General features: G+C 48.6%; 2 protein-coding genes, 1 long non-coding RNA gene and 1 pseudogene across 4 annotated transcripts in view; all 4 read left to right on the plus strand.

The window, feature by feature from the left end:
• Positions 1 to 290, plus strand: part of LOC128107897 (syncytin-B) — a 1,863-nt gene extending 1,573 nt beyond the window's left edge. The window contains exon 1 of the mRNA XM_052734238.1: positions 1 to 290. This exon is cut by the window's left edge and continues 1,573 nt beyond it. Within this exon, the coding sequence (XP_052590198.1) occupies positions 1 to 290 (290 nt within the window).
• Positions 291 to 6,981: 6,691 nt separating this feature from the next.
• Slc25a37 (solute carrier family 25 member 37) lies at positions 6,982 to 49,102 on the plus strand. Of its 2 annotated transcripts, XM_052732860.1 has the most exons (4): positions 6,982 to 7,319; positions 40,935 to 41,163; positions 42,894 to 42,950; positions 45,516 to 49,102. In XM_052732860.1, exons 1-4 carry the CDS (start codon positions 7,110 to 7,112, stop codon positions 46,034 to 46,036), a joined length of 1,017 nt encoding a protein of 338 aa, XP_052588820.1. In that variant the 5' UTR covers positions 6,982 to 7,109; the 3' UTR covers positions 46,037 to 49,102. The 2 variants fall into 2 exon arrangements, with proteins under 2 accessions (XP_052588820.1, XP_052588821.1); XM_052732861.1 differs by lacking the exons at positions 6,982 to 7,319; positions 40,935 to 41,163 and adding an exon at positions 41,204 to 41,677.
• On the plus strand, positions 10,345 to 29,416 carry LOC128107795 (40S ribosomal protein S23-like; annotated as a pseudogene).
• Positions 49,103 to 53,504: 4,402 nt separating the features above from the next.
• Positions 53,505 to 59,483, plus strand: LOC128107228 (uncharacterized). The gene is made up of 2 exons (XR_008217014.1): positions 53,505 to 56,289; positions 58,380 to 59,483. It is a non-coding gene; the product is annotated as an uncharacterized LOC128107228 (long non-coding RNA).
• Positions 59,484 to 70,428: the final 10,945 nt, after the last annotated feature.

Genomic DNA, 70,428 nt, shown 5'->3' on the forward strand with positions numbered 1-70,428 from the left:
TCCGAGAACGAGCGTCGGAACTTGGCCAGCATTCTGACTCTTGGGGACAGTGGCCTGACCCTGGACACTGGCTACCATGGCTGGCTCCCTTCCTGGGACCGCTTCTCTCCATTTTCTTTTTACTGACGTTTGGGTCTTGTCTTCTTAACTGCCTGGCCCGCTGTGTGTCCCAGAGACTTGGCTCCTTTGTCCAGGACACCACCAAGAGGCATGTGGACAGCATCCTCCGAAACTTCCAATATAAAAGACTGCCCCAGGACGCCCCAGATGAAGACCCCACTCCCGCGTAACAGGAAGCGGTTGTGAGAGCACCAGCTGTGCCCTCCTCTCCACCCAGTTAATGGAAACAAAGTCGGGAGTGTCAGTCATGGTCACAGTGTTTCGTGTCAGTGACAATTCCAGAAACGACAGCAATTCGGCCTCCAGAACTAAAATTATGTATTTTTCCAGCGTCAAGCCCTTCCTCCCTTATCACTACTCCGTCCCCGAGATGTGGTCATGAGAGGTAATTCTCCGTTACCTGACATTCTTTAGTCCGCCACTCAACTGAGCTCCTAAGCTGCTCCTAGCAATGGCCAAGTGGAGGCCACAGAAGGAACGTTTTCAGTGCCCCAGTCTGCAAGAGGAGAGTGGGCTCTCTAGTGTCTTATACTGGAGAGCTTTGTTCTCTGTGTCTGTGCTGTCATGGAGTGGCTTGTTCTCTTATCTTTCTTGCTTTCTGACCTCACACAAAGAGCATTGAGGTGGCAGGGAGCTTCTAGAAGCTGGAAGGGGCCGGCAAGGTCCTCTATGACAGCTTTCGGAGTGAGAGAGTAAGACACTATTGTCCCTTCGACCTTGGACTTCACCCTTCAAAAGATAATAAACTTCTGGTGTTTCAAGCGGTTCCCCTAGAAGCATTTTGGTACAGCAGGCCCAAGACACGAATCAACTCCGAACTGTAGGTGTGGTACAGGTACGTTCAGGTGGAGCCGTCAGGGAGCACATGAACCAGGCATGGAGAGCAGAGGTTGGGGAAGGATGCAACACTGAGCTGCACTTGGTAACTGGGATGGGCAAGAGGACCCCAGGGAAGGGAGGAGAGAAAGGAGAACAGAACCCAGAGAGGAACGAGAGGTTGAGTGGGTGGGATGAAAGAGTGGAAAGCGAGGGAGGATTCCGGGGGACGGGGGATCTACAAGTTTGTGCTGGGGATGTTACCAGAGTTGTCAGGGGCCGAGCTGGGGCCCTGGCAGTCCTAACAAACTAGGCTTGGCCACCTGTCCTCAATAGACCGATTATTGTCACAATTAATAGTAAGAAGCAGGTGGTGGTGCACGCCTTTAATCCCAGCACTCGGGAGGCAGAGCCAGGTGGATCTCTGTGAGTTCGAGGCCAGCCTGGACTACCAAGTGAGTTCCAGGAAAAGGCGCAAAGCTACACAGAGAAACCCTGTCTCGAAAAACTAAAAAAACAAAAAAATAGTAAGAAGCAGAAAAAGACTTATTCAATGTGGCCACACTGGGAAGAAGAACAAGTCCATGGAGCCCCCTTCCCGCCTCAAGTTCTGACATGAGCTTTAGGTTTAAATAGAAAGCAAGAGGTGTGCATAACTAAGCAGTCCTGCTCAAGGCGCCGTCCCACCTGTCATCGCTGCCCCAGTTTGGTCTCTCCTGCAAGGTGGTCTGACACCTTATCCTAGCTGTGCGGCGTCTCTTCTGGAGAGGCAAGCTCCTCCTAACTGGCAGCACCTCAGCCTTTCCTTCATCTGGTGTGAGACTCCTGGGGGGATCCCAGTTTCTCAGAAATCCTTTCAATAGCCTGATAGTATAAGTGCCCCTTTAGAACACCTTCATTCCTGCCAGGGCAGTGAGAGGAATGGGGACAGCTGGGGGTCAGGGGCTGACTTGGCATTGAAGTCATCAGTGAACCTTCTAAGACTGAGAACCCACAGAAAACGCCCGGGGTTAACAATTACCGCGCAGGGTTTTGAAAAGTGTGCCATAAAGGAGTGAGGAAAGGAGGTAACGCTTTCAAGGACTTTGGGATGGGGGAGGGGGGTTGGCAGCGGTTTAAAGGGTGAGGCTGGGAAGAGAGATTTTCCTAGGTACAGGAGGCACCGTATGTTTGTGAAAATGGGCTGGGAGGGGGAAATCTTATGGGCCAGCCAACACGGAGGGCAGCTGGTGGATGGCCTATGGCCCACCCTACAGAGGCACGGGTAGGACTTGTTTCGGCCGCAGCGTGTTCACCGCTTTGCTTCCCATGCCACTAGCACTGCGTTGACATCCCCTTTGGCCGCCCTGGGCTTTCAGCCCATGAGAGGGTTGGCTATGGAGAGAGAGCAAGGCCCACAGCAGTGCAGAAATATTGGTCCAAGATGGTGTCTTCAGGTCATGCAGCATGGGGCAGGCATTCCCCAGGAGCAGAACCGGACCACCTCTCAGCACTTGGGCTTTGCTGATGTCACGCTGTCATGGTGACTTGTGGACTGGAGTGGCTGAGGCCGGAGAAGGGGCCAGACTCTTAAGAGGTGGAGTAGGTTAACAGGTCAGGTCCCCTCTACCTGCTGATGGGATTCTCAACTCTATATACCTGTCACCACCTGTGATCAAAGGAAGCCTGGTAAACTGAGGCAGTTCTGTACCACCTCTTTATTTTTTTCTCCGTTTCTTCTTCTGTGTCTTGGGGGAAACTTATTCCTGAGGATGAGTCACAGGTCAAGAGTCTATAAATAGTACTGTCCTTGGAAAAGCAAGGGATTCTGGGATTATAGGGACAGATATGTGCAGTTGTGAGGGAGTTTGTGGGCTTTTTAATATATACACTTGAGATGCTTTCATTTTCAACCTTGCAAAGTATTTCACTTTGTGTGTGGTTAAGTGTCCCTGGCTGTAGCCTACAGAGGAAGCAGGCCAATCTAGAGGCCAGGACCTCATTGTCTGTAAATGGTGGAACCAGAGCTGGCACAGGTCTCTGAGCCAAAGTTAGAGGCTGTGCACCCTGCATGCTCAGCAACTTCCTCTTTCTAAACTGAGCTTGGCTTCCAGTTGGCCTGGGGCAGATGGCATGCTGACATCTTCAGGCCTTCAACGGTCAGGAACTTTATGCAAGACTCCTGCGGAATCATCACTCTGCACCTCCTGACCTGACCCTGGAGAGAATATCTACTCAGCAGCCAATCTTCTGATCCTGGGTTCCTGGGCTCCTGCCTTTCAAAGAAAGAGCAGCTTTGTCAGCGCAGGGTGTGTCCAAAACACAGGGTTCTAGGGCTGGAATGTGGATCTTGTCCCAACAGGCCTTCCTCCAGGCTGGCTGCTGGATTCCCATGTCCAGCTGTGAGTCCTCCTCCACCGCCGGGCCCTTCTACTGCTATGCATGGTGTTGTTGGAGGTGTGGAGAGCAGACTCCAGGCTAGGTCTCTGAGGATAACTCTCAGATGCACACAGCCAGGATGGTTTCTCGAGGGGACAGCGAACTTTCACATCACGGGAGGTGGGGGATCAGGAGGTCACATATGAAGCTCTCATGAAGAGCTTGGGAGGCTGCCATCGTTCCTGCCATCAGAGGCTCTCAACAGCCATCTGTCTGGTGGCCAGACACAGTCCTTTCTGACACCCATACCCCAAGTGTCTGCAGCCTTCTTGGGGAGCGGAAAACAGCAAGCAGCAGCAGATGGTTCTGGATGCACTTCTGCTGTCCAGGTCTCTCCAGTCCATCTACCGGGAGACCAGCACATCTGGACCGCTGGCTGCAAGGGCATCTTAGAAATGTGGCCGCTGCAATTCAGTGAGTATAAGATACATATGGGTACACGGGCCATCATATAGAGAGGTAGAAAAAAAAAAGTACTGAGCACTTACAACAAGTGCTCACAGATTTGCAGTTGGGCCTGACTTGAATTCTCTTCATAGTTTGATTTTTAATATTTATTTTTTTGTATGAATTTCATATATAAATACTAGAGTTACACAATTTCCCCTTCTCCTCCTCCTCCAACTCCTCTTGTGCCCTCACACTCCTTCTCAATGGCCTTTTATTCTTTTTTAAAAAAAGATTTGTGTTTTATGTATATGGGTGCCATGTCTGCATGTGCATCTGCACACCAGAAGAGGACATCAGATCCCAGAATAGGCAGTTGTGAGTGACCATGTGGGTGCTGGGAATTGAACTCAGGACCTCTGGAAGAGCACCCAGTGCCCCTAACCGCTGAGCCACCTCTCCAGCCTACATATAGACACGTACATTTATAAATACCACCTGCTGAGTTTAGTATGGCTCATATGTGTTTAGGGCTAACCTCTTTGGGACTAGATAGCCTCTCTGGGCCTCATTCCTGGAGAAGACTGCTTCTCCCTCTCTTAGCAACCATTAATTGCTTGTAGTTCTTCATCTAGGGGTGGAGCCTTGTGAGAATTCCCCCATCCATGTTGCCATGTCAACAGGTGGTGTCATTTTTCAGGGCTTGTTTAGGTAACCGTATTGTTGCAGTTTCCTGGGGGCCACTTCTCTGTCTTATAGACAACACTGTTGCTGGGAGGTGGTGGCGAACACCTTTAAATCCCAGAACTTGGGAGGCAGAGGCAGGGGGAATCTCTGAATTCAAGGCCAGCCTGGTCTACAGAGTGAGTTCCAGGACAGCCGGGGCTACACAGAGAAACCTTGTCTTGAAAAACCAAAACCAAACAAACCAAACAAAATAAAGCAAAAACAACAACAAAACCACTCTTCCCCAGCAGATGTCCCGGTCCTCTGGTCCTTATAACCTTTCTGTCCCTTCCATATCCATGTTCTGTGAGCCTCGGGTACAGGGGTTGAGTTGCAGATGTAACAGTTGGGGTTGGGTACCTACCTCACGGTTGCGTGTCCTTTGCAACTGGACAAGCTATGGCTTTCTGTGATGGTCTCTATCTGCTGCAAAGAGAAACTTCTTTGGTGAGAGGCGAGAGCTACGCAGTAGTGAACCTTTAAAGAAGAATTTAAAAATCTTTTGACTCTGAAGATTAGAGTCATATTCACATTTGCAAGAATCTCCTGCAATAAAAAAAAAAAACAACTCAAGGATAATCTTAGTCACTGATAAGTTGAATTTCTCCCACCAATGCCGCTGTTGCAAATTTCAAACAGTTTCCCATTTCCTATCCATTAGGAGGTGATATTATTTTATTTTTAAAATCACAGAAATAACATACTAACTGAAATCTGAAAAACAAGAGTCACAAGTCATTTCACTTTTATTTCTGTGCACAGACATTCTGTGAGTGTCATGGCCACAGAGTTGTGCTGTGTTTTTTTTTTTTACCCAACAGTGTATGAATCATTTCCTTTGTGATTGCCTAACAGAGCCACGTTTTTTTTAGGGGCTGTGTAATATTTCACTAATACACGTCATCACTTCTTCATTTCCCCTCTTACTGAATATTTAGATAGCTCCTACAAATAATGCTTCCAAAAGCTTTGCATATGTCTCAGGCCTTCATGTCTGGAATCCAGAAGTGGGATAGGGCATTCATATGTACTGGCTGAAGAAATCCATTTTTGTTTGTATGTCACAGGGTCTCCCACTGAACTCAGGCTGGTCTGGAACTTACCATATAGCACAAACTGCCCTCAAACTAGTTGCTATCCCCTTGCCTCACACTCCTGATTGCTGGGATACATCCTTGTGAGTGTCAACAACTTCTGATCAACAGTTCTGAAACAGGATCGTTGTCAAAAGTTGAGGCACATTTCTGTCACCTTTGTTAAACAGTAATCTGGTATCTACTTTCACAGTCTTAGAACGTACCTGAAAACTACTAGGACAGTTACCCAAGACTAGCAAATGGTGCCCTTGGCCTTGACACTTTCACTGTCCTCTTTTGACGTGGCCATCGCTGAATCTGGGGCTGCCTGAGATGTGCTGACCTGTAGCTTGGCAGGCACAGTATCCACAGGGTCTCCTCCACCCTTGCATATCTCATTGCCCAGTCTTGCTGCTCAGAAGTTTTCTCTAGATAAGTGAGGGAGGCCCAGGGTCTGGAGATCAGTCCTCAGCCCTGGCATAGGTCCTAATGCACGTGAGGATGGAGCCTTCCGTAAGCAGGCAGACCTCTCCTTTTTGATTTCTACACTTAACCTCAGACGGAGCAAGGAAATATTAAGTTAAAACACAGCATCCTGGGCTCCGATTCATTGAAGGAGCCAGTAGGGATGGCTTTAAAAGAATAGTCTTAAAGGACAGGCAGACTTTGTTGCAAAGCTTTATTCAGTCATTTGGGCACTCTCTCTGTAATATCAGCTAAGGACCTTACAAACCCAAAGTAAATGACCCAGGGAGCTGCTTAGTGAAGGGTTCTGTTCCTGCTGCTATTGTCTTGGTCAGTCCAGGACAGGGTGGCCTAGGGTCTTCAAGAGAACAAGAGGAACACATTTAGCCCTTCATGGTTTTCAGAGAAGAAACACATTTCCCAATCAATGAGGTTCTCTCCAAACAAACTAGAAGGGGGGACCTTGAGTGTTAATTGTTCACTACCTGGAACGTGCCCTAGTGGAGCACAAAAGGTACCATTGATATCCAGGTGTGCTCTTGATTCTAGGATACATCTCTCTCCCTACTCCAACGTCCACCCATCACGCTTCATAATTCACATTCCCAGTAATCTTCCTCCCCTCCTACCCGACCTCTAGCCTAAGGAATGCTGAAGCTGGGTGACCAGTGTCTGCAAAACCGCGGGTTCTGGGGACAGCCCCTGCTCCTCATATTGCAGTTCTGGGTTTATCCCTTCTGCTGACTCTCCCCAGGGACCTGGCTGTCCCTTGCAGATGGTCACCACTCCTTAGGTAGCACAACTTCCCGGGACACCCCAACGTCGGCTCTCGCCCCCATCCGGTTGCTTGGAAATGTGCAGCGGGCTGCGACGTCACACAGGGAGGCGGGTGCCCGCTGCCGGGAGCACCAATAGCGCGGGCGCAGCCGGCCTCTTCTTCTCCAGCTATTGGTGCTTCGGGCCGCTCGGCTCCACCCCAGCCCGCCATGGCGTCAGCCGCCGCAACCCGGGGGAGGAGGTTCCCACTTTAAGAAGTGAAGTTTTCCTCCCCCTCCCCTCCTGCCCACCTCCTGCCGCCTCCCGCGCCCCGCGGGGCTGCGGATGGAGCTCCACCGAGGCGGCGTGGGGAGCCAGGCTGCGGGCCGGAGGATGGATGGGGACTGCCGCGATGGCGGCTGCGGCAGCAAGGACGCCGGGTCGGAGGACTACGAGAACCTACCGACCAGCGCCTCGGTGTCCACCCACATGACAGCGGGAGCGATGGCCGGGATTCTGGAGCACTCCGTCATGTACCCGTTGGACTCCGTGAAGGTGAGGCGCGCGGAGGACTGTGGGGGAAAGGAGCCGGGAGAGCAGCCGTAGCAGCGCGCGCGTTTGCATCCCGCGCAGCCCCAGCCCCAGGGCAGCGCCGTGAAGCCACGCTGCCGGTCCCTCGGGGTGCAGAGACAGGCCAAGGGGTCTCTCCCGGACTGGGCGCGTGCAGCCCGGGCTCGGAGGAGCGTGCTGCGTCGCTCCTTCCGCGATGCCCTGGGGGAGTATTCCCAGATCCTGCCATGGAGCCCCACACTTTGGTCCTCTTCGCGATCACCGGAGGGGGGGGGGGGGGCAGGGGAGACGGACACAAAGTGGTGAGCACTCTGTGCACGACGGTGGCTGTGGCTTTGCGCCGTCTGACCGGGCGGGCACTGCACGTGCGAGGCTTCCTAGGGAGCTGGCCACCGGGAAGCGACCGCAGCGCTCCTCGGTGAATCGTTCCCCCCTCCCCCTTCCACCGGGCAGCGCGCTCCCTGACCCCGGCGCGTGTCTGCTGCTCTGGGGTGGTTTAGGGACTGGGGACGAGCCATCAGCGCCGTGTCCCCAGGCTCGGGACAGCTCTTTAGGGATCTGGGATCGGTGACATGCCGCGTGACGCCTCCCTTCCCACCTAATTCTACTGGGAGGCAGTGGGACCTACAGGGTCGTTTGCTGTCTTTTGCTTGCTGCGAGGTGGACTGGCAAACTATAAGGCTGTGGGTTGTGTAATAGACCCCGTTTGACCTGGTCACTTCCCAAGGTAGTTTCGCATGCGCTTCTGTCAAGAGGCGGTTTGAACAGGTGAGAGTCTTAGACTGAGAGCTGCCTGTGCTGGACCTGGAGAGGCCCCGCGAGAGATGCAGGAAGTAATACTTGTAGTGACTTTTAGGGGTGGAACTCATCTAATACTCAGGGGACATCTCTGAGAGTTAACCTATGAATAAACACGAGGCACGAGGGATGGGAGCAGAGGAGCTTGCTCCCAGTCTTAGATGCTTGAATTCTGAGCTGCCCCTCCAGTATGCTTTGGGGGAACTTGTCCTCACTAAGTGACAGTTGTTTTGTAAGGCAAGGGGTCATGTCTGTACACACAAAACAGTCCCTTAAATGCTGCTGCGGGCCCCACCTGAGCAGGTGTGAATATTTGGGTTTTCTCAGAGCTGGCAGTCAGTGGCTGGACAGGCCAAGTCCAGTGAGAACAGACACTGGGCATAATAAGGTAAGGCCTGTCTTCCAGCTAGCTCTCTGCCAGACCTAGTCATCAGTTCTGTCCCTCCACTGTCCTCGTGGGGAATCGTGGGGGACGTCTTAGATTTTCAGATCACCTCAGAGAGACCTGGGACACACACTAGATGGCATTAGTATGGGAAAGAACAGATCAAATGTGATGACATGTTCTGCAGTCTAAGGTGTCTTGGTTAGAGTCGGGGGAAAGTTAGGAGCTATTAATTGACTTGGAGATGACATTCCATCAAAAGAGCCCTTCCACCTGGGAGGCCTGGTGCCTCGTTTGCCCTGAATTCTGGCTCAAGGATCACTTTAGCTTCCTTTGGAGGTTAGAAGCAATTATTGATGCCTTTTGGTTTGTTTGACAGTCAAGGCTTTTGTCTCCTCTGTGTAAGTAATGCGCTGTGTGTTTTGTTCTCCCACACTTTGCCCTGCCTGTCTGGATTCAGACCTTCATCTGTGTGCTTGAGTCTTCCAGAAAGTTCTCATCTGTGGATGGACAAACATAGGGTATAAACATAGGGTGTGTGTGTGTGTATGTGTGTGTGTGTGTGTGTGTGTGTGTGTGAATGTGTGTGAGAGAAAGCCTGTGTTTTGTGTGAACTGTGAACATGTGTGTGCTTGTGTGAACTGTGAACATGTGAGTGTGTGTGAATGTGTTTAAGAGAAAGCGAACTTATGTGAATTGTGTGTATGAATGTGTGTGTGAGCTGTGTGTGTGAGAGAGCATGTGTATTTGTGAGTGTGAGTTGTGAGCATGTTTGTGAGCACGTGTGTGTGTGTGTGTGTGTGTGTGTGTGTGTGTGTACCTGCATTGACTGTCAAAAGTTATGTTTGCACCTTATACACTTGCTTACACAATGAAGTTTTTCATTACCAGTCATCAAGTTCTCCTAGGTCTCAGATTCTGATCCTGGCTGTGGGTAGTGACCCTGGGGCTCTGCAGGTCTCAGTCTCACAGGCTTGGGTGTGAAGTTCCTTTTGTGTTCTCCTGCAGCTTTCTTGGGGTAGCAAGGATTTTTTTTTCTTTCTTTCTAGTTTTCAGCAAAGACAGAAAAAAAAAAAAGACAGAGGTTAAGTGGCACAAGCTGTATGACTCCAAGCAGGCAGCAGGTGGGCCAGTGTCTGTCCAGATCATCACAGCTGTCTGTGGCTAGCCCGAGGTGACGGGGACATAACTAGGCCCCGGTCATGGAAATGTGTCGCGTGGGGAAGACCACAGCTGCGTCCCTCTTCAATATTTTGGATGATGAAGACTGAGTAATGGAGTCAGGAGACCTGGGTTGGGTTGGCAGCTCTTCAGCTCACTTGCTCTCTGCCCTGAGCACTGATGCGTGCCTTCGTTTTATGGTGGGGAAAATGGGCACACTCCCTTCGCCTTTAACTTGTCCCCCATCCATGGCACACCTGTTGTCCTTTTAATTATCACCACTGAACCCAAATGCATGTAAGTCATGTCTTGGAAAGAAAACAAAGTTTGATTTTTGAAAAGGCATTCCTTTTCTCGCTTTGAGCTTGTCATTGTTAAGTGTGAGTGTTGAGTCAGCCTGCTTTTTTCAGACTTGCTATCCTAGGATGTGTGAGCTGTGGAACCCAGGGCAGGTCCTCTGCAGCCCTAAGCCTGCTGAGCTCCTTGGTTTTGTGGTCTCAAGTATAGTAAGAGGACTTGTGGATGTCTACTGTTCTAATGCTGAAGTGGCCTTCTCGTGAGATTCTGTCCCGCTCCCAATGCCACCTTAATGTCCAGGGTTTTTCAAACTGTGGGTTTTTCGATTCACCAGTGGGCCGAGCATTTGAAAGACAGGTTGGTGACAGCATGGCATATAAGCAGGTATGGCTTTGGTAGGAAGAAACCCTGTTGAAGTTCTGTTTGGGTCGTGTTCCCTAGAGATAGTGAAAAAACACTTCTGGCCAGGCCAGATAGTGCATGCATTGAATCCTAGTACTTGGGAGCTGAGCGGGAAAGATGGAGAATTTGAGGTCAGCCTGAATTCATAGTGTGAGTTCAAGACCAGCCTGAGCTACGTAGCAAAACTCCATTTCCAAACAAAGGATGAGCATCATAGCATCTGATGGTCCATAATCGGCAGCAATAGCCTGAGGTTATTTAAGTCCCTATTGGGAAGCCTTTGCATCAGTTTTTCCAACCTCTTTTTCTCTTGGTCTTTATAGCCCGTGGCAGATGGGAATGCTTCATTTAAAGACAGACTGGTGGGGCCTCTGAGTGCTCCCATGAGTATAACAACCAGTAGAGGGGTACCAAGTCAGGGATGTAGGATGCCTGGGTGTCTGCAGGCTCCTACCCAACTGTGGCTTCTCTCTACCCTGGGCTTGCAGCATTTTCCCAGGAGCCTCTAACTGGGTGGCAAGTGGTAGGGTGGCTTAGACTGGCCTGTGAGGTGGAAGCAAGAGCCCATGCTCAGAAGTGTTCAAGACTGTAGGGCGCATGCCAGGTGGGTGGAGGAGGAAATTCCATCCAGATTAGGCAGAGACCATGCAAGTCAGCTTGGTAAGCACAGGGAAGAAAGGAAACAGGAAAGATTTGAAGTGGGGAACTTCCGCTGACCCTTTCACAGCCCTTCTTGAGTGGCTTGTCAGGGAAAGCCCTGCTCTCTCTCTTCCTGGGTGAGCCCTCTGTCCTCCATGCAGGGAACAGCTCCTCAGGTGGTCCTGATGGGTATCTTGTAGGGGATGGCCTAGGCATCGCCACAACCTAGCCTGCCTTCTGGGACACCCCACAGCTCTTGAGTTTTTCCGGTTGATTGGCAGAGAATGCTAGCAGCTGCCAGAGCCCCCCACCCCCACCCCCCACTTCCTCATGCTTTAGAACAAAGTGTAGGACAGGTGATACCAGTTCAACTTCAAGAGGCCATGAAGTCCCAAATTACTCTATTCCCTGGAGCAAAATGATGGGACTCTCCCTTCTCGCTCTGTCTTCTCTTCCCCGCCCTTCACTGAAAAGCACTTTTTGGACAGGTGGGTTAGGAGCAGACATGGAGTCAAACACAGGGTTCAGGCTTCTCTTCAACTACAGCTCTTTCCTTCTTCCATGACACCCCAGTGTACGCTGATGATCGTATCTGCTGCCTGCATCCCATTGCAAAGTTGCACCTTGACCCCCCCCCCCCACATTCATTTCCCCTGTCCAGGAGTGGAGGGACAGCCTGGGTGGGGCACAAAGGTTGGAGGACAGCACCCAGAGCAACAGTGAGTAGCAAAGGGGACTCGGCATTAAAAAGAAAATTAATTATTTTTAAATTAATTTTTGTTTGTTTTTTGAGACAGGGTTTCTCTGTGTAGCTTTGCGCCTTCCCTGGAACTCGCTGTGTAGACCAGGCTGGCCTTGAACTCACAGAGATCCGCCTGCCTCTGCCTCCCGAGTGCTGGGATTAAAGGCGTGCGCCACCACCACCCGGCTTAAATTAATTTTTAAAACTGATACATAAACTTTAGTTAATTTATTTAGACAGTCTCTCTATGTAGCCCTGCCTGGCCTGAGACTCACTGTATAGCTCAGGCTGGCCTCAAACTCACAGAGATCGGCCTGACTCTGTCTCCCGAGTGCCGGGATTAAAGGTGTGCACCACCATGCCGGGTTTCTTAGTTAGGGTTACTATTGCTGTGATCGAACACCATGACCAAAGAAATGTGGAGAGGAAAGGGTTTGTTTGGCTTACACTTCCATAATACTGCTCACCATTGAAGGAAGTCAGGACAGGCACTTAAAACAGGGCAGGAACCTGGAGGCAAGAGCTGACGCAGAGGCTATGGAGGAGTGCTGCTTACTGGCTTGCTCGGCCTGCTTTCTTATAGAACTCAGGACCACCAGCTCAGGGATGGCATCACCCACCACGGGCTGGACCGGCGGGGCCCACCCCCCGTCGATCACTAATTAAGACAATACCTAACAGCTGGATCGTACGGAGGGCTTTTTCTCAGTTGAGGTTCCCTCCCTTCAGATGACTCTAGCCTGTGTAAGGTGATGTAAGACTAGCCAGGGCACCTGGCCACTTGAGCGTTCTCACATGGCGTGGCACTTGAGGTGTTAAAATTGTTCCTTTTTTATTACTGTGCACGGGCATGATGTGTGAATGTGGGCATGGTCATGGTAGGGTGCACATGTGGAGGTCAGGGGACAGCTTGGTGGAGTCAGTTCTCTCCCTCCACTTCTGTGTGGGTTCAGGGGACGGGACTTGCAACATCTAACACTTTATCTGCTGAGCCATCTTGCCTACTGTGCATCTGGAGCTCAGTGGTGTGTGTGTGTGTGTGTGTGTGTGTGTGTGTGTGTGTGTGTGAATTGGCTGTGTTTCTTAAGTCACACAGGGGCAAGTGTTCATGGCTGGGGGGTGTGCTCTCCAAACTTCTTATTGGCCAAGAGACAAAAGATCCTTTTGTCTCTTTTGAAGTGACCCATGTCAGGCCTCTAATTCCACTTTGCTTTGCCTCAGGCTTTTGTGTGTGTGTGTGTGTGTGTGTGTGTGTGTGTGTGTGTGTGTGTGTGTGTGTGTGTATGTATGTATGTGTGTATGTGTGTTTAAAGATTTTCTTAATTACATGTATGTGTATATTCCTGTGTGAGTATGTGCATGTGAGTGTAAGTGCCCATGGAGCCTAGAGGTGTCAGATCCCTGGGAGTTGGAATTAGAGGTGGTTGTGAGCCACCTGACATGGGTGCTGAGAATCAAACTCTCCCGGTCATCTCTCCAGAACCCCTCCCCCACCTTTTCTTTTGAGACATGAAACTCACTAGGTAGCCCAGGCTAGCCACAAACCATGCCAATCCCGCCTCTGAGTGCTGGGATTACAGGTGTGAGCCACCAGACCTACTGGACTTTGCCTTTTGGTTGCAGATGACTGCCTTCCCTGCTCCTCCCCCTTCACCTCCTCCCCCTCTCCTCCCCTCCCTCTTCTAGTTAAGACAGTAGGGGGGCCTCTCTGGAACCCCATTCCTATCTCCCTTTATACTCAGTCTTTCCTTTCGGGGCACTGGTGTTTGTAATCTGAAGCAGTCTGGCCCGGTCGGTGCTGCCCAGGGCCACAGCACCGCAGCCCTGTGGTTTTGGCTTTGCTATTTCCTGCTCCGTCTTGGTCGGACTCCCAAAGCTCACCTTAAACTGGCCTTTTCTGTCCTTGGAGTTCACATCCCAGTGTTTGGCTTACAAGGCTGAGGCAAAGGCCCTAGCTCTCCTCAGTTCTGACTTCCTTATCTATAGAGGGGGAACCCTAATTCCCATCTTGCTTTCTCTTTCCTGACCCCACCTCCCATCGATTGCCTCTCCCCTTATCTGTTCACTGGACCCTGTGGGAATGTCTGTGGGCATCTTCCGCTGTCACCGAATGCTGCTGCTTCTTGTCCTCATATAGAGTCCATCTCTCTTGTTAGTGTTGGGGAAGTATGCGGACCTCTCACCTATCTTCCTGGCAATGGGCCCCAGTTCTCACCTGTGTAATCTTGAAATAGTTTCTTAGCCTCTCTGGGCCGGTTTCCCACTTGTAGAAAGAAGACATTGTTCTCTTGGGTGGTCAGAGGGTGAGGTCCTTACAATGCTCAGGACAGCAAATGATACAAGGGGGATGCTCTCCAAGAATGCGCCTGCTTCCTCCTCCTCCCCTTCAGTAATATGACTATAGTCACTGTCCTTCCTCCAAGGATTTGGACATTTGGCAATCTGCTCCTCTCCAGATCTCTATGGATAGGTATGGCTAGGCCGGACAATGCAGGTCCCTGTGCCCACTGTGTGTGTGTGTGCGTGTGTGTGTGTGTGTGTACAGAAGTGCATGCATGTGTATGTGAATCTCATTGGCCTGGACTTGCTGATTCAGCCAGGCCCCAGGGCTCTGCCTGCCTCTGCCTTCCCATCGCTGGGATTACAATATACACCTCCATAGCTAGTTTGTGTGCTCACGTACTCTTTGTTTTCTCTCCCTCCCAACCCCCTATTTATTCATGTATTGATTGATTGATTGACTGAGACAAGGTCTCAATGTGGAGTCCTGGCTTTCTTGTACTCACATGTAGACCAAGCCAGCCTCTAATTTACAGAGATCAGCCCGCCTCTGCCTCCCGAATGCTGGGATTAAAGGCGTGGGGTTCTGGGGTTCAAATTCAAGTTCTCTCTAGTCTCACTCTCCCATTCCTCACACCCTGGAGGTCACCGACTTTCATCTCCATGGGTCCTTGTCCTGACGCAGAGCATTCCTGCCTCATCGTCTACCGCCTTCCCTGGTCCATTACTGCAGCAGCTGCCAGGACCTCTGTTTCTCTGCCTTTGCTTCTTCACACTTCATCCTGGAAAGCTCCTCTGCCTACTGGGCAGCTGAGCCCTTGGGTAGTTCAATACTGCCCCCATTGGCACCCTGTGGGCCCTGAGCTCTGGGTCGGTCCTTCCAAGCCCCATCAACTGCTTCTGACCACCCAACTGCCTCTGCCTTCCACACTGCCACAGATCCATCTCTTCCTAGCTTACAAAGGAACCAGGACCCCGGCTAGGCTCATCTTCTGGTCAGTGTCCTTCAAGCTCTCTAGTTTTCCAGCGCTCATTGTGAGGGAACAGGTGTTTCTTGTTCTTGTAGTCCAGTGGTTCTCAACCTTCCTAATGCTGAGACCCTTTAATACAGTTCCTCAGGTTGTGGTGACCCCCAACATATTCATAACTAATTTTGCTAGTGTTATGAATCACAATGTAAATATCTGATTCATACGAGTCATAATGTAAATATCAGATGCAGGATATCTGATATGTGACCGGTCCTAGTGAAGGGATCTTTCCATCCCAAAGGGGTCGCATCCCACAGGTTGAGAACCGCTGCCCTAGGGGAAGTTGACAGTGGCAGGGAGGTGTGGTGTTCATGAACCACCCAGATACCACAGGACTCCTGACGCTACATCTAGGGCACATGATTTAATTTCTATCACCTCAGGTCCCTTCCCTGCAGACTGGGGGACATTATGAACCACAGACGCACCTTGTGAGGTTACTGAAAGAAAAAAAAATGTGACACTGTATGCCGCGTCCCCTGCTTGCTGAGGCTCTCAGTAAACTGCATGAAGTAGTCACCTATTTTTGCCTTCCTTGTTTGATCCATTCCGGGGTCATTAGGCCCTTCTTCATCCACCTAGCTCCTTCTTAGCATTTCTGCTGATTGGAGCCAGCCCTGTTGTCTCAAATAAGCAAGCCCATCCTAAACTTTTCACCTGGACCCTGTGGGCCAGGAAGTGCCACCCTCCTGTTTTCTCTTGTAAGCAAACAAGCCCTGGTTGTCCCTTTCCCTCCTCCGAAATAACCAGTGTTGTGAGAGGGCTGTTGTCTGTGGCCTCTGCTTCCTCACCTCCCAGTTTCTGCACCTGGCTTGTTTTGAGACAGTGTCTCTGTCGTCCGGGATGGTTTTAGACTCACTTCATAGCCAGTGTTCACCACGGGACTCCTGATCCTCCTGCCTAAACCCCCTGGGGGCTGGGATCACAGGCCGGGCACATGGCTCCCCTGGACTTTCGCACCCACCACTCTTTGGATACTGTTAGTGATCTTGGGTTTTGCAGCTGGCTCCCTCCTGGGCCTTGGGTACTTGCCCTGCACACCTCAGTCTCCCAAGCTCACAGGGAGTGTTTGGGTCTTAGATTCCATCGGGCCTGGTAACTCCGCCATCCCTTTCTCTCCCAGTCTCCAGTCCAGGCACTCGGGAGCTGAAGCCCCACTGGTCTCGATGACATCATGTATCTCTTTTTGGTGCCCCCTATAGCCACCCCTGGACACAGCATGTCTGGACATTATGACCTGTTGGTTTAGCCTCCCTTTGCCTCGCCTCAGTGCCCTTCTGAGAGCCTATTCCTAACTCCTTGGTATATGACATCTTCAGCTTTTTCCTGGCTCCTGCTTGTATAAACGGAAGACTTGTGTATCTCCAAGTCCAAGGTCTCTTTAATGTGTTCCTCCCTCCCTGCTGCCAGGCTTTAGGGTGTTTGGACTTGTCTTCCTGGACTCCTTATCTCTCCTCTCTTTTCTGTTTTTCTCTTTTCCTTCTAACACACTTACCATTTGTTTGTTCGTAATATTTAAATTTTATTTGCAGTTACGGCATTCTTTATTACTTGCGGAAGAATATCAGCTTCCAGTAGGCGGGGCTTGTGTTCTGTTGATCTTTAGACATTTCCATGTCCTGAATGAAACACCACAGGTGTTAGGAAGCATTTGGGGAATGAATTCCTGTGCTGTCCATTCTGCAGAGACCGCCCTCCATAGCTGCTCCTGTGCACCTGACCTCAGAGCCCTCAAGATTTATCCACCTGAAGTCAGAAGTGTGATAGCTCCAGATGCGTGTCACATCTGCTCTGAGACACCGTGACCAGGATCCTAGGCACCACAGTTTTCCATAGGGAAGGTTCTATGCCGGGGCTGCCCATAGTGTTTATGATAGTCAAGCTGGGATCCTGCTGTAAGGGTAAGGTTGGCTCCCTGACATGGGTCGTCTAGCTGGTTTCCATGGTGCCAGACCCTGGGGAGTGGTGAAAAGCAGCCCTGCCTTCCTACACTTCATACCCGGTGACCCAAAGGCAGTACTTTCACTTGGCCTAGAAGGATGAGGTGGGAATTGTCGGGTTCTGGAGTGGCCAGACTGCTGCTTTCTTGAACGTCTGGAGTTTAGACCAATGTTACCTGGCCTCCTTTGGGGATACTGTTGACTAGTGATGGTCAGTCCTGACTGCTCCCACCCTACGATCTTTAGTCACTCTAGCCGCACACCCTGGCTCACAGAGGTGCCTTTGAAAACATCCCCCCACTGTGCCTGTAATCCCAGACTGCCCAGGATGCTGTAGCTTAGTCACTCAGGGGCCACAGCCTTAAACCGGTGTCGTCTTTGCAGAGAAAATAAAATGTGTTGAAATTGGGAGAAATCCCAGCCTGCTGGAGGCAGCAGCTGCACAATGGGTTTAGGAGATGTCTGTCCTCTGATGGTCGAGTTTAGCCTCTGTTGCCGACGGCACTTCCTGTGTCTGATGAGCTCCTGGGTCCATCACAGACATGGCCGGGCAGAGTCCAGTTCCAGAACCCTGAGGTCTGGCTGTCCACGTAGTAGATGGTGCGTGCCGTGGCTGGAGGAAGCCCCTGTGCTGTGGGATGTCTTTCTGTATGCTGTGAATGTGTTGCTCTGATTGGTTGATAAATAAAGCTGTTTGGCCAATGGCGAGGCCGAATAGGGTTAGGTGGTACATTCAAGCTGGAGAGAGAGAAGGAGAAAGGAGAATGGGGCAGATGCTGCAAGCTGCTGCCAGGAAAAGCACCCCTGGTCCTGTATTTCAGCGTGCCGATGGTTCTTATCCCCTGGGATGGACGGGAAGGGTGCTTCTGAGATGACCCTGTCGGCAGGGGCTCAGAAGAGGTGTGTGCATGTCCTGCTTATTGTAGCCATCAAGCCAGGGGACAGCCTTATGTATTTAATCCTCGGTCTTGCCATTAAGGAGCATCAGTGTTGGGAAGGTCATTTCTCTGAGCTGTGTTAGAATTCCTTTGTCCACCAGGGCTGCACACTTCTTATCTGCAATTGGGAAGAGGGGCCATGCTTGACCTGTCTTCCGTTTGGTCCCCTTGCATCTTAGAAGATGATGCAGCCAGTTCTGACAGGAGCCCAACTTTTTTTTTTTTTTTTTTTTTGCTGTTGTTGTTTTCTTATTTGAAATGGGCTTTCCCATTGTAGCACAGGCTAGCCTCTGACTCTTAATCTTCCTGTGTCAGCTTCCCAAAGTGCTGAGATGATGTAGCACCTTTCCATGCAGAGAACACAGTGTTTTTTCTATCTTTCTCTCCTTCCCTTCCTCCTCTTCCTCCCCGCTCTCCCTCCCTCTCTCTCCCTTCCTCTCTTCCTTCTGTCCTAGTGTGTGTGTGGGTGTCATGGCATCAGAGGTCAGAGGACAGTTTTGGGTGCTGATCCTTATCCCCCCTCTCTCCTTGAGACCATGTCTCTTGTTTACCTCTGCACACGCCAGGCTAGCTGGCCCAGAAGCTTCCAGAGATTGTCCTGTCTCCACCCCTCGTCTTGCAGTAGAAGCAATGAGATTACACACAGTACTGTGCCTGCCTATATGTGGGATCTGGGGATTAAAACTCAGGTTCTCACTTGCGTGACAAGTGGCTTTTCAGGGAGCCACCTCCTTAGCCCGGGAGCACAGCTTTAAAGCTGTATGCAGGTTGCTCCATCATGCTATTTATTGTTAAACCGGGCTCCTAGGGAAAGGGGTAAAGCTAGCCCTGAGTTCGTGTAGGACAGTGGGATTCCCTGTGGCTGTGGCCTTGGCCTTTGACCTCTTACCCTGTGGTGTCTTCAGCTGCCTGCTGCTGTCTTCCCCTGGGACCCAGGGCAAGAGGAGGTGACCATCAGAATGCACAGGGCTGTTGCTTGGGGGCCCTCTATGGATTTAGGATTGCACACCCTCATTCTAATTTTGAGAGTCTGTCCTCTGCAGCACCCGACAAATGAGTCTGGGGAGGTCATGGGGAGGGAGACCCCTGGATCAGCTGGCTCATGAGCTTGCAGAGACCAGCCTGGTCCAGGGGTGAGAACGTTCACTGCCGGAGCAGGGGGAAGGTGGGGACAGAGGTAGGGAAAAGGAAACAGTGCTGGGTCAGAGGCATTGCTTTTCAGAACTGGGCCAGAATTAATGGAAAGCAGGAGTGGCCATGAAGTTAGGGTTTGCCTAAGTGCCCCTTACTGCCCCAGCAAGGGGACGAGAGAAACTTGAGAAGGGACAGTAAAGATGCAAGGACACTTGCTTTGGAGGCCGGAACTCACATGTGTTTCCTCGTGGGAAGGTGAAGGTGTGCCTGGGCATACTTCTCTGCTAGCTTTCCTTCTGTTCAGTGCAGATGGCCACGGGAGCCCCGTGCATGAGGACTCTCTGCTCCTGCTGACCAGTCCTGGGTTAGAGAGGGGCTCCTGAAACGGCCACTTGATGGAAACTGAGTCCCATTGCTCCTGGAGGCAAATCGAGCAACACGTGCATGGACCTACTGACCACACCACCCTGGCACAGGAGGCGGCATGGGTGGCTCTGTTTCCTGGGTGCTCTGCTTGGGGATGGACCCTTTTCTGTGCTGGATAGTCACTCAGAAGAAACAGTAGACAAGATTTAGTCTGAAGTAGAGCGCAAGGAAGTACCCAAGGGAGTCTCTGTCGCCCTCACCCCTCCTTGTGCATGTGTGTGGTCTGCAGTGTACGTATGCACGTTTGCACGTATGTGGGCACGCATATGTGTATGCCAGATCTGAGTGTGTTTTTACGGAGACTCGCTTGATGTCAGGTGTCTTTCTCAATTACTCTCCTCCGTGTATATTGAGGCAGGGTCTCTCAGTTGATCCCCCCCCCTCCACCAGAGCTTACTGATTGATTCATCTAGTCTAGCTAGCCAGTTTGTTCCAGGGGACGGCTGCCTCCACCTCCCATGTGCTGAGGTTATAGGTGGGCCACCGAATCTGTCGGGCATTTAGGTAAGGTTCTGGGGATCTGAACTCTGGTCCTCACACTTGTGCGGCAAGCGCTTTATTTGCGGAGCCCTCCTGCAGCCCTGGAGCACCCTCCTTAATGAAGCTGTACATCAAACTATTTTTCCCCCCCTTTGGTCTCATAGCTTTTCCAGAAACATCCGAGTTCTAAGCACTTGTACATGCCAGGAAAGGAGAAGGGTTCAACGAACCCACTTCCAGACTTATTGAAGACTGACAAATGCATCTTAGAGGTCTGAAGACGTCAGCTCACAAATGGCCTTTAATTATAAATAGATCAACGCTCACAGTCTGCGAGTTGGATTAACTCTTAGCTACTTCTTTACTTCCGGCAGACCCTTTCCAGTTCTGGATTGGAGTTGAAGTTGAAAATGCCATGTGCTATTATGGGGTGCATAGCTCCATGACCACAGATAGTGGTGGGCTCCGTGGACCCTCAAATGTAGAGTTCCTCTCTAAGGCTTGTGAGCAGGCATCGGTCAGTATGGTGGCATGTCCCAGAGCTTGCTCTTTGCATTTTATGACAGGGACGCCCTAAGCCTGAAATTCTCTTTCAGACCCCGGAAATCAAAAGTTACTGTAAAGATGGGCCGTCCCCAGAAGCTGCTGCACAATTGAGAGCAGATGTCTGATCTCAGAGCAGCCAGAGAAGGGACCAGGAAGCACAGGGGAGTGATTTTTTTTTTTTTCATCCCAGAGGCAGGGACCCCAAGCAGGAGAAGTGAGGCCCATGTTTACTTTGACCAGGGGTATATTTACTACGCAGCAAGTGTGACTCCGACTCATGGCCTCTGTTCCTCGGGACAGTGTGACTTCTAGGTGCTCTGTAGACTCCCAGCCAGAGCAGTTCTGCCTTGAGAAGAAAGCTGGGAGGGAGAATTGCTTGCAGTGCATTCTGGGAGGGGAGCCAGCTGCGCACATCCCATTTTGGGGCCTGCCTTGTCCCTGAATTCCAAAGTGCCCGCCTCCAAATTATAGTTTATTTTGTCAACATGAAATCACCAACAACCCTTCAGGACTGCAGAGCCTTCATCAGGCAGCTCCAGAATGTTGGATGACTCCAGCCCCGCCCTGGAACCTAGGGGAGAATGTCCCAGATGTTTCTGGAGGGCTCTGTTTATAGCACTCCCGACTCTAGCCTGCTGGAGACCTTTCACAAGTTCATCACCAGGAAGCTGAGTCATCCAGGGGTCAGCTGGCATGATCAAAGGTCATTTAGTGCTGCCAGCAGCACAGATAGGGTTGGCTGGGCATTCGTGGGGAGCAGTGTAGGAATGATAGAGTAGATGAGCTCAAGGCCCCCCTTTAGCATCGCCTCTCTGAGGGTGGGGTGGGGGTGGTGGCTGCACATCCTGGGGATTTTCACAGCAAAGAACCATCTCCTACTTCATTCACTCGATGATGTCTTTCCTTCCCTGAATTCAAGGCCAAGGTCAGAACCAAACAGAAACACAGCGCAGAGGATAAATGCCTTCCTATGTTGCATGTTTGGGTTCAGCTTGGGCTCCCCACACTTAGTAGGTTTAGGCGACAGCAGTCCCCGCAGTCACTCACCCACATTCCCATTCCACAGTCCCATGTGCCCAAGTCCCCTTCTTTCCTTTCCTGTGTGTATATGTGTGTGCGCACATATGTGTGTTTCTAGAGGCCGGAGGACAATGCTAGCCATTATTCCTGGGGTACTTACTGTCCACCCTCTGGTGTTTCATACCCATCTCCAGCTTCACCTTCTCCAGCCTTGGCATTGTTGCTGTTTTGAGTCAGGGTCTCATATGTGTAGCCCAGACTGGCCTAGAACTCACAGAGATCTGCTTGTCTCTACATCGTGAGTGCTGGAATGAAGGGCCGGTGCCACCCTGCCGTTTTGAGACAGACTCTCACCGGGCTAGGCTGTTAGGCAAGCCAGCCCCAGGTCTACTTCTCTTCCCTGCCCGGGTGCTGGGATTGCAAGAGGGAGCCACTGTGGCTGGCTTGTTTTCAGTGTGGATTCTGCACAGCTGACTCAGGTCTTTTGCGGGTACTTTTCCAGTGACTGAGCTGTCTCCTGAGCCACAAGCAACTTTCTCCTACACATCACCAGCTTCGCCGTCCTCAGCCTTGGTGTCCATATTGCCATCACTCCCAAATCTAAATCAGGTCCCCTGCATCTGATCTCCTAGCACCGCCTAGTTAGGACATTCAGAGTTTGGAAATTATGTGAGGGATTTGGGATTTCCTTTTTCTCCGCTACTAGATCGTAACTATCTCAAAGGCCAGAACCCTACACACCTTGCTGGCTGCTCCCCACAGAAGTGTACTAATGGGTAGCTTATAGGAAGATCTCTCTGGCAGAACAGCATGCCATTTTTCCCTGCTGGGGACCTCTGCATCCTGGACCCACTCTCACCCTGGTCCCTCATGGTCTGTCACTCATGAGAACCCTTCTCTCGGGCAGCTTTGTTGTAACTCACACACCCTAGTTCCTTCTTTCCAGGGAGAAGATTTTAGTTAGCCTCAGTTCTCACTCATAATGGAAGCCAGCTTTCTGTCTTATTTGCATCCAGAGAAAAATCTGTCTCCCTCCAAAGTGTCAGGAATAAATTGTACATGTCACATAGCTTCAGTTTAACAAGCAGGCCCTAGAGGATGAAACCTGAATCTTCTGATTGATCCTTTCCTGAGGCCCTTGAATGTCATGCTTAGGGTTTCCTACCTGGTGTCACTTTCTTTGGGTAAGAGGTAAAAGGTACTTGAAGTAAGGACACTGGTCCAGGTAGCCATGACTGGTCTGACTGCACATATATCTCTTTATGTTGTAGAGATAATTTAATAGTAGAGTTTGTGCGAATTCTGGCCTCAGGAATTTATCCCCAAATCTTGGACCTCTAGTACCCCCTGAACTCTGGGGCTCGGCTTTGTTGGTGCTCATGGCCTTGATCATTTTTCCTGTGTGTTGTGTCCCAGCCTCCAGAGGCACACAGATTCACAGTAGATAGTCTGCGGGACGGCTTCAGGCCCTGCTTTGTGCATGCAAGTGGAACCATGTTGGCCCCCGACTCCTTGGCCATTGTTAAAATGTTTCAGTGAGGCCCAGGGAGCAACAGTGGGTGATTCTTACAGGAGACAGACACACAGATGCATCACCTGATATAATTACAAGTAGAGGAATGAGCAAGCGAAGCCTGGCGACAGGATTAATGTGAATGCTGCTTTCTTCCTTTGTTTAATGGGCTAATCACTGGGCACACTTTAGAAGGTGCGGCAGTGTGAAGGGTGTGGAAGCCAGCCCTGTAGAAGCTGGCAGGGCCGCACCCAATTTGGAGGCATGCACAGGGTGCCAGTCTCCCAGTCCAGTGTGGATTTCAGCTGAGCTGTACCCACTGAGTCCCGCTCCACACCCCCCCCTTCCTTGGTATCAATGCCGAGGGCTGTGTCTTAGGGCCACCAGCCTTGTCACCCACCTGGTCAGTTCCCTGGTGCCTAAACAGCTGGGGTGTGTTCTGGGAGGGTGTCTTTTGGGGTGGCAAGCGGCTGGCACATGCTGGGGAAGAAGTGCTGCGTCATCCAGCCGAGTTGGCCCATGGGAAGGAGTTTTGTGGCCTGAGCATTTTGTCTTTCTTTTTGGAAGCCCGAGAGTCCCTGGCCTTGGCCTTTCAGATGCTTCCTCCATGTGCTTGGCTAGGGACAGTGCTGTGTTTGGGGGGCTGACCCTGCAGACAGACAGACAGACAGACACCTAGCTCCCGGAAGGTGGGCCTGCAGGACACCTCAGGGAATTCTGAATCCAGACTCTTGAGATACATCCTTGGAGCCAACTGTAGGTTAAATCTTTTTGAAATTGAGGCTGAATATACATAAAATATGTTGTTTTGCCCTTTTAAAAACTTTAAAAAAATTTGTGTGTGTATGTGTGTGGGGGTGGTGGTGGTGCATGTGTGGGAAGACCAGAGATCAACCTTGAATGTTGTTCCTCAGGAGCTGCCCATCTTTTTTTCTTTTTTAAATTTTTAAATTACATTGATGTGTGTGTGTGTGTGTGTGTGTGTGTGTGTGTGTGTGTGTGTGTGTGTGTGTATAACATGTGTGAGTGTTTTGCCTGCATGTATGTCTATGTACCACATGTGTGCCTGGTGCCCACAGAGTTCAGAAGAGGGCATTGGGTATCCTAGAACTGGAGTGGCCGATGTAAGCCACTTGCAAATACTGGGAACTGAACCCAGGTCTTTTACAAGAACAGCAAGCAAGTGCTCTTAACTGCTGAGCCATCTCTCCAGGCCTTGACCTTGTCTTTTGAGAGAGGGTCTCTCTTTATCCGGAACGGCTAGGCTGGCAGGCAGAGAGTTCCAGGGATCCACGTATCTCCATCTCCAGTGCCTCTGTGCCTGGCTTCAGCGTGGGTTGTGGGGACTGGGTTTGGGTCCTCAGGCTTGTTTGGCAAGCACGTTACCAACTGAGCCACCTCTTGCCCTTTCCACCTTTGGTGGTGTCCAACACTTCTCCTTTGTGACGTGGCCAGACAGAGCCAGACTCAGACTTCTTTTCATCTTGCAAAACTAAAACCCATCCCTTAAATAACAAGCTGCTATTCCCCTGCCCCCAGACCCAACAGCCTTCATTCTGCTCCCTGTCTCTTTGAATGCCATTCCTGCCTGATGTAACCAGAATCTTGTTATGTCTGCCATTTTGCAATTGGCTTATTTCAGTCAACATGCCTTCCAGGTTCATCCATAATGACCCTTTTGAAGGCTAGAAAGTATTCCATTGTATGGCTAAGATCACATTATCTTTGTCTGTGATGGACAACAGGACCCTTTCTGCCCCTCCAAATACCTCGAGAGCCTGCTTTCCTTTCTCCTAGGTGTATCCCCACAAGTGGAATTGCTGGATCCTTGGAAATTCTGCTTTTAACTTTTAGAAGAACTGCCTGAGTGTCCTTCTAACATTCCCACCAATAATGAATAGTGTGTTTGAATGAGAATATGGCTCCCGTAGGCTCATGTATGTTTGAATGTTAGGTCTCCAGTTGGTGGAACTGTTTGGGAAGGATGAGGAGGTGTGGTCCTGTTGTGGGAGAGGTGTGTCACTGGTGGTGGGATTTGAGGTGTCAAAGACTGTCATCAGTTCCAGTCTCTCTCTCTCTCTCTCTCTCTCTCTCTCTCTCTCTCTTTCTCTCTCTTTCTGCTTCTCTCTTGAGGATGAGATGTCAGGTCTCAGTTACCGCTCCAGCGCCATGCTTATCTGCTTGCACCTTGCTCCCCACCTTGATGATCCACCCTCCGAAACTATAAGCAGGCCCCCAATTAAATGCTTCTTTTTATGAGTTGCCTTGGTCATGGTGTCTCTTCACAGTCATAGAGCAGTAAAACAAGCACACGAGGGCTCAAGTTTTCCCGGTTTTCCGCCCGTCTACACCTTTGGTTCTTTTTCTGACAGTGTCTCCGTCTACAGCCCTGGCTGACCTTGAGCTTATGTGCTTCCTGTCTTCACTTCTCAAGTGCTGGGATCTTAGGTGTGCACCACCATGCCTGTCCAGGTGGGCTTAAAAATTTTCCTTTTTTTAAAAATACAGATATTTTAAAGCTGCAAATAAGTCCAATGTACATTAACGCTGGAGGCTTACCTCCTTCAGCTCAGCACTCCTACACACTGATGCACTTTGTTTACCGATGGTGCTACCAGTTATGTAGATTCTGATGTTTGATGTTCTAGATGTCTCCTTAGAGACAGTGTTAGCCCCACTTGTTCATTCGGCCTGTGTTTGCAGTGGTACTAGATGGTGAACAGAAGCACCAGGAATCTGCCTGTCAAGCTTCTGTGCTGGTGGGTTCCCAGAGAGGTGACATGATGGTTCAGTGTCCCTGTGGTGGCCGAACTGCACAGGAATTTGGGTCTCCTAACTTCCAGAACATTTTGGAGAACCATCTCTTTGACAAAGCGAGTCCCACCATGTCAGCATTTGCACCGGGTGTACCTTCCTAGAGAACCTCAGGGGCCAGAGCACCTGTATCCCATCTCTGGGCTGTGGGGAGGTCCGGGTCCTCCAGGGCCACAGGGGGCATGGACAGGGGAGGGAGGCCTCCCTATGCCCAGTCCTGCAGCTGACCCCGACCCTCACCTGTCTGCCACCCTGGGGCAGCCACACTTCCCCACACTCCAGAAGGCATTGAGCAAGGCCAAAGGCTTGCCATTGAGGGGAGCTTGGTCCTAACAGAGCACACAGCAGTCTCAGTGTATCTTGGTACTCAAGGACTGTCTCCAGTCCTGGGCTGGAACTTTAGTACCCAGTAAAGGTGAGCCAGGAGGCCAGGTGAGTGAGCTTCCTGGAGCCCTTTTGTTTGCGACTTTTTTAGCCCCATGTAAACTGATCGGAGTGGCAGCTCCCCATCCTCCATGCTAGTCAGCTGTCCAAGTTCCTTCTGTTATATAACCAGGATTAATTTAAGCAGCTCTGTCCCTTCATTCAGAAATGACAGGGAAGAGGAGTGACTGTGGGAGTGTTGGCGTCCCTCACGGGACAGTCTGGGCAAATCCCCTCATTCCTCTGGGCCCTAGCTTTCCTTCTCTTGAGTGGGATGGCAGAATGGAAAGGTACCTCAGGGGTGTTGAAGTCTGCAGGCAGTGTTTATGGGTGGATGCACTCCCACCCTGGGCAGATCTTAAGGACACCCTTCTTCTCCAAGCAAGGAGTGTCGAAGGAAGGAATGAGCACAAATAGCAGTTTCTAGGAATCTGGGTTTTTTTGTGTGTTTTTTTCCCCCCCAAAACAAAAACCAAACCAGGGGCATTAGGTCACTGCTGGCCAGATCCAAAGTAAAGGGCTTCACTCTTTCTAGCCTTTCTAGAAGGTGGTGCTGTGAGGAACCTCACTCACACAGACAAGGAAACACACCGAGGAGATAAATCATTGCCCGAGGCTACACTCGCTGGAGGAAGAAGCCTTAGCCTAAGATGCCTCTCTGGAGGCTGCACTGGTGGCCAGGGGCCATCGGGGAGTAGAGGTGGCCTAGCCTCCAGCTCCTTTGGGCAGAGACCATAGGAAATGAATGTTGTGGCCTGAAGTTGTTCAGTTTATTGTCATTCTATTTAGTAGTCTAATGAGATTCTGTTTAAACCTGTCATGAAGTCCTGTGTGCCAGACATCTTTCTAGTCCTTTAGCAGCCAGCTAGGAGAACCCTCCTTCAGGCTAGGTGAAGCTCCTTTCGATAGTGGATCTTGGGGAGAGTCCAGGCATCCTTATTCACAGAGGTGACTTTCTCTTTCTCTCCCAGGTAGGGAACACACTACAGCCTCTTTACAAATAACTGCCACAGAGACAAACCCTTATTGAACCCTCGGCCACTGTACTAGCTGACCAGTGTGCTTCTATTTCCTCATTCCTTCATCTTGGGAAGTACACAGGTCTCTGCAGGTGAGGCAGCTGAAGGTCAGAGGGTTAAGTAATTTGCCAGGCTACACAGCTGAATTAGAACTTCAGTGACTAGGTCATAGAGGACTGGGCTATCTTTGTGGCCTGGCCTCACATCATCAGCTTTAGCGCTGTCCCTGATGGATGAGTGCATTAGTAGGTAGATGAACTTGTAACTGTCCCTGCCAGGAATGTAGATATCCTAAGGAACCCTGTCTGGCCCTCCTTTTGACTAGCAGACTGTTGAGACAATGCAGCCCAAGCTACTGGGATTTCCCGCAGGAGTCTCCTGCTTAGAGAAAGGAAGAGGCTGGAGGCTGGTGCTAGCCGGAGGGGGAGCTTGGCTCCAGGGAGACCTCAACAGTTCTGACAGTGTGTCGACTACCTTGCAGGAGACCTGAGCTGGGGCAGTGATGGGCACTTGGCCTAGAACGGCTTACCTCTACATTCCTCTTCTTCTGTTTAAGTCTGAACCCCACGGCAGGACCCTGAAGATGGAATGGGGGCACCACTGGATCTCTGTGTTTCTCTTCCCAACGTGGCCACATTGAATAGATCCCCTTTTCTCTGCTTTTCACAATTACTTGTTTATTTAATTGGCTCATTGGAGACAGGTGGCTGAGCCTAGGTTGCTGGGACTGGCCCTGACTGCCAACTCTTCTCCATGTCCCACTGTCCCCAGCCTTGTACCTAGTGCCCCAGAGCGATGCCACCCTCCTCAGGTGTGAGGTCTCTCCTGAGTCTGTCCATCCCATCCCATCCCATCCCATCCCATCCCATCGCATCCCATCGCATCCCATCGCATCCCATCGCATGGCATCCCATCCCATCCCATCCCATCCCATCCCATCCCATCCCATCCCATCCCATCCCATCCCACCCCATCCCACCCCATCCCATCTTCATGGCACTGAGATGTCTATTAGCATAGTGTCCCTAGACAGAATGCACTTCCTTGAGAGCAGTGGCTGTCTCTGAGATGCCTTGGGTGGATGGTGGAAGTAGGCTTCCACCAGACTCGGAGACTGGGTTTTCCAGCGACTGGCAGAGGGCGAGGTCCCTGACCAGCTCTATGTTACTTTTCCTTCGTAGCAGAACAAAGCGGGAGGCCCATGGGGGGCAGAACTTGGAAGTCAAATGAAAACTTTCAAGGTAGCCGCACCATGCCAGACAGCCATTGCCGGCAGAGCCTCAGCTCCGTCTTGCTTATCTTCCTGGATTCTTGTTCTCTTGCACACAGCGGGAACCTGCCCGGGATGGGTTGATAGGCTTCTGTGGTGCTTGCACGGGGACTCCTGGGTTAAATTTGTTCTTCACTGTGGCATGCCAAGCTTACCTATGCTTTGTGAAAATAACATGCTGTTTCTCCAGTTTGTCTTGACATCTTGTCCTTACTTGTGAGTGGAGTGTTTACAAGCCATTCAACTCCTCAAGACTGGCTGAGTCAGTGGGAGGCTTCAGAAGTTCACTTTATTAGCAGGGAGTCGAATTGTGTCTCTTGGAAGCATTAGCCTTTGAATATTGGTACATTTTGAATATCCTGTTTAAAAACCATGTTGAAATTGAACTGCTGCCCTTTTGCAAGCTGAGCAAGTGTTGTGATCTCCGGACTGCCAGGACATTCTGCAGTCACCAGTGGGATCCAAAGTGGCATGATAAACAGTGTAAGAAAGCCCACTTGGGCACAGCCCTGAGGGACAATGCTTTTAGACGTACTTCTCATCAAGAATGGCAGGAAGATCACAGCGTCTGTGCCCAGTGACATCTGATTGAGCTTCATCGAGGAAAACCATGAAGGTTTGGTTGCTGGATTTGGTCCAAATGGTCACACTGTAGGTGATATTCCTAGAATCGTCTTTAAGGCTGTTAAAGTAGCCAGTCTGTCTCTTTTGGCCCTGTTCAAAGGCAAGAAGGAAAGACCAAGAACATACATTTTTGACAATGGAAACACAGTAATAAATTTATGTATTCTGAAAAAAAAAACCCCCAAAATAAATTGAATTGCTATTGTAGCACAGCTGGGAAACAGGTCCTTCAGGGGGGAGGCTTGAGACAAGTGCTCTGACCCACTGAATGGATTGATGCCCTGATATGGGGATAGGTTGGTTCCGTGGGAGTGGGGGAGGGTCTGACAAGAGTGTGTTTGGCTGGATTTACTGTGTTGCATGCATCTGCCCTTCTGCCTTCCACAATGCAGGGGTCCTCCCCAAATACTGGGATATGTACTTGGTCTTCCAGGGCTGTATGTAGCACTGTGACCCCCAAACACCACTGCTGTTCTGTTATAGCAGGAGAAGATGGACTGAGACAAATCCTGATTCAGCTCCGTGTTTTCATCCCTCCAGAGACCCTTCCTGCCCCTGACCTCAGTGGGTATGGCCCCAATTCTTTTTCAGGAGACCATATGGTGGTGTGATGATTCAGCACTCTCTCTAGTTCAGTTGGAGACAATAGCCGTGAGGTCTTTGGGGAAGTGACTCAGTACTTGGCCTGCGAGGACACTGGTGCAGGTCATGCATAGACAGAGTCCACTAAGGGCTGCCTGGATTTGAACTTGGGAGAACTTGGGTGACTTTGACAGCCAATGTTGCCCCATCCCCCCAACAATGGGCGCAAAGGAGGTGGCTGCATGTGACTTAGCTTGACCATAGAAGCAATGCATGCTGGGGACAGGCAGGAATTTGGAGTGGTTTGGAACATTCCTGGAGCCACATCACCTAGCTCTCTGCCTTGGTTTCCTCATTCGTAAAATGAGGCTAGCTAGCCGTTCCTTTTCTTGTTTTTATTATAGTGTCTTCAGAAAATGGAGACGAGGGCTCAGAGTCTGTTGCACAGTATCCCCGTGACAGGAGCAGGACCGGAGGCTCTGCTCTGAGTGGGAAGGAGTGACCTGTGTCTCAGGTTTCCCTCCTGTCCCCCAGTGAGGTCACTGTTGCACCCATGAGATCCCAGCCCTGCTATCTAGTATCCTGGGAATTTGCCCCACCTGATGGGTAGAGATCGTCTAATCCTTGGGGTGTGCCCAGAACACGTGGGATGTTCTGAGAGTGTCCTGAGTAGACTGGACTTGAGCCAGGCATGGATTCTTTTATCCCTCCCTGCTGGCTGTAGTTCCTTCTGGAGAAAGCGCAGAGCCCAAGTCCAGCTCCTGGGGTCAGGAATGGGAACCGTACCCCTGGAGCCATAGGCATGCTGTGAGCTGCTGCCCTAGGTGGAGGGGAAACCCGAGTGGTGTAATGTTACAGTGGCGGAAGCTTAGGATAGAGCAGCCGACCTGTCTGGGGACCCTGGAGGGAGGGTTTGTTGTGTGTAGGTGCTACCTTCTGATACAGTGAGCCCATCTATTGAGCTCAATGACATTTCCTGTTGTCTGTCCCATCACCGTTGGAAGCGGCATATAGCCATGCAAGGGAAGTCACCTGATCGAATTCCAGATTCACTGGCTCAACTCTGGCCCTCCTCTCCATGGTCCGGTCCTAACCTGCCTTTCTTACAGCCATCTTCAGATGCCCGTGTAATGTTCCAGCCATTTCTCTGGGTCCTGGTTGGTGCTCCTCCTATCCCCGTACCTTCCCGAGGGACATTCCCTGCACATCATGCCCCAGTTACACGATCTTGTTTCCAGATAGCTCTGCATGTACACATGGCCCTGTTTCCCCAGATACCCCCTCCATGTCCATGCGCCTCCTGTAGCTGGTTCATTGTCCCCATAACCTCCATGAGTGGGCTTGCCTTACATTTTTCTCAGGGTAACATAGTCTAGAAAATTAAATAGTATAGAAAGAGCTGTCGTGACAGTTCTGTTCTGGCAGCTTGATGCCCTGTCCCTTTTCCTAATTGAAGCTTGAGTGTCCCCTTTCTGGCCACCTTGGAGGTGTGAGTCGGTACCCTGGTGCACCCCTGTGTGGCCATAGGAGGAGAGGCAGGCTTAGTTCTGTGCTTCCTTCACACAGCCTAAGGAACTTTGTTATTCTCACCAAGGTGGAATTCCATTCAACACATGATGCAGTTTGTCCCCAGAAACAGCAAGTGTCTTGGCTGGGGCCTGGTTTAGTCAGTAGAGTGTTTGCCTAGCCCACACAAGGCCCTGGTTTGATGCCCAGCACAGCAAACAAAACCAGCAGCAGTAAGGCCTACAGCGCACCCTATTGGGCCCTGCAGGTTTCAGTACTGTTCCTACAGGGAGAGTGGCAGGTGTGAGGGTCCTTCATGGTCATAGGTAGCTAGGAAGGCAGGACTGTAGAACAGCGAACATAACGCTTCTGAGAATAGAGGATCCCTGGGAGTTGTGAGTGAAGAGAGCCGAGAACCTTTGTGGTTTGTGTATGAACACACTTTCTCTCGGCTGCCTCCTAACACTCGGGCCACCTGAAGAAATTCAGGGACTTTGGTGTGGTATCAGCCTCCGCCGGACCTGCTCTCCTCACTCACTATATCTAACTCCGCCCTAGCTGGTCTTGCAGGTGGACCAGCCTTTCTGCTTGCTCCCAATTAGACGTTCTCAGCAGGGGCATTTCACCCCTAACTGTGAGCGTGAGAGGTCTCTGTACAGAATCGATGTTCTGGAATGCCCCCTGTGTGTGCCATGTAGTTACCTTATTCTCCACCTTTTGAGAAGACAGTAGTGACCACCTGTGGGGTAGTCATTTTCTCTTGCTGCTCTCTCAACGTCAAAGGACAGTTTTCCTCTTGATTAAATAGACGCACATGCATGTCTTTATTTTTGTACATCTGAATAGGAAAGCATGTTCTGTGTATGGGTGGTTTCTAAGTTGGATGGTATAAATTCAATTCACAGGGGATGAATTAGAACAAAGTGTATTGACTTGTGTGCAAGTGTGTAATAAAAGTCTTTACTTTGTATACTAATTTAAGAAATTAACTTGGAAATAAAAGCAAAGCACGAGTTGGAGTTCAGAGCTTATGGGTAAACTTGGGTGTGTGCAGAACATCGTGAATGTCATGATTTCCCTTCCAGGACTCAGCACACTGCTTCCTTCTTGGTTAGTGGGTGTGAGGATGGTGCTGGCTGGTGATTTCTTATACAGGACTGCAAAGGACCAGGATGTGACCATTGTGAGTCTGTTTTCTGTAAGACAGCATGGAAAGGGTGTAGGCTCTAATTTAGCATTGCTGGTGAGTTAGGGGTGCTGGTGAGTCAGGGGTGCTGGTGAGTCAGGGGTGCTGGTGAGTCAGGGGTGCTGGTGAGTCAGGGGTGCTGGTGAGTTAAGGATGCTGGTGAGTTAGGGGTACTGGTGAGTTAGGGATGCTCATGAGTTAGGGTGCTGGTGAGTATGGCCGTGCTGGTGAGTTAGGGGTGCTGGTGGGTTAGAGTTACTGGTGGGGTATAGGTCCTGGTGTTTTAGTGGTGTTAATGTGTTTGGGGTGGTGTGTTAGGGATGCTGGCGGATTAAGAATGCTGGTAGTTTAGGGTATTGGTGGGTTAGTGTGTTGGTGTGTTGGGGGCATTGGTAATTTGAGGCATGTGTAACTGGAGTTGAATGCTTCACTGCACATGCTGTTCCTTGTGTTTGGGATTCCACATCTGTAGGATGTTCCTCCAAGGATCCTGGAAGAAGGGACATGGTTCTCCAAGGCCTAGGTGAGTTTGTAGCTTTACTCCAATAAGACATTGCTCCCCCGGGACACGTGGCCAGAGGAGCCTCTGCCTGCCAGCCTTGGGCTGTGATCTGTAGCTGGGTGATTCATGGAGAGGTCTCAACTCGGGAATGAGCTCCTAGGCCCCATCCTCTGTGCTGTGAGTGGCTGTTGGTGGAAGCTGGCCTTGCATGTTTTCAGAACAGCCTCAGCTCCCAGTGTGGAGGGAACACAGCACAGCACATGAACTGAGTACGTGCGTGTGTGCCTATGTGTATGTGTGTGTTTTGGTCCCTAGAGAAGCTGTGTGTATGTATATTCACACCAGGTCCTAGGAGCCCGGTCCCTGGCTGTATCCCCATTGTTCTTGGCTTTCACGTTATCTTCTGATCCTGGAAGTGCCACATGTACTCTGAACCCAGGAAGGTCCGCCCTCCACCCTCTTTTGAGAAATGTGAGATGGGAGGTTGAACGTCGCCAGCCTCTCTCGGGCAGAGTCAGTGGTTTGGTGACGACACACTGGTGCCCGGGCTGGGCCAGCGTCCGGAGCCGGTGCTTTTGGAAGGTCTCAGGCCTCCCAGTTTTTGTTTTTTTCTTTTTCTGTTCTTTGGAGCTGAACCTGAGGCCAGGTTCTATACTCCCCACGGATCAGGTGATGGGGAAGGTGCTTCTGGGGTCCTAGTTTTCTATCTACAGACAGGGCTGAGCTCCACGGGCTTGTTGCCTCTGGTTATATGATCCACGAGCTCACCTGGGACAGCACACACATTTTCCACTCTCCCGCCTCCCCTCTCCCCGCCTCCCCCGGGTAAGAGAACAGGCTACCTGCCTTGTCCTGGGGAGGGTTTGAGAAAGAGATGACCCCTCTCCTAATCTCTCTGGAAGCTTAATAGAAGGAGCCTGGTCCATGCATGTGTCATTGCCTGAAATCCCTCTTAGAATTCAAGTAAGTGCCTGGTTCCCAAGGGGCCCTGAACGTGCCACACTCCTGGGTGCCAGAGCTGGGCCAGAGCCCCAGAGCACGTTGCTCTTTGCTGCCCCCTTGAGAGTGAAAGGCGGTAGTGCGAAGAAAGTTGGAGAAAGCTCACACGCAGAAGAGGGTGCACCTGCTGTCTCCAGACCGCTCCCTGCTGACCATGCTGTCTTCGGTCCTTCCTGCATAGGGGCTGCCCCGGGGTTCTCTGACACACGCAGACTCCATGTCTTTCCTGCCTCAGAGGTTCGCCTGTTGGCTGAAGCTGTGTTTTCACAAGTGTGCTTGGCCAAGTGTAACTGCTTATTCAATAAAAAAAAAAAAAAAAAAAAAAAAAAAAAGCCCGCTTGTGCTGCCAAAGACACATGTTTAGGAAGTGCCTGGTTAAAACCAGCCGAACGGGTTTCTTTCCTGAAGGGCTTCCCAGAGCCTCCCACGTGCTAATGTGTGTGATGCATTTCTAAGAGGTAGGAAAGGCAGCTAGGTCTAAGGCAGGAGACTTGCTGGAGAAAGCCCCTTGCTGTGGAGTCTTGCGGTCTGAGTTTGAGCCCCATTACCCACTTGGTACCAGGAGAGAATTAATCCTTAAAGGTTTGCCTCTTACCATCACATGTGCACCGTGACACATGCTTGCTCACATACATACAGATACAAATACACGTAAATAAATGACAAGTGATGACGAAACCCAGACAGGCAGATCTTTTCTATGGTGCGTGCGTGCGTGAGTGAATGAGTGAATGAGTGAGTGTGTGTGTGCGTGCGTTTTCTGCATCTTCATGTGACCTCTTTTGTTCATTTCCTTCATTCTTCTCATGTCTTTTTATTTTAAAAATTGTGGTTTTATACATATATATGTATACATATGTATATATATATTTCTGTCTTAGCCATTTTCAAGCTGAGGCTAGAAGCTGAGAGATGGCTCAGTTGTTAAGAGTACTGGCCTTGCAATCATGTGGTCTAGAATTGGGATCCCAGCATCCTCCTAACAAGACAGTCATCCTGTACGTGTCTGTGACCCCAGCTCCCAGGGAGTTGGAGATGACTGGGGCTCAACCTCCCGGGTTCAGAAAGAGACCCTGTCTCAGAGGAGTAGGCCGAGAGCAATAGATGACAATTCCTGATGCCCTTTTGTGGCCTCTGTGCACTTCAGACACACCCACCCACACGTACACACGTACATACGCACACACACACACACACACACACACACACACACACACACACACACACACACACAGACACACAGACACACACATCTTTAATACATTTTGCTGTTCTTACCGTTGTTAAGTACCCACATCGCTCAGCATCATCACATAGAGTCATGTTGTCGGGTAGCCATCATGACTGTCAATCTACAGAATTCTTCCTGTTCCAGAATCAAACTCCTGTGCCCATTAGAGGGGTCTCCATCATCCACTACCCTCAGCCTCTGGCCCCCGCCCCCTGTTTTGCCTGTGTGGATCTGACTATGGTAGGTCCCCCCTATCAATGTAGTGCTCCGTGGAGTGGGTGGCCACATTTTTGCTAACCCTTCACTTTTTCTCCTCTTCTGGCCCGTGAGATAGAGAATCTCAGCTCTCTCGTTTATAGACACTTTATAGACAGAGTTACTGGAAATGTAAAAGCCAGAGGTTAAACCGATGACCTTCCCTCCATCTCCTGCATCCTCCTGCCTCACTCCTTACCCACCTGACTCCAGCCTTTCCTCTGAAGCCATGGCGGCCCTCCTGTCATCTCTGGACGCCTCAGTGGTGGTTCTCTCCCCTTCCTGCCACATGCTTTCTTGTTCTTTTTTTTTTTTTTCTTTTCCCCATTGTCTTTTCCTCTTTCCACTTCCAGAGTCTGGCCCTTGGTGGTTGCTCTTTGGGGAGGGCCTACCTGGGCCCTGCTCCATGCACACAGCCACCTGCTGTCCTCCAGGTGAGTATCACCGAGCATTCCCCTGAGGACAGAAACACCCACCAAAGCGCAGAGATGCCCAGTTGACTTTGTCTCTTTCTTAGAAGGTTGGCGCACTTTGGTTCAATAACCGCCATGTTTTTATTAGACAAGAGGGTTGGGAATGCAAAGTCAATCCCAGACTTCCCTGGGAAGCACTAGTGTTGATGCTGTGTCCAATGAGCTGACAAGGACACGTGTGTAAAGGAAAGGCCTGTGGATAATCTTGGATGTATAAAAGGGGGTGAAGAGGTATGGTTATTGACTGACAGGCAGCCCAGTATTCCCCAGTAAGCTACCTCAGGTTGGTTCTGAAGCCTACACTGTGGACCTCACCATTACCCACCCTGCCTGGCTGTGTGCCCACCCCCTTCCCTCAACGCCTCCCCCTCTTCCCCATCTCATAGGACTATCGGTGAATCCTGTACTGCCAAGGATGTTAATAGAAAGTCCCAGGGGCTGGGCAGGGCCTCAAGAATCCTTTAATGAGACTTCCTACCCCTGCAGTGATTAGAATCGGCAGAGGAATTTAGGAAATAAAAACGTTTTGAATGCCTATGTGTTGAGGTGGTGGTAGCCATAGATCTTGCCACAGTTTCTCCCCAGGTGACTCAGCCTCTGCTTCACCGCCCCCCCCCCCCCCCCCCCCCCCCCCCCCGCTTTCATTTTCAAATCAAACATGCCGAGAGAACATGATAAATCAGAACCCACTTGGGCCTGCCGGAGCCAGCATCTGGTCTAGTCTGAGGAGTAGCAACAGCTACTCCTGGTGCCTTTGTTTTCTCACCTGTTGCCCCCCTCTTGCCCTAGGCTTTGGGTTTCTGCCTGCTTGGATCCAAGGAAGTCCTCAAAACCCCGGCAGTACTTTGCCCTAGGCCAGAGACTCAGGAGGAGGTGGTAACTCACCGGATAGGTCAGTGCTTCCTTCTCCGTGAAGAGGCACAAGACAGCAGGGTAGTTCAGGAGGTACTGGGGGCCTCTGCCCTGGACAAAGCCTGGCCAGAGCCACCCTTCTCCATAAGCCCAGGTTAGTCTTAAGGACAGGCTTGTTCAGCAGGGTACAACACAGCTTGAGGAACACAGTGGATTGTAGCCTTGACATCAATTAGGAATGGATAGATGGTGGGGATAATGAAGGGCAGATTTAGTCCCCGAGAGTATGGCTCTTGCTCAGGGGAGGTGGGCCAGGTGGTGCAGACTCTTTTCACCCCACTTGGCATTTTAAGTCATCAATCCATGTATCTATCCATCCGGCAGATATTTATTGGGTACACAGGATTAGTACATCTACCAAGCCTCAGTCCCTGCAGTGAATGTGAGCTGGAACCCAAGCTAGGGGTGGTGGAGTCTCAGATCCTCTGGGAGACTATATCCTGGATCCACTTTAGTCCCCTTCATACACTCCCACTTGGTGACTCCTTAATCACTAACTGCAGAGATGGGAAATAGACATGATGCTGTTTCATTGTCCCCGCCACTCTCCCAGGGGGTGAACTCATGCTTAGGGAGATGAACAGACTGACCAGGGTTGCACCAAGAGCCACAGGATCTGTATCCACCCCAGTCCTATGCTACCAGAGGCCCAGGGCCACAGACAGTGCATTGCACCATCTGTCCTGCTGAGATTTTTGCCTTTTTGTCACCGACAGCCACAGGAGACGCACACAGCCTGGTGAAAGACAAGACCTCCTTTGCTCAACACTTTGAGTGATTTCAAACCCTCTACAAGTTAGTGCCGGAGAGCTTCTTCAGCTCCCAGGGACGGTAGCCTCTTGTGGCCCACACGAACACTGTACGTACCCAAACATCTCTAGGTTGCTGCCCAGCAGCTAAACAGTGGTAGCCATGATTCATTTGTCCCTTTGATTGTCATACTGGCCTGTGGAAGTCTCCCCCTTTGGTTTTGTTTGCTTATAATGGACCCTCCGATTCAACCAGAAATCAACATAGAAAATGCGAAGAGGTAGGGACTCTGAGCTGTCCACAACTCAGGGGTATCCAGAGGCTGTGGTTTCCTTGGGGTGGGCCAGAGACGTTTCCCTCAGCCTGTGGGAGGAAAGGGAAATCTCTAATAAGGCTGCTTTTACCTTGGTGTTTTATCAGGAACACAGCGGGACAGTTTCCTACTTATTTTTCTGTGGTGCCAAGGACCAAATCTAGTGCCTGCAGGCAGGTGCTCTACCGCTGGTCTACATTCTCAGCTTCTTTCTCGTTTTCATTTCTAGACAGGGTCTCACTAGCAGCCCAGCTGTCCTTGAACTCACTAGATACTTCTGGGTGGCCTTGAACTTTGGATCTTCATTTCTTAGCCCCGCCCCCCAGTTGCTGGGATTGCAGACCTGTACCACTAGCCCCCCCCCATACATACACACTTTCTGTCTGTCTTTCTATTTTTTTTTTTTTTTTTTTTTTTTTTGGTTTTTCGAGACAGGGTTTCTCTGTGTAGCTTTGCGCCTCTCCTGGAACTCACTTGGTAGCCCAGGCTGGCCTCGAACTCACAGAGATCCGCCTGGCTCTGCCTCCCAAGTGCTGGGATTAAAGACGTGCGCCACCACCGCCCGGCCCCTGTCTGTCTTTCTATTAAGCATTAAAAATGCACTTATGTTTTTGAGGCAGTGGTCATTGCTTCAGAGGGCAGGTGGTAACTGGTGCTTTTGTTGGTGGCGGATCTTGGCTGGCAAAAATGTGTCCCGTGTTCTTTGCAATTGTAGGGGCCAAAAAGTTCTGAAATCTGGAAATGGCCCCTAATTTAGGCTGTTGGTTTTTACAGCGTCCATCTGGGGGTGGGGGTGGGGGTGGGTGGGAGGTGGTGCTGGTTTTGAGGAGTGGAAGGGAGGTACCACCGTGGAACCTGTTGTCTCATTTCCAATTCATACATTAGATGTGTTATATGGTTCTGCTTGGCAATTAAAGGACGCTGCCTCCAAAGGTTGAAGACCCCCCTCCTCTAGGCTGGGGTGGGGGTGTGTGGAGGAGGGAGAGAAGAAGGAACATGTGCCCACCATTTTGGCAAGTGTTTCAAGTATCTCCTACTGATGCTATAAGCAGGACTCTCCAGAGAAAAAGGCCAAGAAGGATGTGTGCACAGATCTCTGTCTCTGTAGAGAGAGAATGAAGCTGAGAGATTTGTTTTAAGGAACTGGCTCACATCCCCGTAGGGGCTGGCTGCCCATTCCTAGCCAGCAGGGCAGGCCAGCAGGCTGGACAGCTACCAACATCACACAAGTGACCTGCTTTAGTCAGGGACAACTGACTTTAATTGTTAACCTTATCTAAACAAAACAAAACAAACATCAGAGGATCATCCAGAGTACACTGATGTTTGATCAGGTGTTTGGGTATCTCAGCCTAGCGAGGTTGAAATAATGGAATTAACCCCCATCTCCTCAAGTGCCTCTCATACCTGTGGGAGTGTTAGAGGCCAACAGAGCCGGGGAAGCCATGGCCTCTCCTCACGAAGACCATTCTGTGCATAGGAAGTGGTAAGAGGGAGGCCTAACTCATTGAGTGTGTTACTTCACAAAAACGTAGTGTAAAAGATACTTAGAGTTGATGATACGGGTGAGGCCCAGAGGATCAGGGGAGATTTCCTAGTAGGGCCTGAGGAATAAACTGTCAGGGCACAGAGGTTCAGCTGTAGAAGGTTGCACAAGACTTGGGAATCAGAGTAGACCAGAAGGATGCTGGGAATCAGAGTAGACCAGAAGGATGCTGGGAACCAGAGTAGACCAGAAGGATGCTGGGAACCAGAGTAGACCAGAAGGATGCTGGGAACCAGAGTAGACCAGAAGGATGCTGGGAACCAGAGTAGACCAGAAGGATGCTGGGAACCAGAGTAGACCAGAAGGATGCTGATGACTCAGTTGGCTTTCTCCAGACTAGCAGCTGTAACCAGCTGTGCATCCTAATTCAGAAAAGTGTACACCTGTGTTAAACAAGTACAGACTGTTAGATCTTGTCTTTAGTACCTCAACAGTGCACCCTAATAACTCCTTATAGCATTTCTTTTGGTGGTGACAGCAGCTTTTAATTGTTAGTTGTTGTTTTTTAAATTTTTATTCTTTATTTTATGTGTATTGGTATTTGGCCTGCATGTATGTCTCTGTGAGGGCATCAGGTCCCCTGGAACTGGAGTTACAGACAGTTGTGAGCTGCCATGTGGGTGCTGGCAATTGAACCCCGGTCCTCTGGAGGAGCAGCCAGTGCTCTTAACCGCTGAGCCATCTCTCCAGCCCCATTAGTTGTTTTTTTATTGTTGGTTGTTTGGTTGGTTTTGTGGAAACAGGGTCTCGTGTAGCCTAGGCTGGCCTTGGACTTGCTATAGATGAGTATGACCTTGAACTCCTGATTCTTCTCTTATATCCTGAGTGCTAAGATTGCAGTCATGCCCACCATGCATGGTTTATGTATAGGGTGCTGGGGCTTAAATCCAAAGCTTTGTACATGATAGGCAAACATTCTACCAATGGAGCTACCTCCCATGGCCTTTGTATAGCACTGTTATTACATTTTATATCATCCGGGACAGGTACATAGCATTTTATACAAGGCTAAATGTTCATGAATTTTGGTATCCTTAAAGACTCTAGGGTCAACCTCCCACAGAGACTGGGGAGCGAGAGTCCAAGCTCATGAAGAGTTTTCAAAGGTGTCGTTTCAATGCTTGCTCATAACAAATGTGGTTTTTCATTGAAGATCTCGAGGCCCAGAGTGGTTAAGGGCTCTAACAGAAGCCACACAGAGTACCCATGGCAGGACTCAGTAGGGAGCTCATTCATATTCTGCACACCCTCCCCCTTCTTTGCTTGTCTTTTCTGTAAGCTGTGAAGGCTTTTCAAATGCAAGGCTGTGGAGAGTTATGGGGGACGGAGCACTTTGCGTATTTTTTTTTCTCACCAAGAAGTCCTGAGAACTGACTTTTTCCCTTCTGTTCTCTGGGTTGCCTTTTCTCCCCTTTTCATGCGTATTAACTCCCTGATTCATACATATTTTCTGTCTCCCGCAGACACGAATGCAGAGTTTGAATCCAGATCCCAAAGCCCAGTATCCAAGCATCTATGGTGCCTTCAAGAAGATCATACAAACAGAAGGCTTCTGGAGGCCCCTGAGGGGCCTGAACGTGATGATGATGGGCGCAGGGCCCGCTCATGCCATGTATTTTGCCTGCTACGAAAACATGAAAAGGACTTTAAATGACGTTTTCAGCCAGCAAGGAAACAGCCACCTAGCTAATGGTATTTTAAAAGCGTTTGTCTGGAGCTAGGAAGCTCTTCTCTTCAGTACTTGCTCCCTGGGTCTTCCTCCCCAGGACCCAGCAGCCTTCGTCTTCATCAGCTTGCTCAGGAACAGAGAACTCTAGGGTCACGTGAATGTACACACATATACACACACTCATCATTTTTTTTCCCTCCTCTTCCTCTGGGGGAAGCTGATGGTAGAAGTGTTTTGGTATTTATTGTTGCGTGGGCTTTTTTTTTTTCTTACAAAAACCACTCAACACAATTAATGATCAGTCATAGGAATAAAATTCTTTTGAATGCTGGATGCAAAACAAAACTCAGAAGGACAGCTTCCTTGAGACTATTTAAAAACTGGTACAACAGGTCTCTCCAGCACCAGGATCTAACTAAGCCTTGAAAGGTCAAGACGTTTTTATGCTGACAGAGGACTCGTGCCACTGCGGAAGGCCTTCCCCACTTTAAGCTGCAGGAGATTCGGGCTTTTGAGCCTCCCTCCCCAGCCTCCTCCGTGTGTCTGAGTCGCATCTTTCTGCAAGCCAGGGCTGAACTAGTTTCCTGTGGTTGATCTTGGGAGGACGGGTGGATGGGAATTGGGCATTTGTGGGCAACTGGTGTATAAGGCAGGAGCCAATGAGCCAGGCCAGATGGTAGCATGGGGTGGGACTTCAATGGGCTTTTCGGTGGAGGGGACGGGACTATAAATAGCAGAGCAACGTAAGATATGTTTATTTTGACAAAATCCGTTTTGAGGCAATGGAGAGGCGAATGTGATCAGCGGTAAAGCTCTGGTTGGCTTTTTTGTTCTACCCCGAACAAAATAGCATCCTTCCCATCAGCCACCCTTAGAGACAAGCATACTCGGCTGCTTGGCTGACATCCTTTGGCTTTTCTGCTGGTGACCGTTCTTTGCATTTATTGCCCCAGTCACCAAGAGCCACGCCCCCATGCATCTCCGAGGCCGTGTGACAACAGGCCCTTCTTTCACCCAACCCTTGAAGGAGACAGTCTGCCCAGTGCTGTCCCTGCAGCATTGTGCTAAACGCTGTGGTCGTTGTCACCTCTCTGGGGATAATTGCCTTTGTGTCTATGTGTGCAGTAGGCAGGGGCCGCTAGGTGCCTTCCCAAGAGGTGACTTATAGTCTGTCCCTCATCCCTCCCACTGGTCATATCATTAGCAGGCAGCTGCACTGCTGTGGCAGGCAGGAGGAAGCCAGAAGCAGAAATTCCAGGGCCGGTTCAGGCTTTCAAAGCCATGCCGGGGGAGACCTCAGATGAAGTTCATTCACAAGGCCAGACCTGAGAGTGCACTCTTAAGGCAGCCTGCCACGTGTGTGATGTTATCCCCTTCAGCAGCCTCAACTGAAGGGCACAGAGAGCGAGCGCTCTGTACCCAAGGGCTCAAGACAAGAGAGCTAAAATCTAGGCAGTGGGAAACGCTTACAGTGTGGTTTCTGGGCTCTAACCTTTCCCACGGTTGACTTACAAGGAAAAAAAAAAGGCCTCTGAGATGTGTATAACAATGCTCTCTGGTCAGCAGCACTCTGTGTTGCTATTCAGCGTTTCTACCACCGCTTTGGGGTTTTAAAATTTGCTCATCTGGGCCCAGCTGCTAGTCAGTTTTGAGCCTTAGAAAGCTAAATCCAGAGTTCATCTGACTTGTAAGTTCGAGGAACTTTCGGGAACACCAGGAGTCAGCGGTTGATTTTCTGGAGTTTGTTTTGCAGGGATAGCTGGGAGTATGGCCACCCTACTCCACGATGCAGTAATGAACCCAGCAGAAGGTAATGTCCTGCGGCTCTAGGGAGGGACAGTGGGGGATAGGTGGAGAGGCCAGAGGAGCTGGGGGCAGGAGACGGGCAAGGGCTGGATTCATCAGAGCCTGCAGGACGCCCATATTCTTTATACACGACTGGGAGGCCTCAAGAAAGCCAGGGAGCACCGGAGCACCGGAGCTTTCTGCTGTGGAAACAGCTCAGCAGAGCGGTCTGCCTACTTGCAACATCCTAGGAGGAGCTAAAAACTGCTCTTCGGGCTCCGCCCCAGGCCCACTGGGGCAGAATACTTGGGGATTGCTTTGCACGGTTTTCACTGCTGTTCAACAACCTGTGTGTTCAAGGGTGTGCACAACAAGCAAATATACACATCTGACACTGTCCATTTTTTCCAGTCACAAATTTAGAGGGCACTGTTGCCATCTCATCCATTGTGGGTGGCATCATCCCCCACCACTCCCCCCTCCTTAGTACAGAATCTCACCATACAACCCAGGGTGCCCTGGAACTCTCTCTGAGACCCAGGCTATCCCAAATTCCAAACCTTCCTGCCTCGGCCTCTTGAGCACTGGGATTATTGGGATGTGTGCATCACCATACCCAGCCTCCCCCTGCCCCTGCTTAATTGGTAATGATTATGGAAAAATTTCAAGAGAAGGTGAATATATAGAATTATTAACCCTATGTACTTCTAAAATTAACATGTGGCCATTTCGAGAGGGGCTTTTTCTTACTCTTTATTTTAGAGGTCCTCTTAAAACATAGGGCAGTATTTATAACCCACTTGGTGTCCTTATGCACGCTTAAATCATCTCTGGCTTACTCCTAGGTTTCAATCCTGTGTAAGTAGATGCTGTATGATATCCCCTAGGGAATAATGCCAAGAGAAAGGTCTGCATCTGTTTGCGACAGACCATTGTCTTTCCTGGTTATTTTGATGTACAGTTACTTAAATCTGTGGATACAGAGTCATGGTACCGAGGGACTGACTATCTGTATATATCTTGGGATCCTTTCTTTTTTTAAAAAAAAAAAATCTGTCCATACAGGGACCTGACGATGACAGTCACATGATCAATGTTAACTAAGCAAAGAGTTGATTTAAACAGCATTTTTGTTTGTTTGCTTTTGAAACAAGGCCTTGTTATGTAACCCAGGCTAGTCTTGAAGTCTCTATCCCCCAACCTCCAGATTTCTGGGATTTTAAGTAAATGCTATCACACCTGGATGTTCATATTTAAGAAAATTTTTTATGTATATGAGTGTTTTGTTGGCGTGTATTTATGTGTACCTGGTACCCACAGAAACCAGAAGAGTGTATGGGATCCCCTGGAACTGGAGCTATAGACAGTTGTGAGCCTCTTTGTGGGTGCCAGGAATCAAATCTGAGTCCTCTGGAAGAGCAGCCAGTGCTCTTAACTTGAACTATCTCTTCAGCCACCACCTACCCCTTTTTATTTTAATAATTAAATGAGGCTCATCTCCGCTCTCCACTTGGCTTTACTCTTGACTCGGTCCCTCTTTACAGATGGAGCCCGTCATGTGGATGCTCTTGGCAGTGTGTAGGTGCCATAAAATTCTAGGGAACACACTTCATGTTCTCTGGCCCCATGAGCCATTTGTTTATTTTTGTCTTAAAGCCAGGGTCTACACTGGGGACGTCATTCAGCTTTGACAGATGTAGTTCTGGTGTTGTCCCAGGTGAACTGTAATACAGATTAAAATCAGAGAAGTCAGGGATACTCTTATAGGTTAGTGTTTTGTTTTGAGACAAGATCTCACTATGTAGTCTTAGCTGGCCTGGAACTGCCTGTGTAGACCAGGCTGGCCTTGAGCTCATACAGATCCACCTGTTTGTGCCTCGTAAGCTGGGATTAAAGGCATGTGCCACCATGCTGTCAGCTCAGGTATACTCTTTTTTTGTTTGTTTGTTTGTTTTTGTTTTTGTTTTTTTCGAGACAGGGTTTCTCTGTGTAGCTTTGTGCATTTCCTGGAACACACTTTGTAGACCAGGCTGGCCTCGAACTCACAGAGATCAGCCTGGCTCTGCCTCCCGAGTGCTGGGATTAAAGGTGTGTTCCACCACCACCCGGCTCAGGCATACCGTTAATAGATGGGACAAGGATAGGTCAGGGAGAGGGAGTTATTTGTGGGGAGTGTGTAGAAGGCTAAGACCTTGGGGGTCAGGTCATCTAATCTAGGCTGAAGTGAATGCCTGATTTGGGGTGACCTCTCCTTCAAACTTCAGACAGGACATTCTTTAGAAGTACCCACTTTCCTGGCACAGGGTCCTGGAGATAGAAATGAAGCAAAGTTGAGGCGGGCTGCCTGGAGCTGGCCCTCCACGGCTTCCTGGCTGTGTGTGTGTGTGTGTGTGTGTGTGTGTGTGTGTGTGTGTGTGTTTGTGTGTTTGTGCGTGCGCGCGCGCTGTCTTGGTACCTGTCACCGATGTGTGTTCTAACATGCTTGTTTCTCTTTATTGGTTGGCTTCCCATTTCACTCCCATCTGGGATGGGGGCCAAACCAACCGCCTGCCTGCCTGCCTGCCGACTGCTCATCCCTGCCTGGACACAGTGGTGAAGCAACGCTTACAGATGTACAACTCTCAGCACCAGTCAGCCCTCAGCTGTATCCGGACGGTGTGGCGGACCGAGGGGTTGGGGGCCTTCTACAGGAGTTATACCACACAGCTGACCATGAACATACCCTTCCAGTCCATCCACTTCATCACCTACGAGTTTCTGCAGGAGCAGGTCAACCCCCTCCGAAACTACAACCCACAGTCTCACATCATCTCAGGAGGCCTGGCCGGTGCGCTGGCTGCAGCTGCGACCACCCCGCTGGACGTCTGCAAGACCCTCCTCAACACGCAGGAGAACATGGCGCTCTCCCTGGCCAACGTCAGTGGCCGGTTGTCGGGCATGGCTAATGCCTTCAGGATGGTATACCAGCTCAACGGCCTTGCCGGCTACTTCAAAGGTATCTATGCTCGGGTCATCTACCAGATGCCTTCGACCGCCATCTCCTGGTCCGTCTATGAGTTCTTCAAGTATTTCCTTACGAAGCGGCAGCTGGAGAATCGAACTCTGTACTAAAGGAACGGGCAGTGGGAAGTGGTTCCAGCATCTTTTGTTCCTGCCTCAGCCCCTTGTCCTCACACCCAGGCCCTGTCCCACAGGGTGCTCGCGCCGGGCCCTTCATCCCCCGGTGCCCTAGAAAGGGAAGACCAGCCTCCACGGCTCAGAAGGCTGTCTGTGGGGACATCCCAGGTGGGGGTAGGTGGGAAAAACTTGGGAAGGAGAGCGAGAAGTTGCTTTTTCTCCTCCTCCCTTGAGAGGAATGTAGCTTTCCTGCATCACTGTGGCCTTCTCCTCCCGAGATCTTTAGATCTCACCGCCGAGGAGAACAGTGGCAAAGAAAGAGTTTACGTACATAAAAGTACCATTACCCAGTCTACAATAGGTGGATAATGGTTATCCTTTATTTTTCTACATAGAGATTTTTGAAATTGTGTGTGCTTGTGTGTGTCCATACATAGTGTTAGAGTTGGGATGATGTACCTGTTTGTTTTTTTTTTTTTTTTAAATAAGAGGGTTGAATCCTTCCACCATGAGAAGTAAAACAAAACAAAACAGGAAAAAAAGGCACCAAAGTAATAAATGGCTTTATGTGGCCTGAAATTGTGTGTAGCACCCCTCCCATAGGAGTTTAACTTGAATGTAAGATAATAAATACGAACTTTATATTTTGAATTTCTCTTTTCATGGGGAAAAAAGGTACGTTGAAAACAAATCAAGTCAAAATAATGATCACTTGGAGCTTTTTTTTTTTTTTCTTTAACAAAGAATAACAAAAAAGTCACCCACGTGTGCCTTTCTGTCTTTCCTAAAACTTCCAGGACCAAAGCTATGGCCCTGGAGCATCTCCCTCCGTCTGTGGACCCACCCATACGGCCCTAAGCACCCTGGTTGTCCACACTGTAGGGTAGTGGCCCTGGTAGAATAAGAATGGCTGGCCTTAACCTTCCCTGAGAGTGATGTGAATGTGTGCCCCCCACTTATCAGCACTTACGCACTGGATAGGCCATCATTTGCCTAGCAAATCAGTGAGACAATCCCGCCTTTGTCTTAGGACTGATTTCTGTCGCGACCTCATTCTCAGGCACTTCAGCTAACTTGGTCGGTATGTGTCTTTATTAGTCACCTCTTAACCCATTTTCCCTGCAGTCTAGGGATTTTTGAAAACCACAGTTAGAGTATTTCTGGCGTTCATCTGTCCCCTGCCCTGTTCAGCCCTGTGTCTTGACCGTCACAGCCTCTTACTGCACCGAGGCCAGCCCTCCAGCCCAGACTGCACTGTTGAAGCCTGCTAGGACCCTCTGTCTGCCTCTCGAAAGCTGCCCAGCAGCCTTGTCTCATCCCGTGTCACTTGAGAACCTATGTTCTCTCTGCTTTGTTTTCTGACATGGAGTCAGATCATCTCTGAGAGAAAACACAAGCCTGTGTCTTCTAGTCGGCCGCTCTCGTGGAGATGACAGGATGGTCTCAGTTTCCCTCTTCCAGCTTGTCTGTGAATGAGCAGGGAACACACTGGCGCTTTCATTTTGTTGGCCCTGGTTTCCTTTGGGAGCCATGGCTAGCGTGCTCCCTCTCACTAGGGAGGCATGGACCTTAAGTTCCTGTGGATGGGTACAGCTGCCTGGGAAAAATCCAGCTTGTACATGGAGAATTTTCATCTTGGGACCACGCATCACCCAGTGCCCCTGGGCACAGGTTTTGTTTTTGCCCAGCAGCGGTGAGAAGTTACATAATGGTCAGCTGTCTTCTCTTTTCTTCAGATCAGGAGGAGGAGAGAGCCAGCTCAAGTACTGGGATGTGCTGCTGCTCCATGAGGGCTGCGTGGCTGGCTACTGACCTGTCGCAGCACAGGTTTCTGTGCTTGCTGGTCTCCCAGGCTGGCTGGTGTCCTGTTATCACTGAAAATGTTTCTACTCTCACCCTGCGAGTGTTGAGTAGTGTTAAATTCTGTAAATGGAGGGGGAAATCAAATCATAGAATCTAAAGTAAAATTTAAATCAAGTCCAAAACATTATTCCTACCCCACCCTTTGGTTTATTTGGTTGACCAATACCGCTGTAAAAACAATATTCCCTGTTGGATTTTCTTTACAGTTATCTTCTGGAATAGCCTCTTTGGTCAGGGCCGTGTAAGACGGAGAGGTAAGACCAGGACTTCAGGACTCTGTGGGCTTGAAGTCCAGGAGTCCAGTCCTAGCTGTGCCCTCCCTGTGATGATGGGTAGATCTGCAGGGAGGCTGCTTTTTGAACCAGCCCAGGCCAGCCCAGCCAGTCACCATAGGTTGAACAAGTGATGTATCTGAAAAAGTTGTGAGGCATTGAACAGAAGTGTTTGTCACTCCAGTGGGGGCTCATTTTCCCCCCTCTCACCCTTCGCTCCAAAGCTGGTATTGTCCTCACCCCCATGCACGTTATATATATATAGCCTATGTGTTGATTGTGATTGTTTTTGACACCGCCAAGTTCTAAATAGGAAAATGCTTCCCCTACCCCAGTGACCAGGTTAATAGAGTCCTTGTCATCTTTGCAGTGACATCCACGGATGGACCGTGCCACCTGGGTACACTGTTAATACTTTAACTGTGTGTGTGCTCAGGCCACATGACAGTCAACCACTTAATAGATGAGTGTTAATTTATTATAGACCAAAACCTTGATCTTTTTAAAATGGAATGTTTTTAGTTCATGCCTATTTTTAAAAAATTGGATTCAATAGAGCTACTTTTATGTGTGCTTATACCCACCCCCGCCCCCCAATGTCATACAGCCATCCTCCTCCAAACGCCATCCCAAGGCTGTATCCATCTCCAACACACTGCTACACCAGCAAGGTTTTATTTAACTTTATTTATGGGTATTTGTGTCCGTGAACAACAGATGTGCCGCTGCCAGTCGCACAGTGTGTGGGTTAAGAGTGGTCCAGTGTTATTTTTCTGAATGTGTTAAAATGCCTGTGGTGGAGATTATTGTCCTTGCCTCGTGACGGCGGAGTACGAGGTGCTGAAGTGTGTTCCCATGTGGGGTGTCTGCCGTGCTGCTACAGCTGTAACACTGGAGCTGGGAAAAATAAAGCATTGATCCTGAACGCGTTGTGGGCTCTTTGTGGGAACACAGAAGGGGCAGGAGAGTGGTCCTAGAGACCACCTCATAGAAAGGACAGCTAGGCTGGGAACTTGTCTGATGGGGTGCAGAGCACCACCTTGCCAGCAGAGGGCGCCTCTGTACACCACCATGGCTGGAGGCCAGCTTTATTTTTTTTTTTTAATTTTACATACATTGGTGTTTTGCGTGCATATATATCTGTCAGGTACCCTGGAACTGGAGTTACAGACAATTATGAGCTGCCGTGTGGATGCTGGGAATTGAACCTGGGTCCTCTGGAAGAACAGCTGGTGGGTGCTCCTGACTGCTGAGCCATCTCTCCGGCCCCTCCTGCTTGCTTTGAACACCTGGCGGATTTTGACTTTTCTCAGCACATCCATTCATGGAGAGTCAGTTGGGAACCTCTTACAGAGAAAGCCCCATTTGACCAAACAAACCATCACAGCCAAAGCCAGAGAGTAGAACTTTCCCAAGAGGTGCAAGTGAGGAATCTTGAAAGGAGTTTGTTCTGAGAACTCAGGACTCTACCCAGAGCCAAGGCCATTGATGTACTCAGTGTGACTGCAGAGTCCCTCCCAAAGGTACAGAGTTAGAATGGAGGCTAAGCCTGAGATCCAGCCGTGGACACGGGTGTCTGCTGGGCAGAGTGTGTTGGGTATCAGCTTTCCGCCTTGCCCTCTTACCCACAGCCAACTCTGAGCTGCTCAAAGTAACCTCGTGCCTTATAGCTGCTGCATTTTGGCATGGGATGTGGGGGATGGGGTGGGTTCAGTATCTACTTACTCATTCAGCCCATTCTTCCTGCCTGCCTGGATAAGCTGAGCCAGCAAATACACAGTGAGTGCGGCCAACAGAATTCATGCTGGAGCTGTGGGATGGAAGTGTAAGGTGCCCTGCCCTCAGAGACCATCCTACCTCGGAGAATACGAAGACAGCCAGACCTGTTGGTGCAGGCCTGTCATCTGCCCGGGAAGCAGGAGGTGACAAATTCAAGGCCAGCCTGGACTAAAGAGTGAATTTAAAGCTACTTTGAGCAACTTAGTCTCAAAAAGTTTAAAAAAAAAAAAGTGGGGTGGGGTGTGTAGCTGATAGACATGGCTCAATTAGAGTGCCTACTGTTCTTGCTGAGGACCTGGGTTCAGTTCCCAACACCATGGGTAGCTTACAACCATCTTGAACTCCAGCTTCTGGGAGTCTAATGCCTCTGGCCTCCATCGGATATCTGCACTCACATGCACATACCCTCCACACATACACGTAGTGTAAATAATTTTAAAATAGTTTTTAAAGTTTAAAGGGGACTCAGGTTAAGCTGAGTGGTAACGTGCTTGCCTAGCATGCACAGGGGATCCTGGCTTCAGTCACTATCCACCAAAAGGCAAGGTGCAGACTGTCTTCTTGACACACTTTAGTCCCCTGACCCCAAGATGGCAGTGGAGGTTGCTGTGGAAGTTACATGCCGTGTGGGACTTCTTTGTCTACCGGATGTCGCATTCACTGGTTCTTCCCAGCTTGAGGTGGCTGAAGCTGCTCTGGCGGACCTGGCTCCCCGATGCTCAGGGTGCATTTCTTCCTCTGCAGGGACATTAGGTTGGACATCTGCAATCTGCTCCACTAGACTGTTATTCACGGAAACTAGCAGTTTCCCCAGATCTAGGCTTCTTTTGTGAACGCTGGCGTACACCAGTCTGTTTCGGTGTAGTAAAGTTTTGTGGAGAGGGATAAAGCTTGTTTTCACTGTGGGGCCCTCTCTAGAACATCCACAATTCCTGCCCTAAAAAGATCGTAAAAAGGAAGGTTTTCTTTCTCCTCATCTGAGGTGACTTTTAGTGGGTTAACTGCTCTCCTGGGAAGACCTTCATGCTGATGCTGATCCTTAAGGGGCAGCGGGGGTGGGGGTGGGGGGGGGGGTGGGGGGGGGGTTGGGGGATGGGGAAGGGGTGGTAGGGGGTGGGGTGGGGGTGGGGTGGGGGTGGGGGCTCTGTGGGTTGAATGCCTCAGGAGAATGAGATTCTCCTGATGCTGTACACAAGACTCGGCAGAGTGTGTGTGTTGGGGCAGGGGAGGGGGGGAGTAGAGGAAAATTATTACCAAGTAAGTGTCCTATCTGGTGTAAGGCTTAATGCAGGAAGTAGCCTTACAGTGAGTGTGGGTTGGGAGAGAAAAGCCTGGGACATAGCCACACCACTTTGTAGGAGTTATATTGACAGTAAGCTGTAGTAAGCATTTAGCCTGCATTGGTTACTTTTAATTTGTGTGTGTGTGTGTGTGTGTGTGTGTGTGTGTGTGTGTGTGTGTGTGTGTGTGTGTGTTGGGGGTGTGGGCATGTGCACATGAGTGCAGGTTCCTATGGAGTCCAGAAGAGAGCGTTGGAGTCCCCTGAAGCTGGAGTTACAGGCAGTTGGGAGCCACCTGGTGTGGGTACTGGGAAATAAGCTGAGGTCCTCTGCAAGAGCGGTATGTGCTCTTCCCCACATTCTTTCTAGCCTCTGGGTTGTCCCCCCCCCACACACACTCCTTTTTCTCCTCCTGCTCCTCCCCATCCTCCTGCTCCTCCCCACCCCTCATCCTGCTCCTCCCCGTCCTCCTGCTCCTCCCCACTCCTCCTCCTGCTCCTCCCCACCCCTCATCCTGCTCCTCCCCACCCCTCCTCCTGTTCTTCTCCTTCCCCCTCTCCTCCTCTTTGCACTGTGATAAAATACCTGTCTCAAGCAACTCTTGATGAAGGAAAGACTTATTTTGACTCATGGTTTAGGGAGGTATGATCCTTCGTGGCAGGGAAGGCAAGGGTGTGGGAGGGGCTTGCTCACTTCTGAGAGGAAGGGAGAGAGTCAGGGAGGGAGCAGAGAGATGAGAAAGGAGTGCAGCTGGAACCCTGGGTGTCCCCCACTTCCAGGTAGGCTCCACCTCCCAAAGATTCAGCCACAGCTGAAGATCAAGTGTTTAAACACTTGAGCCTGTTGGAGACATTTCACATTGAAACCATAACATTGCCCTTGCAAAAAGTTTGACCCTTAAGTAGCAGGTTATGTTGAGGGTCTTTGGAAAAAGCCATGGGACGGAAGTCACAGGGTGAGTGGGGTTGGTGGGCATACTAAGTAGTTTGGTGTCCTAGTGAAATTTCCCAGAAGGATGGCTAAGGCAGGCAAAGAAGAGGAACCACATGCCAGGGACTGAGTTGCAACTCATAGAGTTCACACCTTGTAGATTTGGGGGGTGGGACTGGGGGGCTGGCTGAGAAGCACTAAGAAGAAGGACCTTAATGAAAGGGTCAGCAGGGGGCAGCAGAGGAGCTGAGCTCCAAGGCTCTCTCTTGGTGGTCCTTGTGCATGGTAACACTTGAGGGCCCTTAGCTTGGCTCCTGTTTCTCTGCCCTTCCCCAGGTCACTCACAGTTGGGACCAACCTCTCTGTTCCTTCACTGGCTTCAGGTGCATTGCAATCACCGAGGCAGAGCTGCTTGGAGAAGGTCTGGTGTCTTTCTCACACTGGCCGCCTCTTCCTGGAGGCAATGTCCTCAAATGGGCCATAGTACCCACACTCTTGTCTTGAGCCCCACCCACATTTAAACGTCTCAGCTCTACTGGAGATCTCTGAGATTTCAGCTTGTCCCCCTCTCTTAAGAAAATACCCACCATCTTGCTGAAGAGGAATGCTATTCCCTTGGTGGATGCTTTTAACCTAGGCTGACAGTCACACACACATGCATAAGATGCATGTTTTGACCATGACCAGTTGATGAAATATTGTAGTAACCTTCCCTTCCCTTGATTGCACCAGTGGATAGATAGCCTGGGATGAAATCATGTTCCAAACACTCCTTTTGTTTATGTAGCCCAGGCTGGCCCCCAACTCATGATCCTCCTGGTTTTGATTTCTGAGTGCTGAGATTACAGGCGAACACCTCCTCCTGTTTTGAAAAGCTTTTGATTTGAGAGAAATACATGTGGCTGTAGGAATGATTATTTTAAAATTATTTCATATTCATGTCCCACGTGTCCTGAGTAGGGTAGGGAGGTCACAAGAAGAGAACAAGGATAGAGGGGGTAGAGAAATGCGGGGGGGGGGGGGGGGGGGGGGGGCCGCGGGGAGAACCACAAAACATTATTGTTCAAAAATGTCATAATGGTATCTAACATATATTGACTAAAAATATATAATTTCGAGCCTGGCGATGGTGTTGCATGCCTTTAATCCCAGCACTCGGGAGGCAGAGGCAGTTGGATCTTTGTGAGTTCGAGGCCAGCCAGGTCTACAGAGCGGATCCAGGAAAGGCGCAAAGCTACACAGAGAAACCCTGTCTCGAAAAATCAAAAAAAAAAAAAAAAAAAAGAAAAAAAAGAAATAATTTTGGTATCTAACATATATTAACTAAAATATATAATTTTGGTATATTTATTTTATGTGTACGAGTATTTTGCCTGCATGTATGTATGTACACTGCTTGTGTACCTGGTACCTTAAGAAGTTAGAAGAGAAAGTTGGGTTCCCTGGAACTGGAGTTATGGATGTTAATGGGCCACATCGTGGATCCTGGGAATCAAACCTGGGACTTCTGCAAGAACAGTGTTCTTAACAACTGAGCCATCTCTCCAGCCCTGTATGCTGATTTAAAAAAGAAGTCCAGAAGTCCTCATTTGATCAGAAGTGCTCGGGAAAATAAAATTTACTAATATAACAATTTGTAAAATGCAAACGATTCATCACCATATTCTGCTGAATTTGTGTAGCATTCTAAAACTGATTTTTTTCATTAAAATGTTCTGAGCTGTCCCAGCTTCACAGATTACATCATATAGCCAAGTTGTTGGGTGATAGCAATTCCTTTGCCCCTGAGATGTTACACAATGAAATCGTATTGCCCCTAATTTTCATGGGGACATCTGTAGTGTTGTCTTCACAGACGAACACCGCCCCTCCCCCGGGGTGGGGTGTTTGTCATGAATAAATCCGTACAGGTGGAAAGTGATGACTCATTCCACAGATAGGAGCAGAGAGTTTAGGAGGCTTTGAAATGTGTATGCATTAGGAATCATGGCTGTAAGGGGGCACATATTAGAGCAGAGACATATTTGAGGGTTTAATGTAGTCATACACTGTTCTCACTGGACTAGCACATGTAGCTTAGGGAATGCAATTTTGTGTTTGAGTCCCAGATCAATCCTGAATTTCTACTTTGGACCACAAGGTGGTGTCTCATCTTCATTAATGCTGAAGTCAAGCACCCAGCTCAACCTGGAAACCCACCCATACCCACCTCTTCACCCTTCCTATACCCTGTTGTACCAGGTTTGTTTGTTTGTTTGTTTGTTTCCTGTAGATGTATCCAACCTTCTTATTAAATAAGAAACACAGAACCAATGCAAAGAAGAAAGCCAAGAGGTCAGAGCTAAGAGCTAAAACCTTACCCTTCCTCCTGCGGTGGTCCTACCTCTCCGAACCAAAGCTACCCCTGTGTTAAAGTCTTTATATAGAGTTCCTGTCCTGCCTTCTCATTGGTTTTAAACCCAACCACATGACCGCCTCCTCACAGCCTGTCTGTATAGGCCTCCAGGTTTTCCATGATTGGTATTAAGATTAAAGGCATGTGTATCCAATAATGGCTGTATCCCTGAACACACAGAGACTTACCCAGCTCTGCCTACCAAGTGCTGGAATTACAAGCGTACGCTACCACTGCCCTGCTTTCCTATGGCTTGCTAATAGCTCTGACCCCCGGGCAACTTTATTTATTAACATACAAATAACATTTTAATACAAATAAAATATCACCATAGTTTCCCAAGTGGCAGCATTTCTAAAGAAAATTTGGTTAACATATTTTTGTCAAGGAGACTTGTATTTGGTCGATCGTATCTGTGGTAAGATATGCGTATGCATTTTCAGTGTTTTTAGTTCGCTCTTGATCATCTATCACAGTCTCTTTCTTACAGCTTGGAACAGAAGCATATGGTACTTTGACAAGTGCCTGTCATAGGCTGCACACCGGTTAGCTTGCGAGTGGGAAGTTCCAGAGGAGCCTGCTCAGAAGTTGACTTTCCAGCTGGGTATACACAAGGTACCCATACCAGATGCTCATAGAAGGAAGCACACAAGTCCAATTGTCTAGGTTCTAGACTTGTGTTCAGTGTAAGATCTCCAAATCCATGGGGGATTAATATTTTCAGATCTACTTATTTTATGTGTATGAGTATTGTGCCTGTGTGTATGTATGTATGTGTGTGTGTGTGTGGTGTGTGTGTGTGTGTGTGTGTGTGTGTGTGTACGTATGTATGCCTGCCATGTACATACTGGCAGAGGTCAAGAAAAAACATCAGATCCCCTGGACTGAGTTACAGATGGTTGTGAGCCATCATGTGGGTGCTGGGAACTGAACCCGGGTCTTCTGCAAGAGCAACAAGTACTCTTAACTGTCAAGCCATCACACCAGCACCCTCCCCCACCCCTCCCCCCACACCATGAAGGTTTAAGATGGATAGGGGCTCCCTGATGTTTTACATGGTGATGTTGCCACATGGAACTAAAACCAACAATAAATGCACTGGGTCGGTGAGAAAGGTTTCACAGCGGGGAGGGTGGTGACACTGGTGTAAAATAGTGATGTGCCTCAGTCTACCTAGTGCTGGGATTACAGGCGAATGTCACCATTGTCCAGCTGTGACCTGTGCATTCTTGAAAAGAACATTTTGGACAAAATATAAACCAGGGAGTGTGAACAGCTTCTAAATATAAGCAGATCTACAAGTGACAGAACATTATGTAATCATTGAGATAGGTGGATCTTCTTGGTGTGTACGCCTGTCTATTTTCACAGGGGTGTGTGTGTGTGTTGTGTACGCACATATGAAAGCCAGAGGACTGCCTCTGGTGGTGGTCTTCAGATGTGGCGATGGCTATTCTTGGTTGCCAACTTGACGTACCTGGGATAAGGGACCCTCAACACCTGAGAAATTACCTCTATTACATTGGCCTACAGGCTTGTCTGCGGGACGTGTTCTTAACTGCTGACCGATGGAGGAGAGCCTAGCCCACTGTGGGTAGTGCCACCCTGGGGAAGTGGGCCTGCTTATATAGGAAGCAGGTGAGCTGACGCAGGACAAGCCAGTAAGCAGCCTTCCTCCGTGGTTTTGCCTTAACCTCTTGCCTTGAGTTCCTGTCTTGGCTTTCCTTGGTGAGTGACTTAACCTGTTACAATTAACCCTTCCCTCCCCGAGTTATTTTTTGTAATAGTATTTATCACAGCAACAGAGAGCAAACCACAACAGTTAGTGTCCACCTTTTTTTGAGATAAGATCTGTCACTGGCCTCAAATGCGCCAAGTAAGTTAGGCTGGTCGGCCAGTGAGGCCCTGGGATCTGATGGTTTGGGGTATAAAATTGTCACACCTTGCCTGGCTTTTTTATATGGTTCTGGGGCTTGAACTCATATGTGGGTTAGTCATCTCCTCAGCACCCCCCCCCCCCATTGCCCCATCTTCTTCTGACTAAATGTCAGGAGACAGAGCTGTGACCTCCTGTAACTGCAAGAGTTGTGACTTAGGTAAGATTATGGGCTTGGTCGCCATGAGATGGGTCCGTTGGGCAAGTCATCAAGAAGGTCTGTGCTTTATTTTCCCTCTGGGCACCATAGGACAATAATTCCCAGCTCAAAACGTTGTGGCTAAGAATCTATGAACAATATAAGTGCAGCAGACGGGTCACAGGCGTTAGAACTCCGACTGCCTTTTGATTCAAAGGCGTAGGGCCGCAGTTGGTTGAAGCGGGAGGAGGGCATTGGGCCTTGGAAAGGGTCCATTTCTGGGTTCCTGTGTGCAAGGCCGTTGTTTGCATTGCGCACTAGAGATTCAGCACTTAGGAATAACAGCTTTGCAGAGGAAAATAGGAATATTTGAAAACCAAAAAGAAATAGCTTGGTTTCAGACTGTGAAAACAAACAAAAATCCAAATTCATGAGTATTTCATTTTAATGTACCTGAAACATTTTATCAGTTTGGTAACTGCTTCTAGTTACATAGCTGCATAGATATTGTATTTCATGTGAGACATGGGTAAATTTTAAAATATTGGTTTGCTATGAGATGAGGACTCCAAATAGGAGACCCCCCCCAGGTCGATGGAAGCTTAGATAGCTTAGAGTGAGCACTGGGCTAGCCATGCTGCTGTCACGAATTTATTTATAAGCAAAAGAAATTTACTTCGCCCTGTTCTGAGGCTAGGAAGTTCTGTCCAATGCACTAGAAGTCCAGAAATAGAAACCTGGAGGAAGAGGATGCCAGTGCCTGTGTGTACTGGACTCCTGAGTGAGTCAGTTGATCCAACGAGGGGGCTGGAGAGATGGCCCCACAGTTAAGAGCACCTGCTGCTCTCATGGAGGACAGAGGTTCAGTTCCCAGCACGCACACGGTGGCTCCAGCGCCATGGGATCAAACATTCTCCTCCAGCCTCCTTGTGCACTGCACGCGAATGGTGCACATACGCACATACAGACAAAATATCCCAACACATCAAACAAAAAGACGTCTGCTAAAATTTCATTTATTTTATTTTTTTGGTTTTTCGAGACAGGGTTTCTCTGTGTAGCTTTGCGCCTTTCCTGGATCTCGCTCTGTAGACCAGGCTGGCCTCGAACTCACAGAGATCTGCCTGCCTCTGCCTCCCGAGTGCTGGGATTAAAGGTGTGCGCACCACCGCCCGGCTGTTCTAAAATTTTAATTAAAAGTTCACCTGTCACTGGTCCCACCCAAAAAAAGAAAACAGAAGAAAGAAAATAAGCCTTAGTAGTGTCTGGTGTTTCATGTCCTAACAATCTAGCAATTTCTTTTTACTTCCTACATATATACTTCAAGTGTATTATTCCTCGCTGGAGTTACGCTCCCATTTTCCCTTTTAGGGACAGTGTGTTCTGTGGGTGGGATCCTGGTGGAGCTGTAGGGGCTGCTGGGTGGAAGATGCAGCAAGAGGAACAGAGGAGACACATCTGTCAGACTCAGGTTCCTGGAGGTGGCTCTGACAGCAAGAAGTTGAATGTCCACCCTCCCCCCCAACACTTTGTGCTAATATGGACTTAGTAGCTAGAGGGATTGGCAAGTGTATGTGTGCATGCTTGTTTGTGGTTCAGGAGGGGTCTAGGTTGTTCCTTTACAAAAAGAGGCTTCAAATTGTGGAAGGAACCACCCCGGGTTTGCTTTATAAGACACTCCCTGCACATTTGTTAGGCTGTGTGATTTGGTAACAATGAGATTTGCATCCATTGTTTTTTCAGGAAGTCTCTGAGCAAAGGAAGGAACACCTTCCTAAGGAGGGGCCAAGGCAGAGGTGTCTTTCAGTGTTTGAAGAGCCACTGAACCTGAAACATAGCTTGGGGAAGCAGGGCCTGAGGGAATGTGTCCAGGATGTACAGACTGGCCAGGTGGAGCACCTGAGCTAACTGCGGGGCCCGAAAGAAGCCAAGGACAGGAGTGGAGAGTTTACCTGGTGTATTGAGCAGGTGTCATCTCCGACATACCTCGCTAAGCACAGTCCTGAGACAAAGGCGACTTCCTCCTCCTTGTGGCCTTGTTGTGTTTGCGCTTGACATCTGGGCGGTTCTAAAGCTGGCGGACTGCTAGGGAGGATGTGGCCGCTGGGATCTGGCTCCCTGGGGCTCACAATGAGCACAGCTTATGAACACACTTTGAAAAAAACGACAAGACACTTGTGCTCTCGTGGCCCACCTCCCAACAGCCTCGTTGCTGACTCCAGTCATGATGGGTTTCTCCAGTGAGAGGTACTGGGAAGCAGAACTACCCAATGGGGCTCCAGTTCCTTCACTTCCTGGCACAGATCTCACATGAAACAGACAAGGAAATCCCAAATCTCTGTTTACGAAGATAACAGAAGCATTGCATGTCCTGACCGGGTTTACTTTGCAGGAGTTCCCACCAAGACCACACCAGAAGTCTTGTTCCCTCGATGGATGACTTTTTATATATTTAAATTTAGGAGAATTCAGTGAACCTTCGCCTTCTAGATATTGTTATGTACTGTTTTAAGAGATGAACACATGAAGTAGAAAGTTTAACATGCTTTTAAAATTTCATACGTGCTTAAGAATAAATCACTATTTTGGTCTTAGCTCTGAATTTTGAGAATTGGATTAAGAGTTTTCTAATTATCACAATATCCAAGGCACGAAATTGTTGTCACCTCCCAAATTTCTCTTGTGCTGCCTTGGTGTCACCAATTATGCGTGCCCTTCACTCAGCAAACTGTCCTCATTCTCTACAGACTTGACCTTTTCAGAATGCCATATGATGTATAGGCTATTACGGTCTATCAACTAGGTGAGTTTGTTCATCCATTCTCTAATAAAATCTTATCAATATTGTCCCTGCTTTGGAGTGATTATGATAAAACTGATCTAATCATGTACAAGTATAGTTTTGTGTTAATGTAAGTTAATGTAAGTTTTCCTTTTATTTTCCGTGTTCCTGCCTGTCTGTTTGTGCCCCCTGTGCAGACAGTGCCTGTACAGGCCAGAAGAGGGCGTCAGATTCCCTGGAACTGAAGTTCCATGAGATTGTGAGTCGCCACCATGTGGGTTCTAGTCCTCTGCAAGAGCAGCAAGTGCTCCTAACTGCTGAACCATCTCTCCAGTCTCCACGTTTTCTTTCTTTCTTTTTTTTTAAAAAAATCACTGTATGTATTCACTGTACATGGCCATGTTACATAAGAACGTACAAGTGCATATTGTACATTGAACATGTTCCTTTCCATCTACTTCTCATTTCCACTAGGTCCCACTGCCCCTCTCCCCGACCAGGGACTTTATCTTCTTCTTTCATGTCATACATACTCACGTGATTTTATATATTTATATGAACAGGAAACTACATCTGAGAGGAACCGTATTTGTCTTTCTGAGACTTGCTTAATTTGTATGACTATATCAGTTGCATCCCTTTTTTTTGCAGACAAAATGGCTTTATTCTGCTTTATGGCTGAAAGATTCCCCTTTGGACACGGATCCATTGATCTCCACGTCTGTTTTTGTACCAGTACCATGCTGCTAGTCTAACTCAAAAATTGGGTATAGTGAGACTTCTTCCCGTATGGTTTTTCTTGCTCAGAATTGCTTTGGCAATCTGGGGCCTTTTGCACTTCCATATAAATTGTAATATTCCTTCTGTTTCTTTAAAGAATGATGCTGGAATTTTGATGAGGATTGGATTGGATCTGATGTTGGTAGTATAGTCATTTTTATAATGTTAATTCTTCACATCCATCTTCTTCTCATTCTTGCAAATATCCTCTCCTTCAGCACAAGAGAAGTGCTTCCCACTGTCCTCGGGCCTCCAGGGTACCTCCTGAGAAATTAGCAGTCATTCAAATTGATGTCTCATATCTATCATTTGCTGTTTGTGTGACTGTTGTAAATATTATTTTCTTCATACTTGGTTTTCATCAGTTTGATTCCAGTTTGTTGGCTTTCATTGAGTTTGTGTTATGGGTTTCACTGAGGCTTTTAAATTTATAAAATGCTATCTTTCACAATATTTACGAAGTTTTTACCCTTATTTCTTGAAATTTTAGTTGTGTACAGGTCCCTCACCTCTTATTCTGTGACATGAATGGCATGCATATTAGAACTATTTTGAGGTGTGGGTGGGTGGGCAGAGAGAACCTCAGATATCCTTCTCAGGAGTACTGCCTACCTCCTTTGAGGCAGGATCTCAGTTACGCCTGACTAGCTTGGCCAGTGAGTCTCAGGGATGATCTTGTCTCTACGTCCCCTGTGCTGGACTTACAAATGCATGCCGCCATGACCATCGTCTTTATGTGGGTACTGGGGTTCAAACGTGGGCCTTTCAATGACTGACCACCTTCTTCACTTTTGATATCATCTCACAACTTTTTTAGACATGATTTCTTTCTTTCTTTCTTTCTTTTTTTTTTTTTTTTTTTTTTGGTTTTTCGAGACAGGGTTTCTCTGTGTAGCTTTGCGCCTTTCCTGGAACTCGCTTTGGAGACCAGGCTGGCCTCGAACTCACAGAGATCCGCCTGGCTCTGCCTCCCGAGTGCTGGGATTAAAGGCGTGCGCCACCACCGCCCGGCTCTTTCTTTCTTTCTTATCTGTTCTTTCTTTCTCAGGTTGGGAAATGACTATTGATCTATATCTAGGCTCATTTATTCTTTCCTTGGATTTTGGCTTTTGAATTCTGATATTGGCCATGGTGGCACACCCCTGTAGTCATAGCCCTTGAGAAGTGGCAACAGGAAATACTGTAAGCCCAAGGCCACCCAGCACTACATAGTCAAGACAGGGAGGGGGGAAGGTAAAGAATGGGGGAGAGAACTATTTTACATTCTTTTCCCTTTTTTGTTTTTGTTTTTCAAGGCAGTCCTAGCTGTCCTGGAACTCGCTCTGTAGACCAGGCTGGCCTTGAACTCACAGAGATCCGCTTGCCTCTGTGTCCCGAGTGTTGGGATCAAAGGTGTGCGCCACCACCGCCCAGCCTGTTTTTATATTCTTGTCAAAGGTGTTTATCTAATTTCAGAATTAGGTAATTATTCCAGGAGCTAAGACACAGGCAGTTAAGAGTTGACATCTTTTAGTTGTCTCTTAAAAATTGGTGATATTTCATCGTTGACATTTGGGTAATGTTAGGTAGTATCTTGAGTTCTTGGAACGCTCTTTGTGAGAGCCTGAGTCACATTAAAATCCTCTGGTGGTTTTGTTTGTTTTAGCGGACAACCAACCTGGTCATATTCCTAGTTCAGGTTCCTTACTCCTTCTGTGGAGAAGGGGGCTGTGCGCTGTTTTCAAAGCCTTTGTTATTCACTCTGAACCTTTGTTCCTGGGCACATACCCTGACTGTTCATTTTGGCTGTGGTCTGTGGAGGTTTCAATCACAGTTCTGTCCTCAAAGTCTTTACTGCATTTTCTTCTGAGCTCTGTTACACACTTGTGAGATTCAGTGATGAGCTTGGGGTTCCAAGTGGTTCTGAGCTCCGTTACACACCTGTGAGATTCTGAGCTTTGTTACACACATATGAAATTCAATAACAATGTTGGAGTTATTAGTGGTTCATACAGAATTGCAATATTTAATTCTGTGCTTCTCTTTCCTATAAAATTGTCCCGTCCTCAGATGCTGTGAATATCTTCATCTGGTTCTTCTGGCTGGAAGTATGAGTTCTCTAAGAGTCTTAGCCTCTATCCTCTACTATGATGTCACACAGTTGTATGCAAATAAATTACCACGGATACAGCGCAATTGAGAGAAATGTGGTTGGGAATTGTCCTCACCCTCAGTACATCGGGGACTTCTTTCCATGTTTCGTGAGTCCATGGTACTGGTGTCGCTACAGTGGTGGTAGAGCTTTATGACTGAGGCCGAGGGCAGGACAAAGCCTAAAGAGAAATAAAAGTCCACCCAAAAGAAAGATAGGAGGATTTCTTTCCTATTTTTCTCGGAGTCCTTTTGTTTCCTAATCTGTTCTGAGAAGCTTCATGGTGTTTGTGCTAGCTGCATCCACAGTGCAGTTCAATCAAAGCAGGTCAAAGCCGGATTAAAGGGACAGAACCAACAAAATACTACAAAACCCACCATTGCCTTGGTCATTCTTGTCCCCTCCCCAGGAGCTGAGGACCGAACCCAGGGCCTTACTGCTTGCTAGGCAATTGCTCTACCACTGAGCTAAATCCCCACCCTGCACCGGTCCATCTTTAAATATGTCTTTCTATCTACCTGCTAGTATGGACTTCTCAGAGCCCACAGGCAGTTGTGTGTTATATCCTGTAGAATTGTTGTAATCAGTGGAAGAAATAGGATGCAGCGAGTCTACCCCAGTTTACCCAGCACTGGAATCCTTAGACTGCTAATATTTGATGGGCTAATGGGGTAATGATTGTCTGTCTGTGCCTCAGGATTAGGGCTTTTGTAGAAAGGCACTAAACTCCCACTGTGGCCACTTCTCTGCAGCTCCACACTTGCCTGAGCATCAGTAAACTCAGACACTGCTTTTTCTAGAAACATTGCATCAACCATCATGCCCAGGCTTCACAGTCCCGTCAGCACTGGCCAGGTCCCAGGAGGAGGAAGCATCTCGGATTTCTGTGCTCTTCGGTGCTCTCGTGTTCATATGCTTGGAGCTATCTCTCCATCACCCAAACCTCTACTTCCCTTAACTCTAAGTTCCATCACACCCTCCAAACACAACGACAACAACACCTTAGTTACTTCCCACAACATCCCATTTACTTTCTTAACTAAAGTAATTTTTAACTCAGGGACACTTATTTCACTCAAGTCCTTCCCAGAAGAGGTTGCTCTTTGTGGTTCTCCTTCTTCCTTGGGGATGGTCCCCACCAGTCCTCGAGGGGAAAGGGAACAGAAGCGAGTGAGCAGGGTCAGATGGCTTGTGAGTTGACAGAGATAGCTCTCCAGGAGACTGCTTCAACGAGACAGCTCAGCTTTATTCCAGAGAACAGGGAATATGTAGGATTAGGGACGCTAGCTGGGGAATCACCTAATTTGCATTAAACAACCTGCTCCTATCATAAAGCTCCTAGTACAAGTCTTAGTTATCACATGGGCAGCAGGGAGAGCTCTAGCAGGGATCTATGCCAAGGGTCACACTAGAGATAAATCAGGCATCCAGACCTAGAGACATTCACCAAATAAAGGCAGGTAGAGATCAGGAAGTCTCGCTGGGGAGGGAATCTTCCATACTGCGAAGCTCTGAGAGAGCTGCCAGGCCATGGCAGACTGCGACCTGTGACCAGCAGGGCCTCCCCACAGCTATTTATCTATGACTTCTCTCCACATCGCTTTTCACACTCTTCCACAGAGGCACAGACCATTAGAAGGGAAGGCTTGGATGACTTCTTCTCTTTCTATTAATTTTTTCAAGTTGGCATACAAAGTGATGAGTTTCATTATGACACGTGCGGAGAGCCTTTGTTCTTTTTCACCCCCTTCCCCACTGCCATTTCTGTACCCCTACACTCCTCTTTTGGTCCCCTTCCTTTCCTTGAACAGCCCCCTTCTTTTTTCATGTTTCATGAGTTCCACCACCCTCTCTCCACCCTTCCCCCTTAAGGCCCCCCCCCCATTTCATCTCATGGACTACTTTCTACTTTCATGATGTAAAACTAATTTATTTTTTTTTCATAGAAGAGAAAAGTGTGATATTTCCTTTCTGACTTTGGCTTATTTTGTTTAGCATAATTATCACTAACTCTATCCATTTTCATACAAATATTTTATTTTTGTTTACAGCGGAAAAAATAATTGTGTGCACAGACTACATTTTCTTTATCCACGCATCTGTTAAGGGGCATTGTTGGTTCCAGCTCTTAGTTATTATGAATAGTGTGACAACAGCTTGGGTATGTGGCAGTGTTGACTTAGAGTCCTTCAGGTTATACATGCAGAAATCTTGTAGCTGAGTCTTATGGTAATTTTACCTCCAGTGTTGTGAAGAACCCCCACACAGACTTCCATAGTGGAAGTTTACATTCTAACCACTGATTATTCTTTGCAAACATCTTCACCGGTATTTGTTATTATTTTTTCTTGATGATAGCCATTCTGACTCAGTAGGGGGAATTCTAAAGCTGTTATACATGTATGAGGATGTCATAATAAAATCATTAGTGCATTTGTTGATTGATTGGTGTGGTTTTTTTTTTTTTTTTGGTTTGTTTAATTTTTGCTGTTCTTTATGCATTCTGGGAACAATTCTCTCATTCCATCTATAGTTGGCAAAGATTGATTTCCAAATCTGTAGGCTGTCACTTAACTTTAGTGACTAGCTCCCTTCCTGTGCAGAGACTTTTTAATTTCATGCAATACCATTTATCAATTCATTCCTATGCTATTGGAGTCCTTTTTAGAAAGTCTGTTCCAATGTATACATTTTGAAGTGTTTTAACTTAATTTTCAAATTGTTAAATAGTAAGGAATCTTTTCATGCTGAAGGGCATCCAATGCTCTTTTTTTAACATATGAAAATCAAATAGCAAAAAATATAAAACCCAAAACTTTAAAAAATAATTTAATGTATTTAGTTGCAGTTCTCTGATAGTTGTGTAGAATTCTGCTGTAAATCCAGCTGGGTCTGAATGTTTTTTAATTGGAAGGTTTTTTATTACTGTCTCCTTCTTTGAGCTGTTGATCTCTTCTTGGATTATCCTTGGTTTTTCAGATGAATCTAAAAATTCATCCATTTCTTTTGGGTTTTTAACTTAAGGGAGCATAGTTTTTATTTTTCAGATTATTCCCTTATAACGTTCTGAATCTCTTTGGTGTCTGTTGTGGTGTTTCCCTATTCATCTCTGGTTCTCTTAGCTTGGGTCCCCTCTTTTTCCTTTCCTTTTTTTTTTTTGTTAACTATACTAAAAGTCTGTCTATCTTGTTTATCTTTTCAAAGAACCAGCTCTGAGAAATACTAGAAGCATACACTGAGCACTGGTTAGAGTTGAGAGAAGGGTTACAAGTGGGTTGCAGCTGGGAGGTGAAGGCCAAGAGTGGAAGGGAGACCTCATGGATGTGATTAAATTAAAGGACAGGTCAGTCCTGCATTTTAAGATGTTGCTTTTGTTGTTAGAAAGCATCCAATGAAACATTCCATTGGAAGAGTTTGAATTCTTCAATCCATAATTGTTCACAGAAAATTGTAAATAAAATTGATGGTAATTACAAAGAAGTTCCTACTGATGTATTGAAAACTGTTGTCTGAGTCAGTCCTGAGGCTGTGACCACAGAGGAGGCAGTGAGATGCCGAAGTTGAACCCAGTCTGTAAACGATTCACATTAAAGGCAGGCCAGCGATAACAAGAACATTAGGAGATGGGAAGAAGATGGAGGTTTGGGGAGTTAGCCATCTGCCTTTCACAGACCTTGGGAGAAGCCATCAGACCCTTTCAGGATAATCACAGAAGTCTTTGGAGGTTTGTGGGGGGATCTGATGATTAATTATATACAGAGAAAGATTCTGCTCTAGTTTGCTTTGACACAGTCTAAGAGTCACCTGAGAGAGTCTCCAGTGAAGAGTTACCTAGATGGAATTGGTGTTTGGGCATATCTGTGGGGACTGTCATGACTATTAATTGATGTTTGAGGGCCCAGCCCATTGTGGGAGGTGGCCCAGGGTTAGATAAGAAAGCTAGCCAGCATTCCTCCACGGGTTTTTTGTTTTGTTTGTTTTGTTTTGTTTTCCAGACAGGGTTTCTCTGTGTAACTTTGGCTGTCTTGGAACGCGCTCTAAACCAGCCTGGCTTGGGACTCACAGGGATCTACCCGCCTTTGCCTCTGGAGTTCTGGGATTAAAGGCATTTGCCACCACTGCCCGACTCCTTCACGGTTTTTGCTTTAAGATCCTGTTTGAGTTCCTGCCCTGACTTCCCTGCATGATGGACTGAGACCCCACAGTGTAAGCTAAATAAATCCTTCCTCCCTCAACTTTCTTTGGGTCAGAGTGTTCTATCACAGCAAGAGAACCAAACTAGAAAGGACTCCTTAAATGGTCAGAGGAGATGATGGCACCCCACATCTGCTGCAGCTTAGAAGAGGACACGGGTCCCCGCTTCAATAGTTATTCGACTGCGTCTTGAACTGCATCATACCCTATGGCTTGCACGTGTCCTAGTCCCTTTCCTTTGCCTGAAGGGCTCATGGGTTGCATATGGATGAAGATCATTGTTTGGGGTTTAGAGAGAAGTACCTGACTTAGCATTGTGCTCCAGGAACTTCAGTACAGTCAAGAACACAGCATTTATACCTAAGAGGCAGGGCTAACCACAATATGCTTAAGACAAACTAAACTAAACTAAAATAAAAACCAGTTTTCTAGAGTTGTCAAAGACCTAATGATTTAGGAGAGCTGTATTTCCCAGGTGTGTGAGAGGTTATTTCTTCAAACACACAGCAGCATTCACGAAAACTTGTCCTGGTAGTCAGCTCCAATACAGTAGCTCCCTAAGGACCTAGCGAAATTTGTGCAGAGGACAATTTGTTTCTGGCGTCAGAATCATTTTTGCTTTATTGTGCCCGTATTTTATGGCTCTTCTCCCTCTTCCTTTGTAATTGTTTTATCACTGTACCTTTTAATTTGTTGATAATTATCTGCAGTGGGGTGGAGAGCAAACAAACCCTTTTTATGAGGCTGCCATGGCAACAGGCCAACAAATTAACCCTGAGTAAGTCTAGGAGTCTTTTCTTCTGGAAAATGTTCAAAATGGCGAACAGACCGTTCATAGCTCCCCTCCTTATTTCCTGGTCCTTGATTCTGTTACAGAGAATTCAGACATCAAGTGGCTGGGACCACGACTCAGCCAGTAAATCACTTGCTTTGCATGCGTGAGGACACGGAATGGATCCCTGAGAACTCACGTAAGGAAAAGCATGGTATAGCAACATGCTTTTGCGATCCCAGGGTTGGGAGACAGAGGCTGGTGAGTCTCTGGGGCTCATTGGCCAGCCAGCCTCACCGACTTGATGAGTTCCAGGTCAGTGTGCCAGAAACCTCATAGACTGATGGTATTGAAGGGTGGGGTCTTTCGGGAGGGAGCTAGGATTAGCTAGGACATTAGGATTAGGATTTCATGGTGGCATTGGGGGCTTTCTCACAAGAGGAGAAGCCAAGCTGTCTATGTGATGCCATCTGCAGCATAAGGCCTTCACCATTTTCTTGACTTCCCAGCCTCCAAAACCATGAGCTAAGTCAACTTCAACTCTTTGCAAATGACCAAGACTATGGTATTCAGTTACAGCAACAGGAAACAGACTAAATACATTTTAAAATTCCTTTCTTTTGACAAGCTACCAACTGCATAATGAGGGAAAGTGTAACCAAGAGTGTTGCTGGCCTTCAGAAAGACCCCACATGAAGTCTTCTCGTAGCCATTCCATAGTGTTTATCAAATGCCTTCTTGGGACCATCCGTGGTGCTATGCAGGTACAAAGAAGGTGTGCCCTGGTTCCTGTAGTTTAGATTTAGGCCTAGCTCTATGGACAGATCACATCGACACATGGCCAGGGAGAGAATGTGATGATGCAGATCTGTTAGGAGCACAGCACATGGAAAGAATTGTGGGAAGCTTTCCAGAGGACGTGACCTCAAAACTCATTCTTGAGCGGTGATGACCTTGGCTGTGGCGCCAATTCTGCTATTGGACTCTGCATGTTGTGACTTGAACTTTGGCACTTGCGTTTTAAGTTCCTTATTTTCGTGGGTAGGTGTTTTTCTCCCTCGTTTCAACTCCTTCCGCATCACCGAATGATTTTGGGGATGTGATTTGTGATTGTCATTGTTTGCTTCCATATTTTTTCCGCATCCCATTTGGATATCATAATGGGAAATCGAAGGAGCCAGAACTAGAAACCGTACCCCATTGTCATAGGATTACTGCCATTAGATTGCTATGCTTGGCGCCTCAGAGCCTCCAAATGTTCCCTCCATGGTTTCAAACTGTGCCAGCCCAGTGTAAACCAGAGTCTTAAGAGAAGAAAACAAACAGATTCTCAATGGTTTCGCCACCAGTGACTCATTCTGGTTTTTCCTTCCCTTGCACGAACTGGATTTTAAGACATCAAAGTGTCTCATGTGCTGAAGGCTGGCCTCCAATTCACAATAGAGCTGCAGATGACCTTGGACTTCTCACCCTGCTGTTTCTACCTCCTAGGTGATGGAATTATGAATGTGTGTCACCATGTCAGCTTATGTGGTGCTGGAAATCAAACTCTGAGCTTCATGCATGCTACACAAGCATTCTCCTAATTGAGTTATAGCTCCAGCCCACAGCCCAACAGATACCTTAATTAATTATTTAAAAATTAACAAAAATTAATTTTGGAAATGCTATTGCCAAACAGAATTTCATGAAATACCTGATTGGAATTCACCCAATTTAGCTAAAAGAAAAAAAAAACAAAGCCTTAACCAGCATGTATTAGAACTGACTACATGCCAGACACTACCCTAAATGCCTTACCTGTATCCCATCCTGTGAAGAATCCCAAAGGATGTTGGGAAATGATCAGATACAATCAATCATGATCCATTCATGACTAATACATAAAAATGGACTGATGCTCCCCCCCCTACTGTGCTTGCAACCAACCAAACTTCATTTTGACCAGCTGTGCCTGGGTCTGGAGTGACAGCCCAGTCAGTAAAGTATTTGCCTTGTAAACATGAGGACCTGGGTTCAATCTCCCAGACCTATATATAAAAAAATTCTGGGCGTGGTGGCACCTACTTGTAATCTAAGTTCTGGGGAGGCAGAGACAGGCAGACCCATGGGACTTGCTGGCGAGTCCTATCCTACTCAGTGAGTTTCAGGCTAACAATGATGGACTATATCTGAGAAGTGACATTTGAGGTTGCCTCCTGGCCTTCACGTGTACTAGCACATACACATGTTGTTTGCACACTTGCAATCACTTGCACACACACACACACACACACACACACACACACACACACACACACACACATACACACAGCTCTATTTGAAAGGGGAAACACTCCTTCACTAGCCTGTGATCCTGCAAATATGTATTCAAGACTTCTGTGGTGGTTTTGTTTACCTAACTCTCTCGAATGGCAACCTTGGACCTCAGACAGTGGGACATGTAAACCCTGCTCTTCAAGCTTTCTCAGGATGGGTTTCTGGCCCAGTGGACCATAACCACTGCTTCAAAGAACAGGATTTCCTTGAAGTAAAGCCTGCTGAGCATCAGGCAGGGCACACAGTGTTTCGGGAGCTGCTCCCAAAGCCGATTCAAAGGGCTTTCATCAGAGCTCCCAGCCAGGAAATCCAGGTACTACTCAGATCTGAATATCCATAAACATGAAAGTTGAGCGTCCTCTAAAACAAATGAGAACAGGATCAGCATGATTCTTCATGGACAGTAAATAGATAATGGGTAAGAAGAAGTCAGTTTAAAAGAATTTGTACAGCCAAACCAAATACGCAAAGCGGTAGAGTCATGGCAACCTGATGACAATCAGGTGACTCATGAGTTTCTGATCGTTTGTAGAGCCAAACCTCACCAAAAGTATGATAGGGTCCTAAGAAAGGATGAACGGACCCAGGGCAGCTCACCTTGTGTTGTGTTGTAATGTTTTACAAAGAGTCACCCCCTTTCCAATTGTCTTATGAGTGTGAGCTACCTTATCAGGAAAGGCCACGGCAGCCCATGTAGCTCTCTCCTGTGGCTGTTGTTACAAAGAATCACACACACACAGCATGACTTAAACCACAGGGACACATTCCCCCACCCTCCCCTCCCCCTCTCTGGAGGCCAGCAACCTGAAATTAG

Source organism: Peromyscus californicus, unplaced genomic scaffold (assembly GCF_007827085.1).
Source record: "Peromyscus californicus insignis strain IS unplaced genomic scaffold, ASM782708v3 Scaffold_12__1_contigs__length_115047231, whole genome shotgun sequence".
Classification (NCBI taxonomy): Eukaryota; Metazoa; Chordata; class Mammalia; order Rodentia; family Cricetidae; genus Peromyscus; species Peromyscus californicus.

Excerpts from the sequence above, each read along its gene's own strand:
- Slc25a37 (XM_052732860.1), top strand. The coding sequence starts at position 7,110 with ATGGAGCTCCACCGAGGCGGCGTGGGGAGCCAGGCTGCGGGCCGGAGG. Across the intron at positions 41,164-42,893 it reads AAACAGCCACCTAGCTAATG|GGATAGCTGGGAGTATGGCC; the intron begins GTATTTTAAAAG and ends TTTGTTTTGCAG. Across the intron at positions 42,951-45,515 it reads AGTAATGAACCCAGCAGAAG|TGGTGAAGCAACGCTTACAG; the intron begins GTAATGTCCTGC and ends GCCTGGACACAG.